The sequence below is a fragment of the Hordeum vulgare genome, chromosome 3H, assembly GCF_904849725.1.
Source record: "Hordeum vulgare subsp. vulgare chromosome 3H, MorexV3_pseudomolecules_assembly, whole genome shotgun sequence".
Taxonomy (NCBI): Eukaryota; Viridiplantae; Streptophyta; class Magnoliopsida; order Poales; family Poaceae; genus Hordeum; species Hordeum vulgare.
The window spans coordinates 35,756,193-35,828,281 of NC_058520.1; the positions used below are offsets into that span (position 1 = coordinate 35,756,193).

Below are 72,089 nucleotides of genomic sequence, written 5' to 3' on the forward strand. Positions count from 1 at the left end.
GACCTCATTTAAAATGCCTAGATAAGTAGTTTAATTACGCTTCACCTCTTGCCATGCTTAATCACATTTAATATTGCCGTGTATTTAACCGGGAGTGAACTAAATAATTAACGTGGAGTTTCGTCAATATGCAACTTGTTGCATATTGAACTTCACTTAATGTGTAGTGTTTGATTGTGTGAATTGTCATGCCGTGACTTGCATGAATTCAGTAGCTCATGCATCATATGTGTAGTGCATCGCGTGGTGAATTTCGTGTGTTGATTTGTGTTTCCGGTTTGCTTCGTCTCGATAGAGTTCCGCAGCGTGCCGGATTGTGAGGACCCGTTCGACTACGTCGGTTCGTCTGCTTCACGGAGTTATTCTTCTTCCAAGCGGGATCTCAGGCAAGATGACCATTTCCCTAGATACCATTACTATCATTGCCATGCTAGTTATTTCGATGCTACCGATCATGTCTCGTTGCCTACCACATGTTAAATATTAGCCTCTCAACAATGTCATGTTAACCTTCAACCTGTTCGACCTAGCAAACCACTGATTGGCTATGTTACTGCTTGCTTAACCTTGTTGATAGCGTTGCTAGTTGCAGGTGCAGATGCTTCCATGTGAAAGCATGGGTTCCTTGTTATATCACCATATTAAACGCTATTTAATTTAATGCACCTATATACTTGGTAAAAGGTGGAAGGCTCGGCCTTTCTAGCCTAGTGTTTTGTTCCACCTTTGCCCCCTTAGTTTCCAGCTACCGGTGTTATGTTCCATAAATGAGCGCTCCTAACACGATCGGGGTTGTTATGCGGACCCCCTTGATAATTCGTTTTAGATAACTTGAAGTTAACTTAATTAAAACTTTGTTTAACACTGGTTCTAGATAACTTGAAGTTAACTTAATTAAAACTTGCCAACTGTGTGCGTAACCGTGACTGTCTCTTTCGTGAGTTCCTTCTCCGATCGAGGACACGGTGGGGTTATGTCTGACGTAGGTAGGTGTTCATGATCATTCTTTGATCATCAGCAGACATGTCCGTTATGCGTAGATCTTCCCCCTCTTATTTCTTGTACTCGTAAGTTAGCCACCAAATATATGCTTAGCCGCTGCTGCAACCTCACCACTTAACCATGCCTCACCCATTAAGCTTTGCTAGTCTTGATACCTTTGGAAATGAGATTGCTGAGTCCCCTGTGGCTCACATATTACTACAACACCAGTTGCAGGTACAGGTAAAGGTTACGTGACGCGAGCGCGTTGATTGTTCATTTGGAGTTGCCTCTTCTTCTTCTTCTTCAGCGATCTAGGATGGGTTCCAGGCCGGCAGCCTGGGATAGCAAGGATGGACGTCGTTCTTATTTTTCTCGTTTGTTTTCGTCCGTAGTCGGACTCTGCTCTTACTCTTGATATTTATGTAATGTACTGATGTGACTCTGATGTAGCTTGTGGCGAGTGTAAGCCAACTCTCTTTATATATCTCTTCTTTTCAGTACATGTACTTGTAACGATATCCATTCTTGCGACACGACGAGATGCGCTTCTATCCCCGACGAGGCCCTCGTGTCAAATTGAGGATAGGGTCGCATCTTGGGCGTGACAACTGACCTGCAGGCTCAGCAGCAACATCCCTGGCCCTCTTGGTGCTCCGAGCACTCGGGGGCACGGGAGCAGTGGGCGGAGCACTCGAGGATGCCGAAGGGACCGAGGGAACTGCAGATTCATGTCGGTGCTTGGTCCGATGCTCTAGCTGCGGGGGTGGCGAATCCTGCTTTTCGTTTTCCTCCTCTTCCTCACTAGTCTCTTCCTCCGTTTCTCCGCTGTCGGAGACATACTCGGCGCTCTCCATGCTGCCTTCCTGGCTGCCTTCCTCCTCCTCCTCGGCCGGGTTCCCGTTCGAGACGGGAGAAAACCAGTTGGTCCACTTCTGCACAAAATTCAGTCGGCGACATCAGACGTCACAGAGAGATTCAAGCAAGCAATAAGACTAAGACAAGTACGTGCACTCGACGAATGATACTCACCTGATTCGGAGGAGGATAATCCGCGCAGAAAGGCCTCACTCGCCGGGATCCTCTGGGATTCTCGCAGGCGCCTGTGATCTGGAGCACCCACGAGGTCACCTTCTCCTCAGTCACGCCCACAACGATGGTCCGAGTGGAATCTTCGGGCCCCGTATAATGCCACATGGCGTGGTTGCGAGCCTGCAGGGGTTGGATGCGTCGAGCGAGGAAGACCTCCAACAAGTCTATGCCGGTGACCCCCCTTCTGACGACATCTACGAGTGCCTCGACCAGAGGCTGGATGTCGTTCTTCTCCGCCTTCGTGAGCGCAAGCTGCTTAGGCGGAGCGGGCCGATCTAAGCTAAAGGGAGGCAGCCCTGTCGTGGCACTCGGACAGGCAACGTCCTGGCAGTAGATCCACGTCGACTGCGAGTTCCTGACCGACTCACTTAGCTGAAGGGCAGGATAACTACTCCGACTCTTTTTCTGGAAACCTAAGCCCCCGTAGAGCTGGAGAAGATGTGTCTTATCATCCGACTGGCTGATTCGTTTGATGGTTTGGGATCTAGCAGAGAATATGTGTTTGAACAGCCCCCAATGGGGAGGACAGCTAATGAAGCACTCGCACAGAACTATGAAAGCAGAGAGATGGGCAATAGCGTTCGGGGGAAAGTGGTGAAGCTGTGCCCCGAAGTGATTCATAATGCCCTTGAAGAAAGGATGCGGGGGCAAGGAGAAACCTCGATAGACATGGCTGAGCAGCAGGACGCGCTCCCCCTCCCGGGGCGCCGGCTCGACCTCGTTCTCCGCCGGTAGCCTCCAAGACTTGTGCACGATCATCCCGTGCTCCACCAGCTGCAAGAGACCCCCCTCCGTCACCGTGGAGGGGAGGAAGTCGCCTTGAATCCACCCCGCCGGCAGCGGTCGCTGCCGCCGCTGAGCAGGAGCCGCCGCCTTCCCCTTCTTCTTCCTCGCCTCCATCTTACTGGTCTGACCCTTGGTCATGGCGGAAGCTGCGAATCCGCGGGAGGAAGGAGGAGGAAGGAGTGTAGATGCGCTGGAGGTGGCGAGAAGGACGGAGCAAGCGAAGGCAAGAGATTCGGCGAGCGTAACGAAAAACCCTCGCCGCTGAGATTTAAGTAAGGTTCCGACTGGGACGCTGGCAGGTGGCCCCGAAACCTTATCCCCCGACTAACCGTGGCGATATTAGTGGAGAGGTTGAAGGCGCGAGAATCGAGGCGTCAGGCGCTACTCGAGCGCGATGGCGTCATCCCCGTTGAGCGCGCGGTAACCGAAATTTGAGGATCCCGGAAAATCCGCCGCTGTCAGTTGACCGGTCACGTCAGAAGATACCGCAGAAGCACTCGGTTTCCGACAGTTTGTTTCACAAATACTTCCACTCGGATCGTCGATCAGAAAAGATAAAATGGATCGAGGCAAGCAACACCAAAGTCACATCCGTGCTAGTCGGATCCAAACTTCAAGCATCACTGCGTCGTTCCAACCTCAATCCATTCGGGGACTAATGATGGGGTTATAGTCCTAGGGTAGGGTCATAGGCCTGCCTTATAGGTCCTACCCAAGGACTACCCTTCATAAGGGACAAGGCCCTTAGTCAGTTCCGACTGAACTAAGAAGTTCCCATCATCCAGTTGGTAACGGACCTTCGACCATCCAGTCGAAGATGAGCATTCGGAGCATGTCGAACCGACCGACTGGATGCCACTCTGTACATCGTAACCCCCCAGGAGAGAAACGGTCATACGTTTCCACACGCCTTTATTAGCATTTAAGACGTACGTTACCTGTAACGTAGGCATTTATTCGCCACTACTCCACCCCTGTGCACTGAACCGTTGTGGAGGACAGCGCACTCTATATAAGCCACCCTCCTCCACTGGTGCAAGGGTTAGCAACTCATTGTATTCTATATTCCACTCGACAACAAGCTCCCAGAGCACTGAGACGTAGGGCTATTACCTCCACCGCAGAGGGGCCTGAACTCATACAACCTCGCCGTAGCTAAGGCTCTGCCCATCTTTTTCGTACCCTACACATCTACTGTCAGGCTTGTACCCACGACAATGACCATCCTGCCCTTTATTATGAAGAGGTATCGATTAATCTGGACCGTCTTTGTGTTTAGGGGATGTACCGAAGCAGAAGTGATGCGAATATCACGATTGTTTTTTCATATGAGCACACACACTAACATATTTGAAGAAAGTGATTCTGGTTGTCCTTCTCATCACCACACCTCCTAGACACACTAACATACACTTCTTGCTGATACTTTGAAGTTTGCTTTATCTTACTAAGAAAGTTGCTAGATGCAAACAAACTTCAGCAAGAAGTGTGTTTCTTTCTCGAAGTATCAGCAAGAATCGTCTTAGCATAACAACCTTTTATTCTTGATCCATATTTTCCCCTGCATTTTCAGACAAAAAGGAAGAACAAATATGTGGTAAAGATAAAGACTTTGGTGATCCTACATAAATAAACTTGACAGTAATAAATGCAAACATCCCAATGAATGGCAAAAACAATGTCTCTTGATCCTTCATTTATAATTCTTTCGTAAATCGTCGATTCAGGTTGTACCAGATAAAAGTACATAGGATGTAAGAATATATATCATATACCTGTAATAGCATGGAAACTGAAAGGAAAATGTAACAAAACTATACATGCAAACATAGTGTGGTAGGGAAAAGTAGTCTATATATATAATATATATGTACTGAGGGAGGCCAAATCAAGATACATCTAAGTGCCTTGATGAACATGGTAATAAAACGATTTAGCATTTCTAATCCCCATCTAACTAGTGTCAACCGTTTTTGAAGCGAAAACAGTGATAGTTCATCTTACAGTAGTCCCTAGGAAAAGATCAAAGTTCCTATGAAGAAGTGCAGCTCACATGCTCGACTTCCTCCATTTCTTTTCCTGCTTGCTCCATGAAGAAGCGTTTGAGGGATTGTGTAGCAGATAGTACCAAGAAGGCAGACGGACCTGCAAAGAAAATCTATATCTACCTAATAATAAAGCGGTTATTGCTTTCGTCGGAAAACCCACCACGGTATTTAAAAAAAAATCCTGTAATTTTTGTTATTCAATCCGCGCTCCATCATTTATCTGCAACGCAAAAGAAAAAAACGATTCGCTGTAAAAATTATACCCGTACGCATCGCCTCCTCCCGTCGACCCTGGGTCACCCTGGCCTGTGCCCACGCCGCCGCCACACCACTCGCCGCCGCAGCTGACCTCAACCGCCACCGCTGCCGATCTCAACCCATCCGCCTCCGCGGCTGTACCTCTCCCCGCTCACTGTCCCCATTGCGGCGCTCGAGCGCATCGCGTCGATCCTGGTCCACCCTGGCCTGTGCCCAGGCCGCCGCCACACCACTCGCCGCCGCGGCCGACCTCAACCATCACCGTTGTCGATCTCAACCCACCCGCCATCGCGGTCGTACCTTTGCCCGCTTGCTGCCCCCGTTTCGGTGCTCGAGCGCATCGCGTTGACCCTGGTCCACCCTGGCCTGTGCCCAGGCCGCTGCCACACCACTCATCACCGCGGCCGACCTCAACCACCACTGTTGTCGATCTCAACCCACCCGCCTCCGCGGTCGTACCTCTGCCCGCTTGCTGCCCACGTTTCGGCGCTCGAGCACAGCTTCTAGATCAAATCAACGCGACAACTACAACGACTTGGGATGATGCGTTTACTCGATGCAGAACGGCGGCGACGCGGCGAAGCGAAGTACTTGCAGGTGGAGGCGGGCCTCCATGGCTCACACGGGGAACTCTGAGGTTATGGCGAGGCAACGGCGACTCCTTATGGCCAGATAGAGGCGCCTAACCCTTGCTCCCCTCGTTGTATCCCCTCCTCCGACAGGAACTCATCATCTGGTAAGATCCCCTCCCCATGCCTCCAACCGTGTGCCAAGCACCGACAAGAAATTTTGTTTTGTGGGAATTTGTTTGCTGATGAATGAATGTATTGAATGTAAGATTGCATTGTTGTAGAGAGAGAGAATGGAACACCACCTTCAGTTTGTCATCTGATCCCACATTCTCTACCACATGAGTGAAATAAGATAACAGTCCATTGATCAATTCACGTAGCCTCTTTGTTTTGCTTTGCTTGTCCCGCTCAATTTCTCATCATGGTGGAATTAAGAATGGACGGGTTGATTTCTCAATAAAATAGGATAGGACTGACTACATTAGTTAGTTAGCTTATTATTTTAATAAATCAAAATGATTATAAAAAATTAAAAGTGTGTGGTATTTTTTTTCTCCCGTTGCAACGCACGGGCTCTTTTGCTAGTAAAAATAAAGAGCATGAACAAACAGCGCCTAGTTCAAAAATTAGCAAACAAAACATTTGAAGGGCAACAAAAAGTCATGAACGACCAGAACCTCATCCAAAAATACGCCAACGAAAATATTTAAGAACAGAAAAAAGAGCTGCCAATAATAGTACTCGGCAACATCTGAAACTGAAATCAATTCTCCTCCCATAAATTTACGTAAAGTAAAACACATCAATGTTCCAAGTAGGGATAATTGGATGCAGAGAGGAGGTGCAACAATAACCGACGGAAGAAGACCGGCATAAGAAATATGGACAACTGGAACCAACCTCCACCGGTTCCTGTTAGACTTTGTATAATAGCCCAACTATGTATATCCATACCGTATTGGTATAGGACTTAATTATACATATCCGCCAGCTCCGGGTCCATCCCCGCGTCGCTTGCCGCCCTTCTCAACCTTCCGCCTTGTTCTCTCGCTCCGCCTATGCCCAACTTTTCGACACTACCGCCGTCGGGTCGATGTTCTCGGCTCCGACCCCGCCGTCGCCCTCGGTTGACATGTCTGTTGACAGCCTCCGTTGGCTCGTCCCCGACACTCGCCATCTTCCCGGCGGCCTCGGGGCCCTTGATGCCCCGCCCGCGGCTGTGGCCCCCGTCGCCGCTGCGCCACCCACTGCCTCGGTTGTCGACGCCGTTGCGACCTCCGGGACATTCCACTTCGACAATCTCATCACCATCCGACTCACGCCGGACAATTACCTGTTCTGGCGCACCAAGGTTCTACCGCTGCTCCGCAGCCGCTCCCTCCTTGGATATGTCGATAGCTCCCTGCCGTGTCCTCCGCGGGTCATCGCCACCATCCATGGCTAGGCCATCAACCCAACACACCGTGTGTGGGTGCAGCAGGATCAGGCGATCCTCTCCGCCATTCAGGGTTCACTGGGCGACGGGGTCGCTGGCCTCTGCCTCTTCACTGCCACCTTCATGGATGCTTGTACGACACTGGACACGCCTTTGCCCAGGTCTCCATCTCCCACTCGATGGCTCTTCGCAGCAAGCTCGACGACATCAAGAAACTAGACTCCTTCGCCACGACTTACTTCAATAAGATCAAGGTATTAGCGGACACGCTGACCTCTATTGGTCGACCGCTCTGTGATGAGGAGTCCGCTGGCTACGTCATCAAGGGCCTCGATGCCGAGTATGCTAATCTCGCGGAGTCTGTACACAACCGCAAGCCATCGATGCCTCCTCACGAGATCTACTCACGCCTCCTCTTCACCGAGCAGCGCGTCGAGGCTCGTCGCTCCTCCGCCACCATCACCGAGCAGCCGACGGTCTACTAGGCCTTTCGCTGCCATCACCCGCCTGCGCCCCCGTCTGCTGCCAGGGCCGCCCGACCCCTGCACCGATCTCGGATGGGGGCTCCAATGCTCGTGTGTGCCAACTGGGTGGCCGTGAAAAACACGTCGCCTCCAGGTGCCACAAACGGTTTCAGAAGAGCTACCTCGACATTGGTAATGATGATCGGGGCAATGAGCGCCAGTTTTCCATGGCCGACTTCGGCCCTCCCGCTACCCCGGTTGCCGACGTCGCTGCAAGGGCAAAGACCTGCGTGTTGAGCAGGGGAACACGCCGTCATACCATTGATCCCGCCTGGTACATGGACACCGGCGCCATGGATCAAATGATGAACGAGCTCAACAAGTTCGCCACCTCCCTGCCCTACTACGGGCACGACAAGGTTCACACAGCCAATGGTGCAGGTATGCCCATCTCTCACATTGGCCAAGCATCTCTTCTAACTAGTCATCCCTCTAGGAAGCTCCATCTTCGTAATATTTTGCGAGTACCCTCAATGACTCGTAATCTTTTATCCGTTCCTTAGCTCACCCTTGATAATAATGCCCTATGTGAATTTCACCCTTTTGACCTTTTTGTTAAGGACCGAGCAACCCGGGACGTCCTGCTTAGTGGCCGCTTGAGCCACGACTTGTACCATTTGGAGGATCCGTCCGCCCCGCGCGTCTTCAGCGGTGTTCGTGTGTCACCATCATAGTGGCACTCTCTCCTTGGTCACCCTGCCATCCCCATCGTTCGCCACATACTCCACCGCCATGAGCTGCCATTACAGTCTAGCAATAAAGAGATGTCCGTGTGTGATGCGTGTCAACAAGGCAAAACTCATCAACTACCTTTTGTTTTATCCACTAGGGAAGTAATGATTCCTCTTGAACTTGTGTTTTCCGATGTGTGGGGTCTAGCACAAACATCTGTTAGTGTTCACAACTACCGCGTAAGTTTTATTGATGCCTACAGTCGTTTTACATGGCTTTATCTTCTTAAGCGCAAGTCTGATGCATTTGATATATTCATTCCGTTTCAAATGCATGTTGAACGTCTACTCAAGCATAAGATTATTCATGTTCAATCGGATTCGGGGGGGGGGGGCGAATATAGCAACCTCACCACCTTCTTTAATAAGCTTGGGATCTCTCATCCTTTATCATGTCCACATACACATCAACAAAATGGCGCCGTTGAGCACAAACATCGCCATGTAGTTGAGACTGGCCTCACACTTCTTGCTCATGCTTCGGTACCCTTTATCTTATGGTGTGATGCTTTTCTTGCTCACACTTCTTGCTCACACCGCTTGTTTTCTTATTAACAGATTACCTACGCATGTCCTTAATATGAAAACTCCTATTGAGCTTCTCTGGCATGAAATTCCTGACTATACCTTTTTCAAGGTATTTGGGTGTGCCTGTAGGCCTCATCTTCATCCTTATGATAATCGAAAACTTAAGTTTTGGTCCAAAAAATATGTGTTCTTGGGGTATAGTTCTCTCCATAAATGCTACAAGTGCCTCCATGTTCCAACAAATTGTGTCTACATATCTCGTGATGTTGTCTTTGATAAGAACGTCTTCCCATGCCACAGCCACCCATCACAGCTCCATCCATGCATTCGTCTCCTATTCTGCCTGGTCAATTTGAAAATGTTGCATATTCGCCTGTGTTGTTACCTAATCATGGTGCAGGAACTGGATGTGGTGCTCACCTGGAACTTCTACCCGATGCACCACCAGCGTCGCCGGTGGCGCACGTCGATCGACCGGAGCATGCGGATCCACCGCCTCCCAACTTTGACCCCGTCTCAGGCGCCATGCCTGCTCCTTTGCGTGGACCGATGCCAGCGACGGTCTTCCCTGAGCGGCGCACGTTGCCGTGTCCTCGCCCGGCCGCACCTCTGTCGTCGCCCACGTCACCTGTGCGAGCTCCCATGCCGCCCACCTCGTCTGGGTCGCTAACACACAATTCAGGGCCGACCACGACGCCTGGGCCTTTGTCGACCGGACCACCGTCGCTCACTCTTTCTTCGCAGGAGTCCTCTCGGCCGGTCTCGCCTGCTTCAGATTTCCCGCGTGCCCATGTGCTCGCTGTTTCGTAGCGTCCACACACACACAGCTGTAGTGGCATTGTTCATCCCAAGGAGCGCACCAACGACATACTCATGTATTTGGATGCTTGCCTGGCTCATGCTGTGGAAGATCCTACCGCCGAACCACGCAGTTATAAAGCCGCTATGGGTATCCCGCACCGCAGGGCTGCTATGGAACAAGAGTATCATGTGCTTCTCCAGAATGAGACCTGGACGCTTATTCCCCCTCCGCCTCGCGTCAACATCATTGATTCGAAGTGGGTCTTCAAGGTGAAGAAACATGTAGATGGTTCTATTGAGCGTTGAAAAGCGCGTCTTGTGGCTAAGGGCTTTAAACAACGCCATGGACTGGATTATGAGGATACATTCAACCCAGTCCTCAATTTGGCACGAAGGCCTCGTCAGGGATAGAAGCGCATCTCGGGCGTGACAAGTACTCTCTTGATCTTTTGCGTCGTGCTGGTATGCTCAAGTGCAAGCCATCTCCTACGCCCATGTCTTCCACCGACAAGTTTTCAGTTGTTGATGGTGCTCTTCTATCTCCTGCGGATGTGACCGAGTATTGGAGTATTGTGTTGGGGAACGTTGGATGGGAAACAAAAAAATTCCTATGCACACGAAGACCTATCATGGTGATGTTCATCTATGAGAGGGAGATCGGATCCACATACCCTTGTAGATCGCTAAGTGGGAAGCGTTAAGAAACGCGGTAGATGTAGTGGTACAGCTTCGTGATTCAAATCACTGTCGTCCCACGATTCGTCCCAATCTAGCACCGACGGACGGCACCTCTGCGTTCAGCACACGTACAGCTCGATGACGATCTCCACCTTCTTGATCCAGCAAGAGAGACGGGGAAGTAGATGAGTTCTCCAGCAGGGTGACGGCACGCCGGTGATGGTGATGATCTTTTCCTGCACGGCTCCACCCGAGCTCTGCAGAAATCCGATCTAGAGGAAGAACTACGAGGTATAGGTTTGAGTCGCACGTGGAAAAGTTGGGTCCAAAAACCCTGAAACCTCTAGTATATATAGGAGGAGGGGAGGGGCTAGCCTTGGGGCTCAAGGGAGCCCCTAGGGCGTTGGCCGAAGTGGAGAGGAGGACTCCAACTCCAATTCGGTTTGGGGAAGGAGGAGTCCTCCTCTTCCTTCCCACCTCCCTCCTTTTTTTATTTTCTTTGGTTTTCTTCTTCTAGCACCATAGTCCACTTGGGCTGGGCTGGTGCGCCACCCTAGGACTATTGGGCTCACTCCCGTGTGGGTGGGCCCCTCCCGTGAAAACCCGGAACCCATTCGTCACTCCCACTACACTACCGGTAATGCCCGAAATCTTTTTGGTGACCAAATTAAACCATCCTATATATCAATCTTCATTTCCGGACCATTTCGGAAACCCTCGTGACGTCCATGATCTCATCCGGGACTCCGAACAACCTTCGGTCACCAACACCTATAACTCAACTATACGAAAACGTCACCGAACCTTAAGTGTGCAGACCCTGCGGGTTCGAGAATTATGCAGACATGACCTGAGACACTCCCCGGTCAATATCCAATAGCGACACTTGGATGTCCATATTAGATCCTACATATTCTACGAAGACCTTATCGGTTGAACCTCTGTGCCAAGGATTCATATAATCCCGTATAACATTCCTTTTGTCCTTCGATATGTTACTTGCCCGAGATTCGATCGTCGGTATCTCCATACCTATTTCAATCTCGTTACCGGCAAGTCTCTTTACTCGTTCCATAATACAAGATCCCGTGACTAACATTTGAGTCACATTGCTTGCAAGCCTTATATGTGATATTGTATTACCGAGTGGGCCCCGAGATACCTCTCCGTCACACGGAGTGAGAAATCCCAGTCTTGATCCATGCTAACTCAACAGATACCTTTAGAGATACCTGTAGAGCACCTTTATAGTCACCAACTAACGTTGTTACGTTTGATACACACAAGGTATTACTCTGGTGTCAGTGATTTACATGATCTCATGGTCATAGGAATGAATACTTGACATGCAGAAAACAATAGCAACAAAATGACACGATCACATGCTATGTTCATAGTTTGGGTCTTGTCCATCACATCATTCTCCTAATGATGTGATCCAGTTATCAAGTGACAACACTTGCATATGGTCAGAAAACCTTAACCATCCTTGATCAACTGGCTAGTCAACTAGAGGCTTACTAGGGACATTGTTTTGTCTATATATCCGCACATGTATCTATGCTTTCATTCAATACAATTATAGCATGGATAATAAATGATTATCTTGAAACAGGAAATATAATAATAACTATTTTATCATTGCCTCTAGGGCATATTTCCAACAGTCTCCCACTTGCACTAGAGTCAATAATCTAGTCTCACATCACTATGCGATTTACATTGCAATGAATCTAACACCCATACAGTTCTGGTGTTGATCATGCTTCACTCGTGGAAGAGGTTTAGTCAGCGAATCTTCAACATTCATATCTGTGTGCACTTTTCAAATATTTACGTCCTCTCCCTCGACGTAGTCACGGATGAGGTTGAAGCATCGTTTGATGTGTCTGGTCTTCTTATGATACCTTGGTTCCTTTGCTAAAGCAATGGCACCAGTGTTGTCAGAGAACAGAGTTATTGGATTTAGTGCGCTCGGCACAACTCCAAGATCCGTCATGAACTATTTCATCCAGACACCCTCTTTAGCTGGCTCCGAGGCAGCCATGTACTCTGCTTCACATGTAGAATCTGCTACGACGCTTTGCTTGGAACTGCACCAGCTTACCGCACCCCCATTAAGAATAAATACGTATCCGGTTTGAGACTTAGAGTCATTTGGATCAGTGTCAAAGCTTGCATCGACGTAACCCTTTACGACGAGCTCTTCGTCACCTCCATAAATGAGAAACATTTCCTTAGTCCTTTTTAGGTACTTCAGAATATTCTTGACTGACGTCGAGTGATCCACTCCTGGATTACTTTGAAACCTACCTGCCATACTTATGGCCAGGCTGACGTCCGGTCTTATGCACAACATTGCATACATGATAGACCCTATGGGTGAAGCATAGGGTACGGTACTCATGTTTTGTCTATCTTCCGTGGTTATTGGACACCGAGTCTTACTCACTTTATACCTTGTAATACTGGCAAGAACCCCTTCTTGGACTGCTCCATTTTGAACTTCTTCAAAACTTTATCAAGGTATGTGCTTTGTGAAAGTCCTATTAGGCGCCTCGATCTATCCCTATAGATCTTAATGCCTAATATGTAAGCAGCTTCTCCTAGGTCTTTCATTGAAAAACATTTGTTCAAGTAATCCTTTATGCTCTTGAAAAACTCCACATTGGTTCCAATCAACAATATGTCATCCACATATAATATTAGAAATGCTACAGAGCTCCCACTCACTTTCTCGTAAATACAAGATTCTCCAACAACTTGTATAAACCCAAATGCTTTGATCACCTCATCAAAGCGCTTATTCCAACTCCGAGATGCTTGCACCAGTCCATAAATGGATCGCTGGAGCTTGCATACTTTATTAGCATTCTTTGGATCGATAAAACCTTCTGGTTGCATCATATACAACTCTTCCTTAAGAAAACCGTTAAGGAACGCCGTTTTGACATCCATCTGCCATATTTCATAATCAAAAAATGCAGCTATTGCTAACATGATTCGGACGGATTTAAGCATCGCTACCGGTGAGAATGTCTCATCGTAGTCAACTCCTTGAACTTGTGAAAAACCCTTTGCCACAAGTCGAGATTTATAAATGGTCATATTACCGTCTGCGTCCGTCTTCCTCTTAAAGATCCATTTGTTGTGAATAGCCTTGCGACCTTCTGGTAATACTTCCAAAGTCCACACATTGTTTTCATACATAGATCCTATCTCGGACTTCATGGCCTCCAGCCATTTGTTGGAATCCGGGCCCACCATTGCTTCTTCATAATTCGTAGGTTCATTGCTGTATAACAACATGACAGATAAGACAGGATTACCGTACCACTCAGGTCTAGTACGTCATCTTGTCGACCTGCGAGGTCCGACAGCAACTTGATCCGAAGCTTCATGATCATCATCATTAGGCTCCTCCTCCACCGGTGTTGCCTCGACAGAGGCTTCCCCTACCCTGCGCCACCATCTGGAGGGAGCAGAGGTTCTACAACCTCATCAAGTTCTATCTTCCTCCCACTCAATTCTTTCGATAGAAACTCCTTCTCAAGAAAAGCTCCGTTCTTAGCAACAAACACTTTGCCCTCGGATCTGAGATAGAAGGTGTACCCAACTGTCTCCTTTGGGTAACCTACAAAGACACACTTTTCTGCTTTGGGTTCCAGCTTTTCAGGCTGAAGATTTTTTACATAAGCATCGCATCCCCAAACTTTAAGAAATGACAACTTTGGCCTCTTCCCATGCCATAGCTCATATGGTGTCGTCTTCACGGATTTTGATGGTGACCTATTTAAAGTGAATGTAGCTGTCTCTAATGCATAACCCCAAAACGATAACGGCAAATCGGTAAGAGACATCATAGATCACACCATATCTAAAAAAGTACGATTACGACGTTCGGACACACCATTACGCTGTGGTGTTCCAGGCGGTGTCAACTGTGAAACGATTCCACATTGTCTTAAGTGAGCACCAAACTTGAAACTCAGATATTCACCCCCTCGTTTAGATCGTAGGAACTTGATCTTCTTGTTACAATGATTTTCTACTTCACTCTGAAATGGCTTGAACTTTTCAAACGTTTCAGACTTGTGCTTCATCAAGTAGATATATCCATACCTACTTAAATCATCAGTGAAGGTGAGAAAATAACGATATCCGCCGTGCGCCTCCACACTCATTGGACAACACACATCAGTATGTATGATCTCCAACAAGTCACTTGCACACTCCATTGTTCCAGATAACGAAGTCTTAGTCATCTTGCCCATGAGGCATGCTTCGCACGTGTCAAGTGATTCAAAATCAAGCGACTCCAAAAGCCCATCAACATGGAGTTTCTTCATGCGCTTTACACCAATATGACCTAAGCGGCAGTGCCACAAAAAGGTGGCGGTATCATCTTTTGGTCTCAATGTTATGTATATGTGTGTCATCATAATCAAGATTCAATATGAACAAACCCCTCACATTGGGTGCATAACCATAAAAGATATTACTCATAAAAATAGAACAACCATTATTATCTGACTTAAATGAGTAACCGTCTCGCAATAAACAAGATCTAGATATAATGTTCATGCTTAACGTGGGCACTAAATAACAATTATTTAAGTTCATAACTAATCCTGATGGTAACGTAAGTGAGACTGTGCCGACGATGCTTGCATCAACCTTGGAACAATTTCTCACGCGCATTGTCACTTCATCCTTCGCCAGCCTTCGTTTATTCCGTAGTCCCTGCTTCGAGTTGCACATATGAGCAACAGAACCGGTATAAAATACACAGGCACTACTACGAGAGTTGGTTAGGTACACATAATAACATGTATATCACATATACATGGTTTGGTGTTGGCCGCCTTCTTATTAGCCAAATACTTGGGGCAGTTGCGCTTCCAGTGACCCATCCCCTTGCAATAATAGCACTCTGTCTTGGGTTTCTTCGTCGGATTGGCAACAGTCTTGCCGCTCTTCTTGGAGTTACCCTTCTTGCCTTTGTCGTTTCTCTTGAAACCGGTGGTCTTATTGACCATGAACACTTGATGCTCTTTCCGGAGTTCTGACTCTGTGACTTTCAGCATCGCGAATAACTCGCCGGGTGACTTGTTCATACCTTGCATGTTATAGTTCAACACAAAGCTCTTGTATCTAGGTTGAAGTGATTGAAGAATTATGTCGGTGATAGCCTCTTGCGGGAGTTCAATCCCTAGCTTAGCTTGACGGTTTGAGTACCCAGACATTTTGAGCACATGTTCACTCATAGACGAATTCTCCTCCATCTTGCAAGCATAGAATTTATCGGAGGTCTCATACCTCTCGATCCGGGCGTTCTTCTGAAAGATAAACTTCAACTCCTGGAACATCTCATATGCTCCATGACATTCAAAGCATCGTTGAAGTCCCGGTTCCAAGCCATACAAGACTGCACATTGAACTACTGAGTGGTCCTCCTTACGTGATTGCCAAGCGTTCAAAACATCTTGGTCAGACGTAGCGGGTGGTTCATCTCCTAGTGCAGCATCAAGGACATAATTCTTTTTCCCAGCTTGTAGGATGAGCCTTAGATACGAGCCCAGTCTACAAAGTTTCTACCATCATCTTTCAGCTTAGCTTTCTCTAGAAATGTATTGAAATTCAGGGTTGATACTACGTGAGCCATTGATCTACAACATAGAATATTGCAAAGTGGACTTAGACTATGTTCAAGATAATTAGAGTTTAACTAATCGAATTATTAATAAACTCCTAGTCAAATAGACATCCCTCTAGTTACTTGAGTGTGGCATGATCCAAATTCACCAACTCAAATCCGATCATCACGTGAGTTGAGAATAGTTTAAGTGGTAAACATCTCTATGCTAATCATATCAACTATACGATTCATGCTCGACCTTTGGGTCTCTTGTGTTCCGAGGCCATGTCTGCACATGCTAGGCTCATCAAGTTTAACCCGAGTGTTCTGCGTGTGCAACTGTTTAGCACCCGTTGTATGTGAACGTTGAGTCTATCACACTCGATCATTACGTGGTGTCTCGAAACGACGAACTGTTGCAACGGTGCACAGTCGGGGAGAACACAATTTTATCTTGAAATTTTAGTGAGGGATCACCTTATAATGCTACCGTCGTTCTAAGCAAGATAAGGTGCATAAAAGGATTAACATCACATGCAATTCATAAGTGACTGATACGTCTCCAACGTATCTACTTTTCCAAACTCTTTTCCCTTGTTTTGGACTCTAATTTGCATGATTTGAATGAAACTAAACCAGGCTGACACTGTTTTCAGCAGAACTGCCATGGTGTTGTTTTTGTGCAGAAATAAAAGTTCTCGGAATTACCTGGAAACTTACGAGGATTTTTTATGGAATATATAAAAAATATCAAAGAAAGAATCAACTGAAGATACGCTGCCAGTGGGCCACGAGCCCTGCAGGCGCGCCCCCTAGGGCGCGCCTAGCAGGCTAGTGGGGGCCCATGTGGCTCCTCCAACTTCATCTCCAACTCCATATAACTTCGCTCGCCCAGAAAAAAAAGAAAGAGAAGAGTTCATCGCGTTCCACGATACGGAGCCGCCGCCACCGCCTGTTCTTCCTTGGGAGGGCAGATCCGGAGTCCGTTCTGGGCTCCGGAGAGGGGAAATCGACGCCGTCGTCATCATCAACCATCCTCCATCACCAATTCCATGATGCTCTCCATCGTTTGTGAGTAATCTTATCGTAGGCTTGGTGGACGGTGTTGGGTTGGATGAGATCTATCATGTAATCGAGTTAGTTTTGATGGGGTTTGATCCCAAGTATCCACTATGTTCTGAGATTGATGTTGCTACTACTTTGCTATGCTTAATGCTTGTCACTAGGGCCCGAGTGCCATAATTTCATATTTGAACCTATTATGTTTTCATCAATATATGTGTGTTCTTGATCCTATCTTGCAAGTTGTAGTCACCTACTATGTGTTATGACCCGGCAACCCCTGAGTGACAATAGCCAGAACCACTCCCGGAGATGACCATAGTATGAATATCCGATGTATTCACCATGTGCTAATGCTTTGTTTCGGTTCTCTATTAAAAGGAGACGTGGATATCCCTTAGTTTCCATTAGGACCCCGCTGCCACGGGAGGGTAGGACAAAAGATGTCATGCCAGTTCTTTTCCATAAGCACGTATGACTAAATACGGAATGCATGCCTACATTACATTGACGAACTGGAGCTAGTTACATATCACCCTATGTTATAACCATTACATGATGAATGCCATACGACATAACTATCCATCACCGATCCAATGCCTACGAGCTTTTCCTATACTAGTCCTTGCTAAGTTACTTTACCGCTACTGCTGTCACACTTGCTATACAAATTACTACTGCTACTGTTACCGCCGCTACCGTTACTATCATACTACTTTGCTACTAAAACTTTGCTGCAGATACTAAGTCTTTCAGGTGTGGTTGAATTGAAAACTCAACTGCTAATACTCGAGAGTATTCTTTGGCTCCCCTTGTGTCGAATCAATAAATTTGGGTTGAATACTCTACCCTCGAAAACTGTTGCGATTCCCTATACTTGTGGGTTATCAGTGACATGATATGGCCATGATCTTGTGCTTGTTGATCTCCATCACCAAAGCACTGGCATGATCTTCATCGTCACCAGCGCCACACCATGATCTCCATCATCGTGCCGCCATCGAGGTTGTCGTGCTATCTATGCTATTACTACTAAAGCTACAACCTAGCAATATAGTAAATGCATCTGCAAACACAAACTCTAGTTTAAAGACAACCCTATGGCTCCTGCCGGTTGCCGTAGCATCGACATGCAACTCGATATTAACTATTACAACATGATCATCTCATACATCCAATATATCACATCATGTCTTTGGCCATATCACATCACAAGCATACCCTGCAAAAACAAGTGAGACGTCCTCTAATTTGTTGTTGCATGTTTTACATAGCTGCTACGGGTACCTAGTATGATCGCATCTTACTTACGCAAAAACCACAACGGAGATGTGCAAATTGCTATTTAACCTCTCTCCAAGGACCGCCTCGGTCAAATCCAATCCAACTAAAGTTGAAGAAACCGACACCCGCCAGTCATCTTTATGCAACGAGTTGCATGTTGGTCGATGAAACTGGTCTCTCGTAAGCGTACGAGTAATGCTGGTCTGGGCCGCTTCAATCCAACAATACCACCAAATCGATAAAAGATTAAGGAGGGCAGCAAATCGAACATCAACACCCACAAATTTTTTTGTGTTCTACTCGAGATTACATCTACGCATGAAACTAGCTCATGATGCCACTGTTGGGGAACGTTGCACGGGAAACAAAAAATTTCCTACGCACACGAAGACCTATCATGGTGATGTTCACCTACGAGAGGGAGATCGGATCCACATACCCTTGTAGATCGCTAAGCAAGAAGCGTTAAGAAACACAGTTGATGTAGTGGTACAACTTCATGATTCAAATCACCGTCGTCCCACGATCCGTCCCGATCTAGCACCGAACAGACGACACCTCCGCGTTCAGCACACGTACAGCTCGATGACGATCTACGCCTTCTTGATCCAGCAAGAGAGACAGGGAAGTAGATGAGTTCTCCGGCAGCGTGACAGCATGCCCGTGATGGTGATGATCTATTCCAGCAGGGCTCCGTCCGAGCTCCGCAGAAATCCGATCTAGAGGAAGAACTACGAGGTATAGGTTTGAGTTGCACGTGGCAAAGTTGTGTCTCAAAAACCCTAAAACCTCTAGTAAATATAGGAGGAGGGGAGGGACTAGCCTTGGGGCTCAAGGGAGCCCCTAGGGTGCCGACCGAAGTGGAGAGGAGGACTCCAACTCGAATTCGGTTTGGGGAAGGAGGAGACCTCCTCTTCCTTACCACCTCCCTCCTTTTTTTTCTTTCCTTTGGTTTTCTTCTTCTAGCGCCATAGTCCACTTGGGCTAGCCTCACCAGCCCACTAAGGTCTGGTGCGCCACCCTAGGACTATTGGGCTCACTCCCGGGTGGGTGGGCCCCTCTCGGTGAAAACCCGAAACACATTCATCACTCCCGGTACACTGCCGGTAATGCCCGAAATCTTTTCGGCGACCAAATGAAACCATCCTATATATTAATCTTCGTTTCCAGACCATTCCATAAACCCTCGTGACGTTCGTGATCTCATTCGGGACTCTGAAAAACCTTCGGTCACCAACACCTATAACTCAACTATACAGAAACGTCACCGAACCTTAAGTGTGCAGACCCTACGGGTTCGAGAATTATGCAGACATGACCTGAGACACTCCTTGGTCAATATCAAATAACGGGACCTAGATGTCCATATTGGATCCTACATATTCTACGAAGATCTTATCGATTGAACCTCTGTGCCAAGGATTAATATAATCCGGTATAACATTCCCTTTGTCCTTCGGTATGTTACTTGCCCGAGATTTGATCGTTTGGTATCTCCACACCTATTTCAATCTCGTTACCGGCAAGTCTCTTTACTCGTTCCGTAATACAAGATCCCATGACTAACACTTGAGTCACATTTCTTGCAAGGCTTATATGTGATGTTGTATTACCGAGTGGGCCCCGAGATACCTCTCCGTCACACGGAGTGAGAAATCCTAGTCTTGATCCAAGCTAACTCAACGGACACCTTCGGAGATACCTGTAGAGCACCTTTATAGTCAACCAGTAACGGTGTGACGTTTGATACACACAAGGTATTCCTCTGGTGTCAGTGAGTTACATGATCTCATGGTCATAGGAATGAATAATTGACACGCAGAAAACAATAGCAACAAAATGACACGATCACATGCTACGTTCATAGTTTGGGTCTTGTCCATCACATCATTCTCTAATGATGTGATCCAGTTATCAAGTGACAACACTTGCATATGGTCAGAAAACCTTAACCATCCTTGATCAACTGGCTAGTCAACTAGAGGCTTAGTAGGGACATTGTTTTGTCTATATATCCACACATGTATCTATGCTTTCATTCAATACAATTATAGCATGGATAATAAACGATCATCTTGAAACAAGAAATATAATAATAACTACTTTATCATTGCCCCTAGGGTATATTTCCAACATACTGTTGGTGGTCTGCAGTATGTGTCGATCACACGTCCTAATCTCTCCTTTGTGATTAACAGGGTGTGCCAGTATCTTCATGCACCTACTGATATTCATGGGTCTGTTGTGAAGCGCATATATACTGTGTTATGTGCGTCTCACTATCTCATATGGTCTTCACCTGCTCCCCAGTTCCTGTGGAGTTCTATCTGCATTCTCAGATGCCGACTGGGTTGGGTGTCCAGATGACAGGCGATCTACACGTGGATATGTTGTGTTCTTGGGTCCTAATTTCATCACCTCGAGTGCACGCAAGCAAGCCACTGTTTCTGGCAGTAGCACAGAAGCTGAGTACAAGGCGGTTGACAATGCAACTACCGAGCTTATATGGATTGAGTCCCTACTTTGAGAGCTGGGAGTTTCTCAACCACATCCTCCGGTCCTTTGATGCGACAACATCGGTGCTACGTTTCTATCGACAAACCCGGTGTTCCAAGCACGGACCAAACACATTGAGATTGACTATCATTTTGTGAGGGAACGTATTGCACATAGCATACTACAAATCAGCTTTATCTCTTCTAAAGATCAACTTACGGACATCTTCACCAAGCCTCTACCTTATCCCATGTTTGAGGTCTGTAGGCGCAATCTCAACCTCCTAGATGCTTCAGGAGTGAGTTGAGATTGAGAGAGGGTGTTAGACTTTGTATAATAGCCCAACTATGTATATCCATACCGTATTGGTATATGACTTGATTGTACACTATTATATATATATATATATATATATATATATGTGTGTGTGTGTGTGTGTGTGTGTGTGTGTGTGTGTGTGTGTGTGTGATAGGCCACCCCATAGAGGGTAGAGCCAGTTCGTACAAAACCCTACGTCTAATAGTTCCCAACCAATGTTGGAGTTAGCTTCGCCGGAACAGAGAGAGGAGGAAGACCACCGCCATCTCAACAGAACGGAACAGAGATAGGGAAAGTAGCACCACCGCCACTATGTCGACCATGCTACAGGGTACCAAAGTGGTCTACACCAGGAACGGAATTACAACCAATAGATGCACCGAAGAATGGCAGTCGTGACAGAGACCAGACCGCATGGTGATGTCGCTTCATTCACTGGAACAAATTGGTGCTTTATTTAGGGAGAGAGATACGGTCGGGCTTTTTAATGAGACGATCAGGCTTCTTTGTTCTGTTTCTGGAAGACAAAACCACTGGGCTTCATTGTGTCATTTAAGTAGGGAAATAGACGGACAACACCACATGTATAAACGGAAGCTCCTAATTGGCGTTGCACGCGCTAGTTCCCCCAGCTGGCGCCCACGCACCATCGTCTTGTGGGTTGGCCCATATAGAAGGACTTGATCGATCGCTGGTGGGTTCGCTCTATCGATGGCTAATGCCTCATCTGTGATTCAACTGTTAGTTATGTTTTTAGTCACATTTGATGATGCTTACACACACAAAAATCAGTGCTTCGTGGTTTGTCGGATGGTTTTTTCAGGCCTATGATTTGCTATTGGTTGATCCCACATAGATCTTTTGTTTTGATGTTGCATGCGGATTTTATACCCTTTCAGTACATACCATGTTTTTCCAAAATACTATCTGGATGCTCTTCTTTGTAGACTACACTAGAAAGTTATACCACTCCGCCGATGTTGTCTACTCCCCCTGTTTCTAAATATTTAATATTGTAGAAAACTACAATAGGTATTGTGATACAGAGAAAGTATAAAATAATCGGATCCATCCATACAAGAATAGAAGATCCTTTGGCCTACTATGGAACAAACCAGGACCGAGCAGGGGCGGAGACGGGGGGCGAGCAGGGACTAGACCCCCTCCCCCCCAATCGATCGGTCCCCTAACAATGCAGCAAATAATATGCAGTGTATATACAAGTGCTAATGATCGGATATTTTTTTGAACCGGGCTTCCCCCCTTTCCATTATAATGCATAACGGAAATTCAAAGTTTTTCTCCGAACCAGAGCAAGAACTAGGGAAAGAGGGAGAAGCGAGTTCGGGGCAATACCAGGAAACCCACTATCTGCGCCTGTCATCAGGAACACAAGACTATGGGGCGAAAACTCAGGTATCACCCAAACTCGCGAGAAACTAGAAAAGAGAAATCACCACCAAGTACCGCAATAAGTTCTACCAGACAACAAAAACAGCAGCCACAAGTATTGAGACAGACCACGCAGGGTCAACATAACAGAGATAGCAAAGCCAGAATAGACACCAGCATCAACACTTCTATCACCACCACCCTCAGCCATAGCCCATCAGCTCACCATTCATCCCATTTGTCACCTTCATCTCCCTGCTCGCTAGATTCTGGCATTGGTGGCCCGCAAAGCAGCAACATTTGGGATGCATTTTCCTTCAACATTTTCGCGCCTTTCTTAATCACCTCAGCCAATTCTAGCTTCTGCAGACCTGCCTAATATTGCATGAAAACACATGTTGTGAAAACAATTTCAAAAGGGTTATTAATCCACTTTTTCTCAAAAGCGGCACGGTTACGGGCCAACCACATCGCCCAACATATTGCAGCAAGACCAACAGTATATACATCATTATAGGAAGGTGATGACCCACAAGTTTAGGGGATCTATCGTAGTCCTTTCGATAAGTAAGAGTGTCGAACCCAACGAGGAGCAGAAGGAACTGACAAGTGGTTTTCAGCAAGGTATTCTCTGCAAGCACTGAAATTATCGGTAACAGATAGTTGTGTGATAAGATGATTCATAGCAAGTAGCAAGTAACAAAGGTGCAGCAAAGTGGCCCAATCCCTTTTGTAGCAAGGGACAAGCCTGGACAAACTCTTATAGGAGGTGAAGCGCTCCCAAAGACACATGGGAATTTCAGTCAAGCTAGTTTTCATCATGTTCATATGATTCGCGTTCGCTACTTTGATAGTTTGATATGTGGGTGGACCGGCGCTTGGGTACTGCCCTTACTTGGACAAGCATCCCACTTATGATTAACCCCTCTCGCAAGCATCCTCAACTACGAAAGAAGAATTAAGACAAAGTCTAACCATAACATTAAACTAGTGGATCCAAATCAGCCCCTTACGAAGCAACGCATAAACTAGGGTTTAAGCTTCTGTCACTCTAGCAACCCATCATCTACTTATTACTTCCCAATGCCTTCCTCTATGCCCAAATAATGGTGAAGTGTTATGTAGTCGACGTTCACATAACACCACTAGAGGAAAAACAACATACAACACATCAAAATATCGAACGAATACCAAATTCACATGACTACTTATATCATGACTTATCCCATGTCCTCAGGAACAAAAGTAACTACTCACAAAGCATAATGTTATTCATGACCAGAGAGGTAATGGGTAGCATCAAGGATCTGAACATAAAATCTTCCACCAAGTAATCCAACTAGCATCAACTACAAAGAGTAATTAACACTACTAGCAACCTTACAAGTACCAATCGGAGTCGCGAGACGGAGATTGGTTACAAGAGATGAACTAGGGTTTGGAGATGAGATGGTGCTGATGAAGATGTTGATGGTGATGAGTCCCCTCCGATGAGAGGAGTGTTGGTGATGACGATGGCGATGATTTCCCCCTCCGGGAGGGAAGTTTCCACGGCAGGACGACCCTGCCGGAGCTCTAGATTGGTTCTGCTCAAGTTTCGCCTCGTTGCGGCGGCGATTCCTCCCGAAAGCCTCCTCTTGATTTTTTTCTAGAACGAAACCCTCCTTATAGCAAAAGAGGGGGGCAGAGGGGCAGCAGGGAGCCCACAATCCCCCTAGGCGCGGCCAGGGGGGCCGCGCCTAGCAGGCTTGTGGCCTCCTGTTGGCTCCCCTCTGGTACTTCTTCGGCCCGAATTTTTTTATAAATTCCAAAATAAATCCTCGTTGATTTTCACGGATTTTGGAGTTGCGCGGAATAGGTATCTCAAACTTGCTCCTTTTCAGGCTAGAATTCCAGCTGTCGGCATTCTCCCTCTTCATGTAAACCTTCCAAAATAAGAGAGAAAAGGCATAAGTATTGTACCGTGAAGTGTGATAACAGCCCATAAAGCGATAAATATCACATGAAAGCAAGATGCAAAATGGACGTATCAGAAACTGCCATATAGAATTAGGCCCATACTCAGTCCCAAGCATTGCACCCACTGTCCTCCAGACTACCCTGGCAATAGGACAAAGGAACATCAAGTGCTGGGCAGACTCCACTTGATTAAAAAATGAACAGTTTGGGTCCCCCTGCCAGTGTCTCTTTTTCAAATTATCTATAGTTAGAATAGCATCTTGGCACAGCTGCCACATACAAATTTGGATCTTCAAAGGTAATTTTGCTCCCCAAATCGATTTATAGTTGGAGCCAGCCAAATTCCTCTCCAACCAACGATACATAGACCTGGTAGTATACTCCTGAGAGCTATCAAGTTTCCAATATACTAATGATCGTATATGTAGCAAAATAGTACTAATGAGGCACAAAATCAATTGTTTACCCATTTAGCGATCAACGACTGCATGTTGTTTAGATTGATTCCATGCAGTCGCTCGCCGCATGCCACTGTTCACGTCGTCGCTCGCCGCTCGCTGCCCGCCGCTATTCACGTCGTCGCTCTTTACTTGCCGGTCTTTTTACTGCGAGTCGCCAAACACCGGAAAATTACAACACCGTGATGGATCCGTGCTAGGCATCGGCGCCGCTGCCCCAGCCTCTGTTAATCTGGCCGCTATGTCGGTACCTGATATATTGCATTCGAATTTCTTGATCATGGTATTGATTCCTCACTCAAATCTTAAGGTATTACGTACTTAAAGTGGCGGAGCCAGGATATTTTTTCAATGGGTGCACGTATGGTTTGAGCATGAACTAGCCATACAATCTTAGGCCATCTCATAGAAGACTATAAATAGTGCCAAATCTATGTGTATGTAATAGGAGGGGGGCAATTGCCCCCAACCTTCAAAATATTAGGAAGTTGAGAAACTTGCGGGGCTTCGATGGATTATTTTTTGTTTGCCCCTCTCATATCTCCATATTTTACTATGTCTCCTTTTTCTCTAACTCCACCACTTAGTATAGATAACATTTAAAGACAGTATAAACAATAAAATATATAATCACGTATAATTGTTTCACTATAACAAAATAAGTAAGACATACCAATTGAAGGCACTCCTCACACCACTTTCTTAGATATTCCTAATAAAGTAGTTTGTTCTTTCTAGAAAGATTTAACAAAACTAACATGTAAATTTCACAAGCTTTTAACAAGTACATTAAGCAAAACATTTTAAAGTTTCCTTTTTGTTGATTGCTTTTGTTTCTTGTGTCTCACTGAAGTTCTTGCATAATTTGAGAGATGATCTAGATCAATCAAGGCCCATCTCACCTTTGCAAAATTGTGCGGCAAGATTTGGCCTTTAGGCCTATAGTTATCAAAATCCAATAGTAGTTTACATATAGTTTTGGTCTCTGGTTGTTTTCGGCATGTCCCTCTTAAACATGCCAAAATATACTTACTTGGTCCTTAGTGAAAACGCAGTGCCCGTGCCGTTTTTTCAAAGGAAATATACCATGAGTATGAAAATATGAACCTCGTACCAAATATGTGTTGTGTATAGGATTGCTTCATCTTACTTGTGGATTATCAATACTAGTTTTAATCTTTCACAGGTTGATACACCGAAAACAAAATAATATGAAAATTTTGTCTGCATGAGTAATATATGAATATCATTAATCCTATCCAAATTTATGAACCTCTAATCTACTAGCACATTTTTGTTGTGATTGTGAAGTTCAAGACCTAGACCATCTTTTTTTGCGAATAAAAATTATCTAAGCTACTTCATTTATGGATATAATGGTTTGGGAGAGTATCTGAGATAATGACATTTGATGGACTTGGCCTATAGAGTGGCCTTGAAGTGCCAACATTGTTATCTGAATTTGGTGACCTATTTCTTTTCTATGAAGTATACCGCCCCATAAGCTAGATTAATCAAAGTTCAGGAAAGTGAAAATGAAAAATTAAGGAAAATGTCGTTACCAAACTAAGCTACTTGATTAGATTAGATTACACATGCAAAAAATAGGGAAGATGTGATAAATTGGTGATGTAATCTTTCTTACCTTAAATTTGGACCGGACATGCTGTTGTGGACGGTTTCTTTCGTGATCGAATGACGGGCCAACAAACGGGGCGAGGAGGGATAGAACGAGACGAGATCGTAGTGTAGGAGTTCCCGAGCGATATAGTCAAGTTGGAAGTTGTAACACCCTGGATTTTGCCCATTTCTTTTTCTTTTGATTTTGGTCTGGTTTTGCTTTTCTGTGGCTTAATAGTTTTGAAACCTAAAGGGATTACCCTTGATTTCTCTTTCCTAGTGGCTTTCCAACCTTCAAACCATCCCAAGACCTAGCCATTTCCATCTTGAGCCTATTCCAATATTCTTTTCCATGGGAATATTCCTTTTTCTATTAAAGTAATAACCTTTGTTGCCTTGAGTTGTGAAGCAACCCCCATTTCTATCATTCCAAAAATTCCCAAATAATTCTCATAAATCCCTTGGGTCATATCTACCTCAGATATGACAAAAATCTTTCTTTGCCATGTTCAAAAATATTCGTCAAAAATTCCTTTTCTAATTCTGCCCTATCTATCAAGTTGTGAAGCAAGTACCCTTTTTATTTGCTTGATTGCTATCAAAATTGGTGGGCACTCTTTACTATCCATATCATTATCTCATGCCAAAATTCAATTCAATTTAGCTAGTAAATATTACTTGGCAAATTTCCAAAGTTTCTGATCCACAACAAGCTTTGTGAAGCAAGTGCTAGCTAGGAGTGTTCAAATGAGTTGAAACTTTGCCATCATCTCAATATGCTCAAATAATGCCTCTCCACAAAATTTTAGTATCACTCCTTCAACCATGTGACCATAGCATCAAATCTTTGTCTCTCGTTATTATTTTCGATTGTGAAGCAACTATATTTTATGTTGCTCCATCAATTCTGAAATTTTACCAAAATTCCCCTATCTATAAAACCTTGCTAAACCAATTTTGAGCTCATTTTATCTAGCCAATTATTCCCAGTAATTCTCCTAAGTTTTTGTCCAGTAGAATAGTGTGTGAAAGAAGTGCCACTTTGGCTTATCAAGATGGCATGAAATTTATACAACATCCTCACATGCCTAAATAATTCATATCCTCCAAGTTGCACCTCCATCCAAGTCAGTATGTGAGTGCCACATCAAAATCTCTATTCTGGACCAGATTAGCTAGTTCCAAAGAAACCCTATTAAATATTGATCCTGTGCCCCTCAAATTTTACAGGATTGTAGTCCTTCCTACCCTAAACCTCCTAGACATGGTGCTTTGCCCTTATGCCGTCTCTGTTGACCACGGTAATAGGGCCAAGTGTGCAACAGGAAACTTCCACTGAAGTTTCCCATCAACTCGTGGTATCTTTTGGTGATCCATTAGCTGAGTTGGACCCCTCTTTGGAAGGACTATCTTCTAGACATGGTGTGCCAGCCTCTCTTGTCCTCTCAGTGCCAGTGCACGCGGTGACCACGCCTCTGGCATGCTAAACGCACGCTCGGTGCATTGGGGCCCTTGGCCTTGTCAGTTCCTTCTCTCCCTCGAACTCTAGTCATGTCCAGGAGCTCCACCTAGTTGCCCTCTTCTCCGTGGAACCCTTTCCCCCTCGGGATTCCTCCTCGCCGCGTCGCGTCGAGCTCCGCCCTGTTTCTCCAGTGACCTCCATGTCGTTTTATTCTCTCAAGCCCTCTCGAGCCTTCCCGAGCATCCCTGAGCCGTCCCCTCCCCTCCTCAAAGCCTCTGGCGTCCAGCCACGTCGCCTTGGAGCCACGGCGGCCGTCCTCATCGACTCCCGTCGCCGCGGCTATTTAAGAAGCCCCGGCATGCCTCGTCCTCTCCATCCTCACCCCTACCCTCCCCTCGGTGCTTGTGCACCGCCGCTCCCTCCAATTCGGGCCGGAGTCGCCATGGTCGTCGCTGGCGTCGCGCTCCGTTCGAGCTCTCTGCCTCGCCATGGCGCTGCGTCCCTGGTTCCCCTCGGCGTCCGGGTCATGCAGGGATGGAGGCGGCGCTCTACCCCAATGCCGCTGGTGCCTCTCCCTCGACCCAAGGTTGTTGGAGTCGCCCTGGCCGATCCCAGCGTCGGTGCCTCCTCTTTGTCCCGCGGGCGAGCAGGAGGAAGAAGAAGACGAGAGGAGAGAGAGGTCAACCCCCTGGCCCGCATGGTTTAAGTGGAAATGTCTCGAGAACGTTTACGCTTTCCTCAAGGGAAGCGTATTCTCCCTGAGTGCGCGACCAACTCACCTGCCAGCGACCCAAATGTAAATAATTTTATTGCAGAATAGTCCCTTACACCAAAACCCTTATATCTTTTTGCTCGGGACTCCGATTCTATAGATTCCAAAGCCCACGTCTCCGTCTCGTCGAGCCCGACAAGATGGTATCATTTCCACTATGTGATAACACAGTGGAAATTACCATGTTGCCCTTGACGTAAACAGCCCCTCCTCCGAGAGAGAACTGTTTCCGGCAATTCCTTCTGTGAGCTTCTCGCCCTTCTTCCTGGTGGTTCCCTCATCCCAGGCAAGCCACAACTCTGATTTGCTTAATCGCATTTCAATACCATAGCTTAATTGACTATTTCAATCACAAGTATATCTGTTTATAGTCTGGAGTTTGAGGATGCAACGGTTGAATAGATGACTACTGTGTTGAATATATTTACCCACTGATTTACACTATACTGTTGAGATTACTGTCTATGATTACTTTGTGTCTCATCCGACAGTTTATGGATATGAATCAACAGTAGTGGTTGAGCTTATCGATCATCGGATTACTATGACATCGGAATGTCAGTTATGACAGATATGTTATTCAGGATAAGATACCTAGTTGGTTGATCAGAGTCACCTGTCCGGGCTCATCAGTGCAACCACATTTGCCGATATGGGACGACCTTGACTTGGTCTGATTGCGTGCTCTTTCACCGGTACCTCCAAAGAGGGAGGGTTATGCACGCGTGCTACCTTGGCCTGGTAGGCGGTGATAACCTTGTGAGCCAGTTGAGTATTCCGTCGGCGTCCCCGTTTGGGACAATTTAGTTTGGCCACGATGATGGCAGGTGTCATGAGGACACTTGGCCACCCAGGGTAGGACTCCGAGGGAGGATTAATGCCGGTGGTGCGATGAAAGAGTCACGGGTCAAACAAGTTTCGTTGTAGCAACACTGATCCACCCGAATGGGATCAAGAGGTCAGTGCTCCATACTGTGGGTAAAGTGTGCAACCTCTGCAGAGTGTCAAACCTATACGAATAGCCGCGTCCATGGTATTGGACAGCCCGACCAGACCCCAGTAGGTGGAAGAACTCATCTGAGTATGGTATCAGTTGGGCATCGTGCCGATGATAAGTCTTGGTATCTATCTTGAGGATACTCGCTAAAGGTTCTGGGTAAGATTACAGGAGTTAGTATCACAAGAGTACGGTGAGAGTAGCTGATACGTCTCAAACGTATCTATAATTTTTGATGGTTTCATGTTGTTATCTTGTCATCTTTGGATGTTTTATGTACCTTTTATATCTTTTTTGGGACTAACTTATTAATTCAGTGCCAAGTGCCAGTTCCTGTTTTTTCTGTGTTTTTGGCTCTTTTCAGATCTGATTTTGGAACGGAGTTGAAACGGAATAAAATCCCCGAAATGATTTTTCCCGAACGGAAGAAGATCACGGGGCTTGTGGGCCAAGCCATGAGGTCTACAGGGAGCCCAGAAGCCCCCTCTCCGCCACCAGGGGGTGGCGGTGGGCAGGCTTGTGGCCTCCCTGGCGCGCCCCTGACCTAGATCTTTCGCCTATATATTCCCTAAAATACAAAAAAAATCAAGGGATCCACGAAAATACTTTTCCGCCGCTGCAAACTTCCGTTTCCGCGTGATCTCACCTGGAGACCCTTCACGGTGCCCTCTCGGAGGGGACTTTGGAGTTGGAGGACTTCTACATCAACATCATCGCCCCTCCAATGACTCGTGAGTAGTTCACTTCAGACCTACGGGTCCGTAGTTAGTAGCTAGATGGCTTCTTCTCTCTCTTGGATCTTCAATACAAAGTTCTCCATGATCTTCATGGAGATCTATCCGATGTAATCTTCTTTGGCGGTGTGTTTGTCGAGATCTGATGAATTGTGGATTTGTGATCAGATTATCTATGATATATATTTGAGTCTTTGCTGATTTCTTATATGCATGATTTGATATCCTTGTAAGTCTCTCCGAGTCTTGGGTTTTGTTTGGCCAACTAGATCTATGATTCTTGCAATGGGAGACGTGGTTGGTTTTGGGTTCTTACCATGTGCTGACCTTTCCCAGTGACAGTAGGGGCAGCAAGGCACACATCGTGTAGTTGCCATCAAGGATAACAAGGTGGGATCTATCATAGATATGAGATTGTCCATCTACATCATGTCATCTTGCTTAAGGCGTTACTCTGTTCTTTTGGACTTAATACACTAGATGCATGCTGGATAGTGGTCGACGTGTGGAGTAATAGTAGTAGATGCAGAAACTATGGGTCTACTTGTTTTGGACGTGATGCCTATAGATATAATCATTGCCATAGATGACGTCACGACTTTGCGCGGTTCTATCAATTGCTCGACAGTAATTTGTTCACCCACCGTCTACTTGCTTTCCTCACAGAAGCCACTAGTAAACACTACGGCCCCTGGGTCTATTCACACCTATCGTTTCCACTTTCGCTTTTACTTTGCTTTGTTACTTTGTTGCTTTCAGTTCTCACTTGGCGAACAATCTATAAGGGATTGACAACCCCTTCATAGCATTGGGAGCAAGCTTTTTGTGTTTGTGCAGGCACTTGTGATACTCCTTCACTGGATCGATACCCTAGTTCTCAAACTGAGGGAAATACTTACCACCGCTGCACTTTGAGGGAACACCAACGCAAGGCTCCAAGGCCACGGGGGAAATCTTTTGCATATTTGCCTAGGAAGTTCCTTAAGGCATAGCCGTAGCAGAAGGATACCTAGTGCCGTCAACACACCTATTTCTGGCGCCGTTGGAAGGTCTTTTGTTGCAATAGCAGAAGTATTTCTGGCGCCGTTGCCGGGGAAGAAGAGATCTATCCAAGTAGGTCTCACAAACTCATCTCTTGCATTTACTTTTTTGCCAGTTGCCTCTCGTTTTACTCTCCCCCACTTCACATTTGCCATTTTCATTTGCCTTTTTCCTTTGCCGTTTTCTTTTGCCTTTGTCGTTTTCCTTTGCCGGTTTTCTTCCTTGCTTGTGTGCTTGTTTGTTTGTTGAAGTCATCATGGCTGAAAACACCAAACTTTGCGACTTCTCGAGTACCAATAATAATGATTTTATTAGTACTCCGATTGCTCCCGCCACTAGTGCGGAATCGTATGAAATCAACGGAGCTTTGCTGAATCTTGTTATGAAAGAGCAATTCTCTGGCCTTCCTAGTGAAGATGTCGCATCCCATCTCAATACCTTCATTGAGCTTTGTGATATGCAAAAGAAAAGAGATGTGGATAATGACGTGATTAAGTTGAAACTTTTTCCTTTCTCGTTGCGAGATCGCACAAAAACTTGGTTTTCTTCTTTGCCTAAAAATAGTATCGATTCTTGGGATAAGTGCAAAGATGCTTACATATCCAAGTATTTTCCGCCGGCTAAGATCATCTCCTTACGTAACGATATCATGAATTTCAAGCAACTTGATCATGAACACGTTGCACAATCTTGGGAGAGGATGAAGCTTATGATTAGAAATTGTCCCGCTCATGGCTTGAGTTTGTGGATGATTATACAAATCTTTTACGCTGGCTTGAATTTCTCTTCTCACAATATCTTGGCTCCGCCTCAGGTGGAACGTTCATGGAAATCACGTTAGGAGACGCTACAAAACTCCTAGACAATATCATGACCAACTACTCTCAGTGGCACACTGAAAGGTCGCCTGCTAGCAAAAAGGTACACGCTATAGGAGAGATTAACTCGCTTAGTGCTAAGATGGACGAGTTGATGAATTTGGTTGCTAGTAGAAACGCTTCTGTAGATCCTAATGGCATGCCACTATCTTCCTTGATTGAGAGTAGCAATGCTAGTTTGGACGTGAATTTTGTTCGTAGGAACAATTTTGGCAACAACAATGCTTTTAGAGGAAACTATGTTCCTAGGCCTTTTCCTAGTAACTCCTCTAACAACTATGGAAATTCCTACAACAACACTTATGGAAATCACAACAAATTACCCTCTGATTTAGAGAGTCATATCAAAGAGTTCATCAACTCTCAAAAGATTTTCAATGCGTCCATAGAGGAAAAATTACTCAAAATTGAAGATTTGGCTAAGAGCGTTGATAGGATGTCTTGTGATATTGATGCTTTGAAAGTTAGATGCGCTCCTCCCAAGGTCAACTTGGATGAAACTTTGAAAGCTATGCGTGTCTCCATGAATGAGAGCAAAGAAAGAACCGCCCAAATTCGCGCTAGGCATGAATGGTTTAAAAGGGTGCATTCTAGTGATGCAAATCATGAAGATCTTAAAGTGCTTGGTGTGTCTCCTCTTGAATCTTTGTTTTCGCGTGTCAAACCTATTTATGGAGGGGCTGGATATGAATCCACTTTGGTTGAGAAACGCCCCAATGATTTGGAATCCACCCATCTTGATGATAAAGGTGTGGAGAGTGGAGTAGAAGAAATCAAAATTTTGGGTAGTAATGAAACTCCCACTTTGGATTTCAAGGAATTCAATTATGATAATTGCTCCTTGTTTGAATGCATTCCTTTGATGCAATCCATTGCAAACTCTCCACACGCTTATAGCCAAAGCAAAGCCTTTACCACGCATATAGTAGATGCTATGATGAAATCTCTTGAAGAGAAGCTCGAACTAGAAGTCTCTATACCTAGAAAACTTCATGATGAGTGGGAACCTACTATCAAAATCAAGATCAAAAACTATGAATGCAATGCTTTGTGTGATTTGGGTGCTAGTGTTTCGGCGATTCCAAAGTCTTTATGTGATATTCTTGGTTTTCATGAGATTGAAGAGTGTTCTCTTAATTTGCATCTTGCGGATTCTACTGTCAAGAAACACATGGGAAGGATCGTTGATGTTCTTATTGTTGCAAATAAGAACTATGTACCCGTGGATTTCATTGTACTTGACATAGATTGCAATCCTTCATGTCCCATTATTCTTGGTAGACCTTTCCTAAGGACTATTGGTGCTATCATCGATATGAAGGAAGGGAATATTAGATTTCAATTTCCTTTAAAGAAGGGCATGGAGCTCTTTCCTAGAAAGAAAATAAGATTGCCTTATGAATCTATGATGAGGGCTACTTATGGTTTGAGCACCAAAGATGACTATACGTGATTCCATCACCTTTTGCCTAGCTAAGGGTGTTAAACAATAGCGCTTGTTGGGAGGCAACCCAACGAATCTATCCTTTTTCTTTCTGTTTTGTGTTTTCCATGCTTTCATAATTCTGTTATGATTGTGTTTTTTGTGTTTCTTTTTGCGTTTGTGCCAAGCAAAACCGTTATGATTAGTCTTGGGGATGATCGTTTGGTCATGCTAGAAAAGACATAAACTTTCTGCTCACGAAAAGAAATTTCATTTTGTTTATGTAAGAGCTTTTGAGTTGATTCTTTTTGCTGCTGATTTCTATGCAAATTCTTCACACTGTCGTAATTGTTCAGAATTTTTGAAGTACCATAAGTATACGAAATATACAGATTGCTACAGACTGGTCTGCTGTTAATAGATTCTGTTTTTGTTGTGTTGGTTGCTTATGTTGATGAAACTATGGATAGTATCGGGGGGTATTAGCCTTGGAAGATTGAAAATACAGTAACCCAACATCAGCATAAGTAGAATTTAAGTTTGATACAGTACCTAAGGAAGTGGTGGTCTGCTTTCTCATACTATTGTTATCACAAGTTTCTGTTTAAGTTTCGTGTTGTGAAGTTTTCAAGTTTTGGGTGAAGTTCTTATGGACAAATAGATAAAGAGTGGCAATATCTCAAGCTTGGGTATGCCCAAGGCAACCCAAGAGATTCAAGTATGCCGTAAAAGCCTAAGCTTGGGGATGCCCCGGGAAGGCATCCCCTCTCTCGTCTTCAATCCATCGGTAACGTTACTTGGGGCTATATTTTTATCCACCACATGTTATGTGTTTTTGCTTGGAGCATCTTGTATCGTAGGAGTCTTTTATTTTTGTTGTGTCACAATCATCCTTGCTGCACACCTAGAGAGAGATACATGCACTCACCATGATTTTGTTGAGCTTCACTTATATCTTTTGGTAGACAATTCAGCTCACATGTGCTTCACTTATATCTTTTGAGCTAGATACTTTTTCTCTATGTGCTTCACTTATATATTTTAGAGCACAGCGGTGCGTGGCTTGGTAGTTGATCTATGATTTGAAAGTAGTCTCAAAAGGGGTAGTTATCCAAAGGGATACGAAAACTTCCATCTTCATGTGCATTGAATAGTTAGAGAAGTTTGATTCATCTCAATTAGTTTTGAGTTGTGGTTTTGGTAATATTGAAGTTATGCAAGTAAGGTGTCGTGGATCTAGAAATACTTGTGTTGAAGTTAGTGATTCCCGTATCATGCACGTATGGTGAACCGCTATGTGATGAAATCTGAGCATGATTAGTCTATTGATTGTCATCCTTTGCGTGGCGGTCGGGATCGCGTGATGGTTTATACCTACCAACCCTTCCCCTAGGAGTATGCGTTGAATGCTTTGTTTCAATTACTAATAAAACTTTTGCAACAAGTATATGAGTTCTTTATGCCTAATGTTGAGTCCATGGTTTAGATGCACTTTCACCTTCCACCATCACTATCTTCTTAGTGTCGTGGAACTTTCGTCGGTGCACAAAACCCACCATTAGCCTCCCTCAAAACAGCCACCATACCTACCTACTATGGCTTTTTCAAAGTCATTCCGAGATATATTGTCATGCAACTACCACCATGACATGTGCCATCGCGTCTACATTGCCATTGCATGATCATAAGATAGCTAGCATGATGTTTCCATTAATGTCTATGCCATGCTAGATCATTGTCACGGTACACTACCGAAGGCATTCCATATAGAGTCATCGTTGCTCTGAGTTTTGAATTGAAAGTGTGATGATCATCATTGATGGAGCATTGTCCCATGTGAGGAAATAAAAGAGGCCAAAGAAGCCCACCAAAAAAAGGCCAAAGAGCCAACCAAAATAAATAATAAAAAAATGAGAGAAAAAGAGAGAAGGGACAATGTTACCACTTTTCCACACTTGTGCATATTAAGCACCATGATCTTCATGATTGAGAGTCTCTCGTTTTGTCACCACCATATAGCTAGTGGGAAATTTTCATTATATAACTTGGCTTGTATATTCCAATGATAGGCTTCCTCAAAATTGCCTTAGGTCTTCGTGAGCAAGCAAGTTGGATGCACACCCACTAGTTTTCTTTAAGAGCTTTCACATACTCGTATCTCTAGTGCATCATTTGTATGGCAATCCCTACTCATTCACATTGATATCTATTGATGAGCATCTCCACAGCTCATTGATATGCCTAGTTAATGTGACCATCTTCTCCTTGTTTTGTCTTGCAACCTCCACCACACTCCACACCATCTATAGTGGTAAAACCAGTGGCAATATCTCAAGCTTGGGGATGCCCAAGGCAACCCAAGAGATTCAAGTATGCCGTAAAAGCCTAAGCTTGGGGATGCCCCGGGAAGGCATCCCCTCTCTCGTCTTGAATCCATCGGTAACGTTACTTGGGGCTATATTTTTATCCACCACATGTTATGTGTTTTTGCTTGGAGCATCTTGTATCGTAGGAGTCTTTTATTTTTGTTGTGTCACAATCATCCTTGCTGCACACCTAGAGAGAGAGACATGCACTCACCGTGATTTTGTCGAGCCCACAAGCCCCCTCTCCGTCACCAGGGGGCGGTGGTGCGCAGGCTTGTGGCCTCCCTGGCGCCCCCCTGACCTAGATCTTTCGCCTATATATTCCCTAAAATACAGAAAAAAATCAAGGGATCCACGAAAATACTTTTCCACCGTCGCAAGCTTCCGTTTCCGCAAGATCTCATCTGGAGACCCTTCCCGGTGCCCTGCCGGAGGGGACTTTGGAGTTGGAGGGCTTCTACATCAACATCATCGCCCCTCCAATGACTCGTGAGTAGTTCACTTCAGACCTACGGGTCCGTAGTTAGTAGCTAGATGGCTTCTTCTCTCTCTTGGATCTTCAATACAAAGTTCTCCATGATCTTCATGGAGATCTATCCGATGTAATCTTCTTTGGCGGTGTGTTTGTCGAGAACCGATGAATTGTGGATTTGTGATCAGATTATCTATGATATAAATTTGAGTCTTTGCTGATTTCTTATATGCATGATTTGATATCCTTGTAAGTCTCTCCAAGTCTTGGGTTTTGTTTGGCCAACTAGATCTATGATTCTTGCAATGGGAGAAGTGCTTGGTTTTGGGTTCTTACCATGTGGTGACCTTTCCCAATGACAGTAGCGGCAGCAAGGCACACATCGTGTAGTTGCCATCAAGGGTAACAAGGTGGGCTCTGTCGTAGATATGAGATTGTCCATCTACATCATGTCATCTTGCTTAAGGAGTTACTCTGTTCTTTTGGACTTAATACACTAGATGCATGCTGGATAGCGGTCGACGTGTGGAGTAATAGTAGTAGATGCAGAAAGTATCGGTCTAATTGTTTTGGACGTGATGCCTATAGATATAATCATTGCCATAGATGACGTCACGACTTTGCGCGGTTCTATCAATTGCTCGACAGTAATTTGTTCACCCACCGTTTACTTGCTTTCATGAGAGAAGCCACTAGTAAACACTACGGCCCCCGGGTCTATTCACACCTATCGTTTCCACTTTCGCTTTTACTTTGCTTTGTTACTTTGTTGCTTTCAGTTCTCACTTGGCGAACAATCTATAAGGGATTGACAACCCCTTCATAGCGTTGGGAGCAAGCTTTTTGTGTTTGTGCGGGCTCTTGTGATACTCCTTCACTGGATCGATACCTTGGTTCTCAAACTGAGGGAAATACTTACCACCACTGTGCTACATCACCCTTTCCGCTTTAAGGAAACACCAACGCAAGGCTCCAAGGCCATGGGGGAAATCCTTTGCATATTTGCCTAGGAAGTCCCTTAAGGTGTAACCGTAGCAGAAGGATTCCTGGTGCCGTCAACACACCTATTTCTGGCGCCGTTGGAAGGTCTTTTGTTGCAGTAGCAATACCCTGGTATAGTTATTTTCAACTAACCATTAGCAACGATCAATCTTTACTTAATTCTGATTGCTATGATGTTGTCTTCCCTAAATGCTAATGTTTCTTGTGAGCTTGCGAGTACATTCAAAGTACTCACCCGGCTTGTCATGCCTGTTTGCAGGTGATGCCTTGATTGCTTGCTTGTCGAGGATTCCGAATTGCGAGCTAGGATGCGTGTTTCAGCCAGAGTCCCTGCGGAGTGGAGTTCATCACATAGGTCGTTGTTCCGTTGCTAGTGTAGGATTTACCGTGGGTAGGTGTAGTATCACCAAGGCGATGTAATCCATGTATCCTGGTAATCTTTTCCATAGTAATAAAGAGCTGATTTTTTTGTGCCAAGGGTTCCGTATTCCAGAAGACTTGTCTTGGGCTGGAATACGGGGCGTTCCGGTTTCCTTTGACCGGGGTGCCACAAGAGTTGGTATGAGAGCGGGTCTGGCTGTAGGACGTCCTAGACCGTGCGAGCATTAGTAACCGGTAGTATAGGATTCAGTTGGTCTGCTGCACTTGTTTGTTGCATTTGATTGTGCATAGCATGCATATAGACTAGATATGTTATTACTAACGATGGATCTGGTGAGTGTACGTGGCATCGGTTTTGATTCACCACATGCACTCTCCAGCCTGCTTTCTTATTTCTTGGTGTGGTGTCACCTTTGCTTCAGCGGAGTGATGCCTAGGTGCCTAGTGATGTCGATATCTTGTCGGATTGATGCACCGGTACCACACCAATGCATTCTCTTTAGCTGCCCTATTGTCTCGGTGATAGACATGCTTCTATCCCGGATCTTGCCCATCCCTCTAGCTGTGTTGGCAACCCTTACTGATCTTGCTTATCAGAAAAGGGCACTGCCCGCAAGTCTTCTTTCCATCGCTATCCCGCCCTGCCATCCATTCTCTGGACGAGTACGGTTTTTTTCCCCGTACGCTTGATGATGACGTGGTCGAGACCCCTGTGTTCCGACCCATGATCACCAAGTTCGTCCTTGCCACCGTGTCCGTCCAGACGGAACCGGTGTAAGCCCCTGTTTGGTGTAGCTTTGTTTAAACCGACTCCTTTCCACACATCGATTCACCTTCGTGCACACCACCACAGCATGTTAGACCGTAGTACCGGAGTTCTTGCAAGATTTTTTTGTGCTTAAGTAGGAATGCATATCATTGTTGTGAATAGCTGTAGAATGTGTGTTATTACCGGTATGTGATTTTGTTGCTTTGTGTGTTTGTTGTTTGCTTCTTTCTTTGGGACCTTGGTGTTACCTTATTTTCCCCTTATTGAAGTTGCTCACCAACATTGGACTCAAAGAATCGGTGCAGAGACAGTTATTTGGAAGCTCAGTTCAACAATATGGAATTTTCAGCATACTGCATTATATGAGGAATATCGAGCCCGAATATAAATGGTATCCTGACCACATGAATTATCAGCATCAAGTATACATCCGTGCAACTTTTTCAACAAAAATCTTGGAACCAACAAGAAGGAAGAGATGCGTACAGTTCGAGTCAAAGGTATGATTCATATACGCGGTTGATTCTGTTATGAGCACAATTTGAAATCTTCTATACTACGAAAGGAAGTCAGAAGGAGCTATGAACTTAGTGTTCAGCAAAAAGGATAGTCGAATACTCTGCCGCATACCGCAAGTAACCAAAAGCAGGAACGTTAAGGACGTATACATGCACTAAGCTTGCATATGGCAAAAAGAACGCTTCAGGTGTAAGCAACCCAGTCTTTCCCAGCAAGCTACCCGAAAAGCTTATAGCACAAGATTCAGGTGACTTCCTTAATGTGAAACATGGAGCTTTGTTCAAGACACCCATGCTTCTCTAGTAAGACATCACAGCAAGCTTCTAGCATAAGGTACCGAGTCTTACCCAGCAAGTCTTCAAGGAAGGAAAAGCACTTGAGATAAGGTACCCAATCTTTTTCAAGAAGCCATCCCGATCAAAGCATCGAGCACAAGCTACCCAGTCTTCCTAGACACGATACTCTGGATAACTTACAACATGAGCTAAGTAAACCTTTGTTGGGAAAACATCGCATTCTCCCTGGTACAAGTTATTCCACCCACAGTTGGCAGCATATGACCATGCCTCTCAAGGATTGAATTCGCAACATTTGGTTAGAAAGCAAAATAGTCGGTCAAGACACAAGCCTGCTTCAGGAATCAAGCACTCTGTCACATAGACCCAATATATATGGTGGACATGCTACCAAGACCATATGAGTTAATCATACAATGATGCCAGCCCGGTGAGAATCCGACAATTGCATGAGCTATATATAAGAAGAAGAAGGACGCCAGTTATACACTTCGGTGAGATGACCCACGACCTATGGATAAGCTGTATGGGACGCGGATGAACCCTTGCCCGTCTTTCTTCAGTGACGGCACCACGCCTGTGTTCTGAGTTGTTTTCGGCCATCCGGGGTGGATGTCGGCTTTTATTTCTCTTGTCAGCAACTGGCCCATGTTCTGAGCTGCTTTTCAGCCATCTCAGGCAGCTGTTGAATTTCTTTTCGTAGTAGTGACCCTATGCTCTGAGCTGTTTCTCGGCTGTCTTTGGGAACTGCTACTTTCTTCTTATCGACACCGTCTCATGCTTTGAGCTGCTTTTCAGCCGTCTTGAGTCGGAGTTGAGTTATTCCGGTAATGTCCCATATCTGAGTTGTAAAGACCGTTCTGGTGGCTACTGGTTTATTTGCCGGTTTTATCCAATGGTTCAGACGGTCGTTACCCTACAGCTACAACTTGTTAAGTAATATGCCTGTCGGAATATGGTACCTGGCAGCACCCATGGTCATCCAAAGGAATAAATAACACATCAGGCCAAGCTCTTTCAACTAAGGATCCACGCAAAGAGAATAATAATAAAGAAGCAAGATTGCCCATATAGGTATGGTAATGGTTTCAAGATCAACATGGTGCATATACCCAGGACAGTCTGGTTCGATACCAATCACTGTGGGAACACACCCATGAGGTCTATTCCATTTGCAAGGACCATATATCAAATCAACCCGCTTAGCCCAACCGGATATGCTTAGTATCGTTAAAAGAAGATACTCAAATCTATGAAGACTACTCAGCAGTTAGGTTATACCAGTAGTGTCAAAGGATTAGACGGCCCACTATCAATTTAAAGATCTCGACAGACGAAACGACCAGAATGTGGGGCAACAACCTCGGAGCATGTGTCCTCACAAATGGGAATCAGTCAAAAGATAGTTTGTCATGAACAAGATCTTTCCGCCGGAACCTCCGTCAGACAAGTCAGTCGATATAAACGGATGTAAGTTATGAGGATCCAGCAAAACAAATCACCCCGAAGCCACACAGTCAGTCAGTTGATACTCAGAGCATTATACCAAGGTAAAAAGGAAACCCGAGTTGGAAATGGTTTCCTCAAATAAGGATATTTATGTTGAACCTTGAGCAATCAAATCTTGAGGATGAGATTTCTTTAAGGGGGTAGGTTTGTAACACCCTCGATTTTGCCCATTTCTTTTTCTTTTGATTTTGGTCTGGTTTTGCTTTTCTGTGGCTTAATAGTTTTGAAACCTAAAGGGATTACCCTTGATTTATTTTTCCTAGTGGCTTGCCGACCTTAAAACCATCCCAAAACCTAGCCATTTCCATCTTGAGCCTATCCCAATATTCTTTTCCATGGGAATATTCCTTTTTCTATTAAAGGAATAACCTATGTTGCCTTGAGTTGTGAAGCAACCCCCATTTCTATCATTCCAAAAATTCCCAAATAATTATCATAAATCTCTTGGGTCATATCTTCCTCATATATGACAAAATATTTCTTTTCCATGTTCAAAAATATTCCTCAAAAATTCCTTTTCTGATTTTGCCCTATCTGTCAGGTTGTGAAGCAAGTACCCTTTTTATTTGCTTGATTGCTCTAAAAATTTGTGGGCACTCCTTCATATCCATATCAATGTCTCATGCCAAAATTCAACTCAATTTAGATAGTAAATATTTCTTTGCAAATTTCCAAAGTTTCTGATCCAGAAGAAAGCTTTGTGAAGCAAGTGCTAGCTAGGAGTGTTCAAATGAGTTAAAACTTTGCCATCATCTCAATATGCTCAAATAATGCCCCTCCACCAAATTTTAGCATCAGTCCTTCAACCATGTGACCATAGCATCAAATCTTTGTCTCTGGTTGTTATTTTGGATTGTGAAGCAACTATATTTTATGTTGCTCCATAAATTATTAAATTTTACCAGGACATTCTCCTATCTATAAAACCTTGCTAAACCAATTTTAACTCATTTTATCTAGCCAATTATTCCTGGTAATTCTCCTAAGTTTCTGTCGAGTAAGATACTGTGTGAAAGAAGTGCCACTTTGGCTTATCAAGATGGCATGAAATATATACAGCATCCTCACATGCCTAAATAATTCATATCCTCCAAGTTGTACCTCCATCCAAGTCAGTATGTGAGTGCCACATCAAAATCTCTATTCTGAACCAGATTAGCTAGTTCCAAAGCAACCCTATTAAATATTGATCCTGTGCCCCTCAAATTTCACACGATTGTAGTCCTTCCTACCCTAAACCTCCGAGACATGGTGCTTTTCCCTTATCCCTTCTCTGTTGACCACGGTAATAGCGCCAAGTTTGCAACAGGAAACTTTGAGTGAAGTTTCCCATCAACTCGTGGTATCTTTTGGTGATCCATCAGCTCAGTTGGACCCCTCTTTGGAAGGACTATCCTCTAGACATGGTGTGCCAGCCTCTCTTGTCCTCTCATTGCCAGTGCATGCGGTAACCACGCCTCTGGCATGCTAAACGTGCGCTCTGTGCATTGGGGCCCTTGGCCTTGTCAATTCCTTCTCTCCCTCGAGCTCTAGTCATGTCCAGCAGCTCCACCTAGTCGCCCTCTTCTCCCTGGAGCCCTTTCCCCCTCTGGATTCCTCCTCGCCGCGTCACGTCGAGCTCCCCCTGTTTCTCCAGTGACCTCCATGTCGTTTTGTTCTCTCAAGCCCTCTCGAGCCTTCCCGAGCTTGCCTGAGTCATCCCCTCCCCTCCTCGAAGCCTCTAGCGCCAGTCGCATCGCCTTGGAGCACCAGTGCGTGGCTAAGGACACCACGGCGGCCGTCCTCATCGGCTCCCGTCGCCATGGCTATTTAAGCAATCCCGGCATGCCTCGTCCTCTCCATCCTGACCCCTGCCCTCCTCTCGGTTCTTGTGCACCGCCGCCCCTTCCAATTCGGGTCAGAGTCGTCGTAGTCGTCGCTGGCGTCACGCCCGCTGGAGCTCTTTGCCTCGCCGTGCGCCGCGTCCCTAGTTCCCCTCGGCGTCCGGGTCGTGCAGGGATGGAGGCGACACTCTGCCCCGATGCCACCGGTGCCTCTCCCTCGACCCAAGGAGGCCGGAGTCGCCCTGGACGATCCCAGCATCGGCGCGCTCCTCTCTGTTCGGCGGGCGAGCAGGAGGAAGAAGAAGACGGGAGGCGAGAGAGGGGGAGTGGATAAGGCGGGCCTCGCCCGTCAGTGGGAGAGAGAGGACAACTCCCCGGGCCCCGCCCGTGATAGAGAGAGATAGGTCACCCCCCCCGGGCCCACATGGTTTAAGTGGAAACATCTCGGGAGCATTTACGCTTTCCTCAAGGGAAAGCGTATTCTCCCTGAGTGCGCGACCAACTCAGCTGTCACGGACCCAGATGTAAATAATTTTATTGCAGTATAGTCCCTCACACCAAAACCCTTATATATTTTTGCTCGGGATTCCGATTCCAGTGATTCCAAAGCCCATGTATTCGTCTCATAGAGCCCGACAAGATGGTATCACTTCCACTATGTGATCACACAGTGGAAATGACCATGTTGCCCTTGCCATAAACAGCCCCTCCTCCGAGAGAGAACTGTTTCCAGCAATTCCTTCCGCGAGCTTCTCGCCCTTCTTCCTGGTGGTTCCCTCATTCCACGCAAGCCACAACTCTCATTCGCTTAATCGCATTTCAATACCATAGCTTAATTGACTATTTCAATCACAAGTATATATGTTTATAGTTTGGAGTTTGAGGATGCAACGGTTGAATAGATGACTACCGTGTTGAATATTTTTACCCACTAATTTACTCTATATTGTTGAGATTACTATCTATGATTACTTTGTGTTTCATCCGACAGTTTATGGATATGAATCAACAGTAGTGGTTGAGCTTATCGGTCATCGAATTACTATGACATCCGAATGTCAGTTATGACATATATGTTATTCAGGATAAGATACCTAGCTGGTTGATCAGAGTCACCTGTCCGGGCTCATCAGTGCAACCACATTTGCCGATATGGGACGGCCTTGACTTGGTGTGATTGTGTGCTCTTTCACCGATACCTCCAAAAAGGGAGGGTTATGCACGCGTGCTACCTTGGCCCGGTAGGCGGTGATAACCCTGTGAGACAATTGAGTATTGTGCCGATGTCCCCGTTTGGGACAGTTTAGTTTGGCCACGATGGTGGCAGGTGTCATGGGGACACACGGCCTTCCAGGGTAGGACTCCGGGAGAGGATGAATGTCGGTGGTACGATGAAAGAGTCACGGGTCAGACAAGTTTCATTGGAGCAACACTGGTCCACCCGAATGGGATCACGAGGTCAGTGCTCCATGTATAGTGTGGGTAAAGTGTGCAACCTCTGCAGAGTGTCACACCTATTCGAATAGCCGCGTCCATGGTATTGGACAGCTCGACCAGACCTCAGTAGGTGGTCAACCGTCACTATGATAGTAATGATGGAAGAACTCGTCTGAGTATGGTAAAAGTTGGGCATCGTGCCGATGATAAGTCTTGGTATCCGTCTTGAGGATACTCGCTAAAGATTCTGGGTAAGATCACAGGAGTTGGTATCACCAGAGTACGGTGAGAGTAGCGTCGTATTGTTATTTTCAACTAACCGTTAGCAACGATCAATCTTTACTTAATCCTGATTGCTATGATGTTGTCTTGCCTTAATGCTAATGTTTGTTGTGAGCTTGCGGGTGCATTCAAAGTACTCACCTGGCTTGTCATGCCAGTTTGCAGTTGATGCCTTGATTGCTTCCTTGTCGAGGATTCCGAATTGCGAGCTAGGATGCGCGTTCCAGCGAGAGTCTGTGCGGAGTGGAGTTCATCACATAGGTCGTTGTTCCCTGCTAGTGTATGATTTACCGTAGGCAGGTGTAGTATCGCCAAGGCGATGTAATCCATGTATCCTTGTAATCTTTTCCATAGTAATAAAGAGTTTGATTTGTTATGTGCCAACGGTTCCGTATTCCAAAAGACTTGTCCTTGGGCTGGAATATGGGGTGTTCCGATTTCCTCTGAGCCGGGGTGCAACAAAAGCTTGGGCGTCTTGCGGCCCACGACACATGGACGTACACCACAAACCATAGGAATCGTTAAGTTAATCAAAGGCTACTATTGTGTTTCTAATCGGGCTAATCAAGTTAGAATATTTTAAGTGGACTAAAGTCTTTGCTTCTATATTGCAACTACTTTTCGATGGATTCAATCTTAAAAATTGATGGGTTTATAGTACTCGGTAACTATGTACATGTACGTGTCACGAAAAAGTTATTGGGTTTAGTTGAACTCAATGGCTATACGCTGCCTCTACCCCTGGTACTTTACACTTTTGTTTATGGACTGCCGACTGCCGTCTATTAGTGTAGTTATATATGGTTGAGTTCATAATGAAAATTTGATTAATCCACTAATTACGTGTGTCCTTTTTCTTTGAAAAACTATATGGTTGCTATATGGAAAGATATGTTTCTGGAAAGGTTCTTCCTATTAGATTGTCAAATTATCCGATAAGCTTCGTGGTCATTGGTCTAAATTTTATTAATTCAAATGAAGCTTTTTGGTTCCCAAACATAAATTGCTTACTGTGACTTGTTATATTTTATGTTTGATAATTTGCAATAAGATGCACCTTGCGGTGCAATCTGTTATGTACAATGCATTGTTGTGTGTTTACACTAACCATGTTGTAGAGCGAAGTAGAAAGAAAATGTGTGGCACATTGAACCCATCTTGCCTCAGTCTGATTTTATGTCTTGTGTGATGGTGTTTTTTTCATCTTCATCCCCTCATGTTCAAATCCTGGCTCCGCCCCTGAGACCGAGGAGGTGTTGTCCAAGCTCAGTCTTTTCAGCTATGAAACAAGGACTACAGGACGCCCGACTGTCGTTGGTGTCCACGCCCTTCTCGCGGCTCGCCATCTCCTAGTCGTTGTCGGCATACTACAAGCACATGATATCCCTCTCCGTTCGGACCATATGGTCATGTTCGGCAAGTCCAAGGACAAAGTTGTGTTGGCCAAAAAGGTGAGCGCTTAGCTAGTTATGTTTACTGCTCACCAGTGTAGGTTCCAATGTAGGTTATGCTTGCTTCGTTCCTCCTTGTAACAATATGACAAAGAATGATGATGTGTTCCGTTTGATTATAGGTCTGTTGCGCTATGTGGACTAGCATTGTTCAGACGTTGCGTGGTGTATCACCATGAGAACCCTCGACCTCGCCACCCGGAAGGAGATCACGAGGAGCAGCATGAAGCTGGGGGGCTCCGACTTCCAACGCGATGGCGTTTTGGGGATAATGACGGGAGATGGGCGGGTTAGCGGCAACTCACGAACTGCTGCTACCGTTGATGTTTGTGCTGCTCAAATCGGTCCGATCAGTGTACCGCCGCATAACAACTGTTCGATGAAATGCATAATCCAATTGAGCACTTTACTCTACTAAATTTAGAGGATCAGCTAGAACCGATCAAAACTTAATAGAGTAGATACACTTCACTAAGATTTATTGGGACGTATCCTTCCCTATTTTATAAAGAATCGGTTAGAAATGCCCTAAGAAGCAGAGGCCATCAACCCGGTCATCAGCAAGAGCCTCGAAAAACCACTAAAAATGAACAACTTCGTCTAAAGCTAAAGTTGGAAGTTATGAAGTTGGATCTTTTGTTTCAACTACTTCGACAAGCGGGCATCCTGGCACTCAAGGACCGCAATACGAACCACTACCAAGTTTGACATGTTTTTCTCAAAAAGAAAGCAAGTTTGCCATGTCATGTAGCACTACTAGGAAAAAACTTATTGACACTTACTAGTAGCGCGGGTTTATACCCCTCGCTACTGCTACTTACTAGTAGCGCGGGTTTATATTCCTCGCTACTTCTAAGTTGATAGTAGTAACGCGGATTTATAGTACCCCTCATTACTACTAAGTGGTCTCTATCATGCCCCCCTCCTCCGGGACATGTCATAGTATAGTAGCGAGGAGTATAAACCCGCAGTACTATTAAGTTGATAATAGTAGTGTGGGTTTATACTCCTCCTTATTACTAAGTACAAGGTAGGTGAAGTCCCCATATCTTCGGCCAAATCCCTCCTCTCTCCCTCACTCTCCCCCTCTCTCTCCATAGGCTCTCCCATGCATGGTGCTCCTTCCCAAGCACATCTCCTCCTCCATGGCGTCCAACATTTGCATTTGCATTTCAATCGCTGGCGTCCAGGAGCACCGTTACATTTGCATTTCATTAGTTTTAGTTGTTATTAGCATTTAACTATTTATTGACGCATTTTTAACACCCTTACATTTGTATTTCCATTAGTTTTAGTTGTTATTAACCAGGCCCGGGCCGGCAAAATCAGGGCCCTGTGCCAAATTCTAAGATAGGCCTACCTCGTTCTAGACATCGTCCAAGGCAGGCTGCGTGCATAAAACGTATTTTGAAGTGTTCTTTTTTCTTGACATTGTTTGTTTTGTAATGTCTTACCACATACACCTTGTGGTGAGGTGTTCTTTTAATTGCCTTGATATAATATTTTTGCAGGCATTTGATTAAAATGTCTAGAAAAAACAAAGATATTTCCTCGTTATGCATCAAGTGATCGCAAATACAAAAGCATTTTGGCATTAGAAAATACCTTCGCAAATGGTCGAAAGCTTAGAACTGTGTAATTTAAATACTGCTTGACATCAGAAGTAATAAAAGCTATTTTTCTTAATTCAAGTAACGTCCATGAACTGGTTGTTTGACGCAACCCTTTTTACAAGCCTTATACAAGAGGTAGCTTGTTTGAATCCTGGCAATGCAAATAACAAGCTTTTTTATGGGTCAACAGGCTGGCCACCGGCTACAAAATTCGGGGCAATTCGGGGCCCTGTAAACTTGGGGCCCTGTGCGGCCAGCACACCTGCACATGCATCTGGCCCGGGCTTGTTATTAACCATTTATTGATGCATTTGTTTTAACACAGTTCCAGCTGGGCATCGTCTAGTTCTTAAATAATGTATTCCAACTAGTACGAGTAATTCTCTCAACATGTAGTCTTTCATCTCACCAAGTTTGCAATGTCATGTATCATTCACTAGAACTATTTATCAAGGCATGCACCACAACCAACCTTTAATTCTTAAACATGCACTCTCCCACGTCACCAAGTCATACATTTCTGCCACGTCATAAATAGTCACGTATTTATCCACATCATGCATCTTAGATAAACTCATGTCATTGACATGTCATCTTATTCATGTGGTATGCAATACTAAAGCATATTTTGTTGAAAATCTCTACAATGCTACAAGACTTTTTGGAGATATGTTTATGGAAATGGAAAACAAGGAAAACCGAATATTAATCTGATAGTCTGACTTGAGATTTATTTTTTCCAGTAGAAAGATTAAATCAATTTATTTCGAAAAATCCTTGAACTTTGAAGTTGCTAATTCAACAAAATAAATGTTAGGATGCAATAATGTTAATATTACATAGCTGCATGTCTCTTAGTGTTTCCGCATCAATGCGAGGGGAATCGTCTAGTATTCATTATAATTACTACCTCTGTTTTGAATTATAAAATGTTTTTATATTTTAATATAAAGTTCATATAAACTGAAATGGGCGAACAAACACATTAAAAACATGTACGCTTTTAAAAAAGTTAGAGCATCTTATATTCATGACCGAGGGAGTAAGCTATAACTCGAGGGAATCACATCCCTTCGCAAAGAAAGAAGAAAAAAGTCGAGTGAATGTGGTATCCATCCGCACGCGCGTCAGCCCTGCTCGAGACGACGAGCGGACATTAGGTGTGCTGAGCCATTGATGACCCTACTCCATTATACATGCCCCTCCATGTGCATATATGCATGTATTGACATTTTGCATGAAGCAGACAAATAACTCGTGATGACATGAGGAGTAGGACATGGACTAACTTGGCTTCCCTGGGGATCTGACAATGTATGTGTGAACAGCCAATAATACTGACTATATCGACTAATCACCGTGTGTCTGTTAGTCGTAATGTATATAGGAAGTAAACGTCATGTATATCGACCAATCGATGAAGAGTTGACGCACCTTATACGGAGGAAATGAGCTGGAGTACATGCATGGATGCTTACTACTTACTACTAGCACTTGCTAACTACTAGCTCGATCATGGCTAGCTTGCGGAGAGAGGCAAAGATAAGCTCGCAGATTAAGCCACCTTAGTTTTCTTGACCTAGCAGCCTTGATCAGCATGCAGCTCGGGCTAGCAAGAGAACACACATGCGACTTGTCATATCTTTCTTGACGGAATCAAACTTGCCTTACCGAGTATGCATATGTTATGTATTTACGTACAAGGTATCAAGCATGAGCCATATAGATCCTTGAGCTAGGGAATGCCAGCTCAGTTCTGACTTTGGACACAAGCTCTAGCGCCCGGCTGGCCGGCTCACTCCTTATATACGGAAAGGAAGCATACATCTAGCTTAGCTACGATAAGCCAAATATGCCTTAGCTAACGTGCATGCATGGAGTCTAGCTAGCTAGCCACGTCGCTCCGGCCAGCTGAGCTGGTACGTACGTGTGGAAGAAGAAGAAGAAGATATCTCGATCGAGCATGGCGTCTGCTTCGATCACGTTCGTGCTGAACCGGCTGGGGGAGTTGGCGGTGAAGGAGGCGGCGCTGCTGAGCGGCGTGGGCGACGACATCCGTCTCCTCCGGGACAAGCTGGAGTGGCTGCAGACCTTCATCCAGGACGCCGACCAGGAGCGGCGGGAGGGCGCCAACCAGTACGTGGGCCTCTGGGTCCGCCAGACCCGCGACGTGGCGCACGAGGTGGAGGACGTCCTCGACGACTTCCTCCGCCGCATCGACCACGACACGCTGCGGCAGGGGCTCCCCGCCTGGAGGAGGTGGCTCAACCTCGCCGCCTCCTGCACCACCCAGGTCTCCGTCCGCCATTACCTCAGCGAGCGGATGAAAGGCATCAAGGAGAGGCTCAAGGAGATCTCCGACAACGTCGACAAGTACAAGATCACTACGTTCCGCACCCCCGCCGCCGGCGCTTCCTCCTCCGCCCACAACTCCACCGTCAACACCGTCCCAGCTTGGTACGCGTACGTACAAAATCTCTACCATCTCTACCTCCTATGTTTTTTAGGTATCCCATCTCTACCTCCTACGTACGTGCGTTTATTCCAATATATGTAGGTGGTAATAAGTATTCCCTCGGTATTAAACATAAGTTTTTTTAAAGATTTCACTAACGAACTACATACGAATGCATATAAACATATTCTAAAGTGTAGATTCATTCATTCTGTAATGTATGTAGTCCTTAGTGAAATTCTAAAAAACTTATATTTAAAAACGGAGGGAGTAGCAATTAATTTGCATTGTCACCATGCATTCTTTTTATATGCATATAAGTTTATAACGTATGAACTAAGTTCATCATCCACCCAGGAAACCCGACATATCGTGGATGCAGACAAAAACGTAGACAATGTCAGTTATTTCTAAAACTTTTTTTGTGGGAAACATGGTCTAGCTTCATACATGCTTGTGTGTAAAGCTTCGCCACAAAATATATTCTGTGAAAATCCAGGCAAAAAGAAACAAAATTGCATGTACAAAAAATGTGAATAGTGATTTTATATTGTGTATCGTTTGTGTTTTGGTTCGCCCAGAATATGGTGTGAGTTAATTTGTAGTGAAACTTTACACAAATGCATAATACTCCCTCCGTTCTTAAATATAAGTCTTTTTATAGATTTCACTAAGGGAGCAAAATGAGTGAATTTATACTCTAATGTATGTCTATATGCATCCTTATGTAATTTTTCTAATAGAAATTCTAAAAAGACTTATATTTAGGAACGGAAGGAGTACTAGACCATTTTTGTGCAGAAATATTTGAATTTCCACTAATATTTTTTAAATAAATATATAAATCAAGTGGACCTATGTTGACCGTTGTATTTTTGGTTTTATTTTCAACCTTTTTTCAAATTATTGTTGTCAACTACATAATGATCTATAGCTTTATTCAAGAAAATAATGATCTATAGGCTATAGCGGCAGACATGTCGGGTCAAATGCTGGTGATATCGGTTGATATATTGGTCTATGATCAGTTGGTATGTGTGAAAATAATATATGAAATGGTATGTTATATTTGTATCGATAGAGCCGCGTACTGATATATAGTTTTTTTTTGTCCGATCAGCTTAGATTTAGAAGTTTGGTATGCCCTGGAACTTTGTGCATAACAATAATCCATCCTTTGTTCATTTTACTATTTTGATAACTAATTCTTTATTTCATGGCTATTTTCCCGCTCCAAATTTGAAAACACATCACAGTATACTAATCACAATTTGATTTATTTTGGTGGGTAATTAGAATAATTGAGTTAATTATTCTGTTTGAATTTCGAGTTTGCTAATTTAGTTAATTATTCTACACACGTAGACAACCACTAGCATATTTGGAATGCTCTAAGGACGATATATTTTCATCTTTATGATGCCATGAATATCTTATTCACATTTTATGTTGAGAAGGTTATCAAAGGGTAGGATCACGTCTTTACGCATCTATGAGAGATCTTCTTTTTTTAATCTTATAGAGAGACGGTAAGTCTCTAAAGTTGTGTCTTCATAACCAGGACATCACTATGCACGATAGCTAAAAAAAATACCTAGATTGACCAAGGATTGTCTAGTGGAGACTTGGGGTGCACATTCTAGAGAATACATGCCCCTTGTGATATTGCTAATATAAGACAAGGGATTATATAATTCTACTCAACTAATTCAGCTTCGACTAAAATTCTACTCCACTAATCATGTCATATCCAGATCACACCTTAAATCATTATTGTTCAAATATGCGACTGAGAATTATTTTCAAAAAATTATAAAACTTATGAACCCTTCAATAACTGCGAAGGAAGCTCAAGCTCTCATGATCAATCATACAACCTTTTTTGCATATCCGTGCAAAAAAGAAAAAACAATGCATATACGTTATATGGGAATTTTTTTTTACTAAGTACCACGATTTTTCTAGAGTGTATTTTATAGGACACATGGGAAACATTTAACTTTCTTGAGTGCACAACTGTACACGCGGTCATTTCTTTTTCAAATTATAGATATACTCATTAAGGACATCTTTCAAGCGGACCCTCAAATCACCCACGTCTATCTGGACCGCTTTGTTTGGACGTGTTGTGTCATCCAACGCAGTCTTGTATCAGTCCGCCGAGCGGTCCGGACCAAGTTTTCCTCATAAAACTTAACCAAGCATGTGTGTGTGTGGGGGGGGGGGTGCATATACCGTCATCCAGGTTGGGCCGAGAACAGTTTAGGATCATTCATTAATTATTCCGCATTAGAAACACAAATTTCTTTCCCCTATGTTAATAATCTGCATTAAAAGCTTAGATTTATTACTTTGTTAACTACTCAGAATTAATTAGCCTTTTTGATTAAAAGATGAAAGAAATCCGCTTTAATTGCCGCATCCAAAATTACGGAAGTAATTATTTCCTATAATCATACATCAAATAGTGGAACATTAATTTAAATGATGAAAGGTTGATATCTATTCGGTGGAAGGAGGATTTTCCATTGGCGGGGTTAATTTCTTGAAAATTATTAATAGAGACATCTGATTGCACCTACGGTTGGATTGCAGACATTAGAGATAAAAATTTACATCCAAGTGTGTAAAACACCTAGCGATGACTAAAAATACTGATGTTCTTTGTACTACCTTATTCCGTTAGTTACATCCAGGTCCGTAAATCAACAACTATAAGGTAGAACAAAGAACATAAAAAGTTAAAAAAAATTACATCCAGGTCCGTAAAACACCTAGCAACGACTAAAAACACTAAGGCGAGTCGAAAGGCACCACCGTCATCGCTTCTCCATCACCGGTGCCCTACAAACCTTCTTGTAGTAGACAATTGAAAAAACGTCCTGCTAATGTCCCAAAGGACCAGCACACGAGAACATCAACCACCGTCGATGAAGAGAAGTGTAGATCGGAACGATCCAACCTATAGACATACGAACATGGACGAACGAAGACCGAATCCAAGCAGATTCACCAAAGACAAACGCCGATCAAATTCTGCAATATCCACCAAAGACAAGCCTCCACACGCACTCCATCGTCGCTAGAAGCACCACCAGGACGAAGGCTAGGCGGGGAGAACCGCATTCCATCTTCAAGAAAGCGTTCCCGCCTCACCTTCTTGTGGAGGACAGAAACCCTACCAAAATTCAAAAAGTACCTAAAAACGAAACACTCCCACCAGCATGGGCCGGGATCCACCACACCTCCATGGTCCTAAGGCCACAGGAGACGAGGCAGGTCAGCGGTTGTGTGGCGGGAGACAACAGAAACCCTAACGTTGGATACTCTTGCATGCATGAGGAACGAAGGGATGTTGAATCTCATATTTAAAACAAAAATAAATGAACGAATAAATAAAGAGTCACACTTGCTCAAGAACAGAAATCTTTGCCACGTTTCACTTTAACTGTATGCTATTCGCTTAAAACATTGGTTATGTATGTAAAAATTGCACTTGATGTTACATTGCGCCATACCTTTTCTTTACCTTTTTTTACTAAATGTGTTTCCCTTTGAAATCAAACATATGCAGGGATGAGGGGACCGAAGTTGTTGGCTTCAAAGCTGAACGTGCAAACCTGGAAAGTCACCTTCTCGCTAGTGATGATACTAGCAGATCTGTCATCTCACTAGTTGGGGAGAGTGGCACTGGTAAATCCACACTTGCATGGGAAGTGTATGACAGTCGTATTATAAGGGATCATTTTGATGTCCGAGCCTGGATCAGTGTCCCACCACAAATAAGAGATGAAGACATCTTGTACTTCATCTACAAGCGTTTGTGTCCTGAGAGTGAGACCTCTGAACACAATTTGTCGACCACAGAAAAAGTTCATGAAGCCCTCTTGGTATACCTGAAGGATAAATGCTACCTGGTGATGCTTGATGGCCTGGTAAACTTCAGCAACTGGAATTCTATACTTCATAGCCTACCAAAGAATGAGAAAGGCAGTAGAGTGATGGTCATCACTCGCCTCGAGGACAAAGAAGCCGCATATGCTAACCCTAAAGTTAGCCGCCTCAAGATAGGCAAGCTCGACGAAAATGATAGCTCAACGCTGTTTCGTCGTAGAGTCTTTGGGGCCAACAACCAATTTGAAGAGAAGATCTTCGGTAGCAGAATATCAGAACCCAATGTACAAATGCAAGAGGCATGCAAGAACATGTTCAAGATAACCCATGGACTTCCCTTGGCAATTGTGCTATTGGCTGGGCTTCTTCGGACAAAGAGCATATCAGAGTGGAAAGAGGTGTTGAAGAAACTCGAGTCGGATAATGAGCCAAAGCAAGTGAAAAGGATCTTGGCTCTGAGCTTCGACGATCTCCCAAGTCGGCTCAAGTCTTGCTTCCTATATTTTGCAGGAGTGCCAGAGAACCTGATCTACAACGCGAGGCGTCTCGTGCGTCTATGGGCCGCCGAGGGGTTTCTGAAGCCAAAGAAGGGGAAGACCATGGAGGACATTGGCCAAAACTACCTCAAGGAGCTGATCTCAAGGGGTATGATCCGCCTGGTGAAGAGGGACCTGAATGGAGGTGTTTGGCTCGTTGCTATCCATGACCGTCTCCATTCTTTTGCACATGCAGAAGCACATGAGGCAAGTTTCCTTGAGGCACATGACAATGCTGATCTCTTTGAACCTGGTGCAATTCGCCGTTTGCACCTTCAGAACTACACGGAGACATATGTACCAATGGGCACCACATTTCCTAAGATGCGGTCCATCTTGGGTGATTTTGCTGAGGAGAGATCACAGAATGAGAAGGCATCATTCAGCTCCACAGTAAGAGCGCATCTCCCATTGAAGAAGCAAGGTAACAATAGTGATTTACGCTACCATGCTCTCCATTTTCTACCAGCATCCAAGTTCCTTCGTGTAATTGATCTACGAGGGTTAAGGATAAAAAAGGTGCCTCGTGCAATTGGGGATATGATCCATGTAAGATACCTAGGGCTCCGGAGTCGCTCCCTTGCAAAGCTCCCTTCCTCCATTGCTCGTCTCATCAACCTTCAGACACTTGACATAAAAAGTACAGAGGTGAAGAAGGTGGCAGAGGCATTCTGGGAGATTCCAATGCTACGCCATGTTGTGGCTAACTTGCTAGGATTGCCAAAGTCAGCTGGGATTCTCAACAACATGCAAACACTCACAGGGATGATATGCTACGATCCCTCGGGCAACGACATCAAACCTTTACACAACATGGTTTATCTTCGCTACTTGCAGATTGCAGGCCTGACTAAGCCGCATTGGGTAGCACTCGAAGATGTATTCAAGAAGCTGGAGTCACTCATGCACCTGCACCTTACTGGGGAGAATATACCATTCAAACTCTTCACAAAATTTACACTCCGTCGCCTGCAGATCCTAGAGTTGATCGGGAAGATTGACACATCAGGTGTCAAAGAGGAGGACCAATACACACTACCCAATGTCACTAGGCTAGTGCTCAGGCTATCATTGACAGATCAGAAGTTCATTGACAAGATAGGCGAGTTGCCAAGCCTCCTGGAGCTAGTATTGTCCAAAGATTCCTACGGTGAAGAAAAGCTCTTGTTTTCTGATAAAGGATTCAACAGTCTCACAAGCTTGGTGATGGCCACACGAGTACCAGAGTGGACAATACGACCCATGTCCATTCCAAAGATTCAAAAGATTGTTCTGTCTGGTTGCTCCGGGATGCAAATCAAGCTTGAAGGGAAAGAAGGGGGAGAAGGCCTGGAAGGTTTGATGGGAGATCTCAAGGAAGTAGTGGTCTACAGCATGCCGCAGGAGGGCTCCATCATCGTCAAGCCTGCAAATTCTGCCTTTGAGGACAAGATCAACCGCGTGGCCATCAAAACGAAGAGTGAAGACATAACAGATGCAATGCAACGCGATGGAAGGTGGAGGACAGGTATGATAGCTGGCACCATGTACCAGCAATAGAACTCTTCTCACATGCATGTGCTTGCCTGCACTATACTTGGCTGGCCGTGTGAAAGTTCTAGTATATTTTTAAATTTGTGTGTTTCCTAAACTCGTCATCTTATTTAATTAAGCTTTTCGTTGGTGTGTTTATGTATGTTTGTATTGTAATATTACCAATAAAACAGATATATGTGTGTAGAGTGTTCTTAAATTTGGCAAGGATAAATTATATAGTGATTATGGTTAGTTAATCGGTACATGTTAGGGCGTGTGACATGTACAATAGACAGTGTAAGGATTAGTGTTATGTATACAATATATGTAAGTGTAATGTCACTATGTGTTGTAAAACAAAAGTTCCATCTTAATTAATTTTGGAGAAAGTCCATTTTAAACCTTTAACTTATAGAGGTTCGACGAAATAAACCCTAATATCGAAATCCTAGCCGATTGCATCTTGAACTATATAATCCCGGTCTAAAACGAACCTTGTGATCGTTTTCCAAACAGGGATTGTAAAGGATAACCGGGATTGATTTTGTTTAGACAACGGCCTGGATTGGGATGATTCCTATTTGACGCTCTTGACCTCCCACGCCCCACTTTGAGCCCGCCCACGGTCGCTTCGTGTTTCTTCTCGTGCTAAGTTTTTCCTTTTTTTCTGTTTCGTTTCTCCTTTTTTTTTTTTTATTATTATTATTATTTTACCTGTATTCATGAAAAATTCATTGCGTGTTACAAAAATTTCCAGCATATATTAAGGAAATGTTCATGGTATATTTACAAATAACTCACTCATGTATAAAAATGTTCATCGTATATTAGAAATCTGTTCAGTGTATATAACACAAATGTTACATATTTATTCAAAAATTGTTCAACATATGTTACAAAAATGTTCAATGCGTATTTTGGAAAATTGTCTGATGCATGTATTCATATTAATTTTTTCGCAAAAAAAATATATTCATATTTTTTATAAGTTTTTATCATATAATACAAAAGGTTCATTGTGTATTATTTAAAATGTTCATCGTACAATAAGAAATAAAATCATCACTAGTAAAAAATGGCCTATTTGTCCCGGTTCCAGAGGCCCATTAGCCCCGTTTCTCGAACCGGGACTAAAGTCCAAAATCTTTAGTCTCGGTTCTCTTACCAACTCGGACAGAAGGGTCTCCACGTGGCCGCTGCGGGGAGCCCAGGCAGGAGGACCTTTAGGGTGTGTTTGGTTTGTGTCACCGGGTGGAATGTAACGGGTCCGTCCCGTCCCTAGAGGTCGTTCTTCTGTTTAGTTGGGTCCAGGAATCGGAACCCACTCATTCCCTGGAATGGCATATTCCTCCCAGATCCGGAACGCGCTGGTACCTCCGAATCGGTGGAACGACGCGGAACACCTCGCGCTCTCACATTTCCCCCGACGTTGCCCCCTTTCTCCCATAACCTCGCTGGCCACCTCCCTCCCTAAGCCGCACCGTCGGCCACCTTCTGTCGCGCCGCCGGCCACCTTCTGCCGCGCCGCCGGCCTCCTTCAGCCGCCCCGGCGGCCCCCTTCAGCTGCGCCGGTGGCCTCCATCTACTGCGCCACCGAGGCCCTTCTACCGCGCCCCCTCCCCCTGCATCTACCGCGCCGCCGCCCCCTGCATCTGCTGCGCCGTCGCCGGGAGCACGCGCCGCCGCCGGGAACAAATCCATTTCATTCCATTCCATCCCTCCAACCAAACATCAAAATGTAACCATTCCGTTCCTTTAAATCTCCTCTACCAAACACAAGGACGGAACCAACCCGTTCCAGTGGAATGGAACCATGACATTCCATTCCACTTCATTCCCGAACCAAACACACCCCTAGTTCCGGTTAGCCGCACCAACGGAGACCAAAGGACATCCGCGCGTCAGCATCTGGCAGGAGCTGGGGTTTTTGTTTTTTTAGGGGGAGGGGGGTTTGGGGGATTTGGACGGTTAATTTAGAGGTTTCATATTGTGTTAGCTAGCTAATAGAGAGAAGTGTCATCTCTTTCTTCGTGCTTGATTGATGCTAGCTACTATACATATAGAGAGAACTAGGCGCTAGTAATAAGAAAATGAAGGAAACCATTAATTACACAAGATCGTCATGCTGAACATATATAGAGAGAAGTGACATTTCTTTCTCCGTGTTTGGTCGAACAACAAGTTTTCGTATATCTATCCGACGCTATTACATATATACAATATAACATCTTTTACAATCCTAACATCATCTGCCTAAGATCCAATCACAAATACACATGGTATTCTCCGTCTTTAGGTTTGACGTGGTCAAGAAAGAATCTCACCAATTCCTCATGAATTGTTCGTATGCGATCATATGGTAGGAGTTCATCCCGCATCTGCCATATCTAATTTAAAGAAGGGGGTCAATACATGCATATATATATGAATAAAACTCAACACAATTGATGGTGATATATAAAATAAAATTGTGAATATTATTTCCGTACTTGAAATTGTTTGTCAGAAAAGCCCCGCTCAGAGGTCGAGTGGCGAATGAACTCGCATACGTAGTATGCATATAAAACAATCCCTTCTTCCTGGTACAAGCACTTTACGAGAATAGAGTTCAATCAAACTCATAAGCAAGCATGGTAATGATATATTGATGAAAATTTGAATCAATTAGAGATGCGCGGAACTAGCTAGTACTACTTACTCTCGGGTGTGTAAATCGCAACTCTTTGTTTAGAACGGAAACCTTTTTGGTGAACTTCTTCCAAACCCTGCCAGACAAAGAAAATGATTATTTGATATGAGGAAATTAACGAAAGTTGCATGCCCATATGGTCCCGGTATTGACTGAACTTACTTCTTGAGCATTGCAGTCATGTCCGCATAACCCTCATGATCTTTACGTCTCGAGTCTAAGATAGTTACTAATGCCCCGTCAAGCTTAATGGATAGCAGAATAAAGTAGAAATTGTGCACTCATATATAACTCATCAATTACATTACTTAACCTCAAGTAAGCGAAACCGAGTATACAGAGAAGACAACAACACTCACTTGAAGTTGTAAGGAAACAATATTTCCTTTTTATATATATATAAGTAACGACTTTAGCAAGTTCTCCTCGATCTCTTTGGTTGAGTGTCGTACCGTCCATTCATTTATGGCATCTGGTCTAATGAACCCAACGTCGAAGATTCCTGCTTTTTTGCATTCGACGATCGTCAATGTGCATAATATCGCGAGGATAATTATATATACATGCAATGAACGAGCTGAGCTAGAGACTTAACTATAGAAGTAATACTTACGGACAGTAGGAAGTCATGAGTTGTTTGTCGAGGGCCAGTTGATTGTATAACTGAAATAACTCCACAAATTCAATAGTCATCATAGGAAGTCCAATGAATTCGTGCTCTGGTTTCAATGCCACATACATAGTGTCTTTCCCAGACTCCCTGGAGGTTTTCATGTACCACTCATGCAATTTGTGCATCATCGTTGTTAGAGGAGGATGATCATGTTTGACGAGAGGCTTTCCATGCACGTATTTATATTGTTCTTTTGTTACCTCAGCCTTTTCAAAAATTACATCATCCCCCAAGTAATCACCAGGATTGGTACCGGGAACCATCCCCGGAGGATTAGCGGCGATATCACTAGACACCTTGAGCGGGGGGCACGATTGCTTCTCCTGTTCGCCGAGCTGGGGAATTGTTTTCCAACTTCTTTGATCTGCTAACCTTGCTTCAGTGGAAGTACTTCCCGACCGCCGCGCTGCTGCATATGTCTTTTTAACAATGCGGTCATAGTTGGAATCCAGCGGAGGCGGTGGTGGTCGCTTCAGGTCATTGATAGTGCGTGTCACTTTCACCGGATCTAGCTTCTCCTTCGAAGGTGGAGTTTTCTTTGCAAAATGTTCCCTCAATTGGGCACAACATATGTCCTTGTTTTCCCGCGCGGTCCTCTCATATGGTAACTTCTCCAGAGGCTTGAGAGATGGACCGTATCTCCCGCCTCTGCTTGTACTGCTAGCCGCCAGAGCAGCGGCGTCTCTCCTCTGTCATTGTTGACGAGGCGGAGGAGGAGGCGGACTGCTCTAACGTGCCGGAGGAGCCAAAGCGGCTGCGTCTGTCTTTCGCCGTTGCCGACGAGGCGAAGGAGGAGGCGAACTGATCTGACGCGCCAGAGTAGGCGATGGAGGAGGCGGAGTGCCCTCACGCGTCGGAGGAGCCGGAGAAGGAGTCAGAGTGCCATGATCACTCGCCGGAGGAGGAGGCGGAGTGCCTTGACTCGCCGGAGGAGGAGGAGGAGGCGGAGGCGTCTAGTTTGGAATCTTGATGTGCTCCTTCTGCCATAGACATGTACTCCTCAGAGCACGAACCAGCTGATTCTCCCCTTCACTTGTAGGGCGGTCAAGCTCGAGCTCCTCAAATCCCTTCATTACTTGATCCACCATCACAATAGAATAGCCATGTAGAATCGAAAGGCAGTGAAAAGTTCCGTTGGGTTGAGGAGGTGCAATAGAGCCGACAGCCGCCTTGAAAGTAAAGTTCCGACATTTCTTCATAAGCTCGCAATGTTGAGCCTCCGTGATAGTATCCACGGGGTAGCTAGATGCCGTGAAATCAGGTTGAACGGGCTCCATGGAAGCCACGTTGCTTCTCCGCTGAGATGGCGGGGTACCTTCTGGGTAGCTTCGTGTCGCTGAGATGATTGGTCGGTGATAACCCACAATTATAGGGGATCGCAACAGTTTTCGAGGGTAGAGTATTCAACCCAAATTTATTGATTCGACTCAAGGGGAAGCCAAAGAATATTCCGAAGTATTAGCAGTTGATTGTCAATTCAACCACGCCTGAAAGATTTAGTGTCTGCAGCAAAGTTTCAGTAGCAAGGTAGTATGATAGCAGCAGTAGCAACAGTAACCAGTAGCAGCAAAGTGACAGCAGTAGCAACAGAGTAACAGTAGCAACACTGACAGCAATAGCAGCAAAGTAACGTAGCAAGGACCAGTAGGAAAGACTCGTAGGCATTGGATCGGTGATGGATGATTATGCCGGATGTTATTCATCATGCAACAGTTATAACACGGAGAGATATGTAACTAGCTCCAGTTCGTCAATCTAATGTAGGCATGTATTCTGTATGTAGTCATACGTGCTTAGGGAAAAGAACTTGCATGACATCTATTGTCCATCCCTCCCGTGGCAGCGGGGTCTTAATGGAAACTACGGGATATTAAGATTCTCCTTTTAATAAAGAACCGGACCAACGCATTAACACTTGGTGAATACATGAACTCCTCATACTATGGTCATCTCCGGGAGTGGTTCTAGCTATTGTCACTCCGGGGTTGCCGGGTCATAACACATAGTAGGTGACTACAACTTGCAAGATAGGATCTAAAACACACATATATTGACGACAACATAATAGGTTCAGATCTAAAATCATGGCACTCGGGTCCTAGTGACAAGCATTAAGCATGGCAAAGTAGTAGCAACATCAATCTCAGAACATAGTGGATACTAGGGATCAATCCCCGTTAAAACTAACTCGATTACATGATAGGTTTCATCCAACCCATCACCATCCAGCAATCCTACGATGAGATTACTCACAAACGGTGAAAAGCATCATGGAATTGGTGATGAAGGAAGGTTGATGATGACGATGGCGACGATCTCCCCTCTCTAGAGCCCGGAACGGACTCCAGATGTGCCCTCCAAAGGAAGAACAGGAGGTGGCGGTGCCACCGTATCGTGAAACACGATGAACTCTTCTCCCTGATTTTTTTCGGACGAAAGAGTATATATAGAGCTGGAATTGGGGGCGGCGGAGCCCCGAGGGGCTCACAAGCCTGCCAGGCCCGACTAGTGGGGGGCCGGGCCTGGTGGGCTTGTGAGCTCCTGGCTCTGTCCTTCCAGTTGATTGTTGCGCCAGTATTTTTTATATATTCCACAAAAACTCCTCGTAGATTTCCAGGTCATTCCGAGAACTTTTATTTCTGCGCAAAAACAACACCATGGCAATTCTGCTGAAAACAACGTCAGTCCGGGTTAGTTCCATTCAAATCATGCAAACTAGAGACCAAAATAAGGGCAAAAGAGTTTGGAAATGTAGATACAACGGAGACGTATCAATTCCCCAAGCTTAAAGCCTTGCTTGTCCTCAAGAAATTCAGTTGACAAACTGAATGAGACAAAAGAAAAACTTTTACGAACTCTATTTGATCTTGTTGTTGCAATTATGCCTAACTCATATCCAGAATTTCAGCAAGATCATAAGCAAACCACAAAAGCAAATGACATCTAGGTCTCACGGTAAACTCATATCAATGTCATAATCAACTAGCGAGCAAATAATAATGAGTTTCAAATGTCAACAGTTCAATCAAAACAATCATGAAGCAGTACAAATAGATGGTATCTCGCTAGCTCTTTCTGAGACCGCAAAACATAAATGCAGAGCACCTTCAAAGACCAAGGGCTGACTAAACATTGTAATTCATGGAAATGAAGATCCAGTCACAGTCATACTCAACACAGTTAAAAGAAAAGCATAAAAATGACAGAGGTGCTCTCTAATTGGTGCTTTTATAAGAGGAGGATGACTCAACAGGAACATAAATAGACATGCCCTTCGCAGAGGGAAGCATTGATTTGCAGAGGTGCTAGAGCTCAAGCTTCGAAAACATAGATAATAATTTTGGGTGGCATGCTTTCATTGTCAACTTAATGACTAAGAGTTCTCACCATCTTCCACGCTACACATGCTATAGGCGATTCCCAAACAGAAAAGTAAAGTTTTGAATCCCCCACCACCAATCAATCACACTACACAACTAGCGGAATACTCGGGTGCCGTCCATACCAACATCAATCCAGGGGAGTTTTGTTTGCAATTATCTTTTCGATTTGAGCATGGAACTGGGCATTCCAATTACCGGCCCCTTTCTCGTGAATGATAGTGAATAAACACATATCAAGGATAACACGCCTAGCATGGAAGATACTGATAGCCCCCTGTCAGCACATGAGCGGTTCGGGCATGCAAAACAGATTATTTCTTGAAGATTTAGAGAGTGGCACATGCAAATTTACTTGGAACGGCAGGTAGATACCGCATATATGTAGGTATGGTGGACTCATATGGAACATCTTTGGGTTTAGGGAAGTGGATGCACAAGCAGTATTCCCGCTTAGTACAAGTGAAGGCTAGCAAAAGACTGGGAAGCGACCAACTAGAGAGTGACAACAGACATCAAAATGCATTGAGATTAACTAACATTGAGTGCAAGCATGAGTAGGACATAAATCACCATGAACATGAATATCATAGAGGCTAGGTTGATTTTGTTTCAACTACATGCATGAACATGCGCCAAGTCAAGCCACTTGAATCATTCAAAGGAGGATACCATCCTATCATACTACATCGTAGGCATCTCAACATTCATGTGGGCATCCAAGACAAACCATTATAAGCTCCTAGCTAATTAGGCATGGCATCAGCAACTATGATCTCTAAGTTGTCATTGCAAACATGTTTTTTCTCACAACAAAGCTGAATCAGGAACGATGGGCTAGTCATATTTACAAAAACAAAATAGATCGAGTCCATACCAGCTTTTCCAGGCTCAGTCACTTCATCATATATCGTCATTATTTCCTTTCACTTGCACGACCGAACGATGTGAACAATAATAAGAGTGCTCGTGCATTGGACTAAGCTGGAATCTGCATGCAAACACAAAGGAGAAGACAAAGTAATATGGCTCTTTAACAGATAAGCAGATATGCATGCGAGAGCCACTAAACATTGTAACCATGATCTTCTACCTTGACCCAACGAAAAAGAAAACTATTTACACGGGAAAGCTCCCAACAAGCAAAAGAAGAACAAGAAAATCTTTTTGGGTTTTCTCAAACTAGACAGACACACGAAAAGGAAACGAGAAAAGAAATAAACTAGCATGGATGATACAGTGGCAAAGTGTGAACACCGGCAAACAAAGTGAAAGCATAAGCAAGGATGTAAAGTCAGTGAGAAACACGTACTCCCCCAAGCTTAGGCTTTTGGCCTAAGTTGGTCTACTCCCAGGGATGGTCCGGGCGACACCCAAAATCATAATGGGGGTTGTACGGGAGCGCTGCAGCCACTGCATGATTAGCTGCCTCACGGAGACGAGCAAGCTTTGCCTCCCTCTCATATTCCTCTGCCTCTCCTCTGGTTATGTAATATCTTCGTTTTACCTGAAAGTCAAAGAAGGCGGGAGCAGGAAGGGTAATATGGAAAACGCACTGCCGGTTAAATATTAAACGGTATAGGAGGGATTCATCATCCCTCTCAAGGAACTGGTAGCGTGTTAAAGCGACGCGGTCAAGGAAAGTTGTATCGAGCAGGGGATCTCCTTTGCGGATGGGTACTCCAAGGAAATTCGCTATGCGAGTGGCATAGATCCCACCAAAGAAGTCCCCTTCATTAGCATTATTATTCAACCTCCTTGCTATTATAGCTCCCATGTTGAAACTTCTATCACTCGTTACTGCGCTCTTAAGAATACTAAGGTCATGTGCGAAGAGGTGACAATGATCAATCTTGCCATTAATGCATTTGCTTATGAAGAGGGCAAAGTAATGCAAGGCAGGAAAATGAATGCTCCTCATGGTAGCTTGCGTAATATCTCTAGTTTCTCCAATAGTTATACCAGAGAAAAAAATCTCTAACCGAAGATTTAGGAGGATCATTGAGACTACCCCAAATAGGTATCTTGCAAATTCTATTAAAATCCTCTAAATCCATGGTATACGATTTGTCATAGAGATCAAACAGTACAGATGTATCACGGCCAGCTGAAAATTTGAATCTACGAACAAAAGAGGCAGTGAGAGTAACATACTGTTCACATTTATCGGAGATGAATTCTTCGAGTCCGACGTTGTGAACAAGTGTATCAAACTCGTCTTTGAAACCTGCCTCAATCATGAATTCATCAGAAGGCCATTCACATGGTTGTACCTGTGCGTTCCTTGGTTGGTAAGGGTCGGGCTCCCGAATCGCAATACGGAGACCTCTCTTGCTTGAGAAACCACGATGATAGTTTCTCCTGAACATCTTCCTTTTCTGAAATTTTCAGTGACTCTAAGGAAAAGTGAACAAGGCTCAACTAAACTCATAGCAACTACTCCCACAAGTGCCTAGAGGCCATATTATACATCAAAACTACTTGGGACCAGCTAAAATTAGCATGCAAAGCTCAAGAACATGGTCACCAAGGCAGCAAAAATACGCGAAGTATAAGGCACTAGAGCAAAGACTAATTGGACCAATGGAGGAGTCACTTACCCAGGAGTAATTTCCCCAAAACAGTTCGGAGAATGGTGCTTTGAGCAAGGAGATCGCAAATCCCAGCAAGAGGAGCAAGAACACGGGTTTGAGCTGCGAAACGATTTTTTCTGGAGATAGGAGAAGTGGATGAGAGCTAGAATGAGTGGAGGGGGGGCATGTGGGCCCCACAAGCCTGCCAGGCCCGGCGAGAAAACAGGGAAAACTAAACTAAACCTATCATTTTTCTTCTAAGCAACCGAAGGTGAAAGCTTGGAACAGAGGTTTGTGACTCCTCAATTCATCCATCTCATGGTCATCGAAAGAAATCCGTCAATGAGGTTGATCAAGTCTCCTTGACAAACTTTTTCGACTCGCAAAAGAGAACGGAGAATTTTCGAATAGTCACTAGGTCACCTCAATAGGGATGTGTATCTCCCCAACCAGCAAATCATACTTCATCTTGACAGGAGGTATAGGGCATTCAAAGCTCCCAATAAGAATCGAAGAAGTTTTTTCGATAGCATTGATGCAATGTACTCGATATTATTTCTTCAGAAAGTGTGCCGTATGCTCATTACCATTGACATTGAAAATGACATTGCCTTTGTTGCAATCTATAACAGCCCCTGCAGTGTTAAGAAAGGGTCTTGCAAGGATGACCGCCATGGCATCGTCCTCGGGAATATCCAGGATAACAAAGTCCGTTAAGATAGCAACATTAGCAACCACAACAGGCGCATCCTCGCAAATGCCGATAGGGAAAGCAGTTGATTTGTCAGCCATTTGCAGAGAGATTTTTGTGGGTGTCAACTTATCCAGCTCAAGTCTATGATAAAGAGAGAGAGGCATAACACTAACACCGGCTCCAAGGTCGCATAAAGCAGTTCTAACATAGTTGCCTTTAATGGAGCAAGGTATAGTGGGCACTCCGGGATCACCTAGTTTCTTAGGAGTTCCACCCTTGAAGGTATAGTTAGCAAGCATGGTGGAAATCTCAACCTCAGGTATCCTCCTCTTATTAGTCACAATATCTTTCATGTACTTAGCATACGGAGACATTTTGAGCATATCTGTCAAACGCATTTGCATGAAGACAAGTCTAATCATTTCAACAAATCGCTCAAAATCCTCATCATCCTTTTTCTTGGATGGTTTGAGAGGAAAGGGCATGGGTTTCTGAACCCATGGTTCCCTTTCTTTACCGTGCTTCCTAGTAGTGAATTCATTCTTATCATACCTTCTATCCTTAGGTTGTGGGTTATCAAGATCAACAGGTTCAATCTCCACATCCTTATCATTGCTAGGTTGAGCATCAACATTAACATCACTATTGATATTATCATTAGGCTCATATCACCAGATTGTGTTTCAGCATCAGAAACAGAGGCATCATTGGACTCTCAGGTGTAGCAGCAACAGTGTTGCTAGCGTACAGGTTCCTATCATCTTTCTTCTTCTTTCTAGGATGACTAGGTAAATCAGTGCTAACTCCTTGAGAATCTTGTTCAATTCTCTTTGGATGACCCTCAGGATACAAAGGTTTCTGGGTCATTCTACCGCCTCTAGTGACGACTCTGACAGAATTGTCATTCAACTCATTGAGCAAGTAATTCTGAGCCTTAAGTACTTGTTCTACCTGAGTAGTAATCATAGAGGCATGTTTACTCAGAAGCTTAAGATCATTGACATTTCTGTCCACACAAGCACTTAAATGACTAAGCATACGAGCATTCTGTTCCAATTGTCTGCTAACATAATCATTGAAACTCTGTTGTTTGGCAACAAAGTTATTGAATTCATCCATGCATAGGCTAGCAGGTTTATCAAAAGGAATATCACTCTCATCAAACCTACGCAGAGAACTTACTTCTACTACCTGTATTGGGTTATCGAGACCATGGATCTCTTCGATAGGTGGTAGACTTTTGACATCTTCAGATCTAATGCCCTTCTCTTTCATAGATTTCTTAGCTTCTTGCATATCTTCATGACTGAGAAATAGAATACCTCTTTTCTTCGGAGTTGGCTTAGGAGGTGGTTCGGAAATAGTCCAAGCATTCTCATTGCACAAGATATTATTCAATAGGATCTCAACTTGTTCTACGGTTTGTTCCCTAAAAACACAATCGGCACAACTATCTAGGTGGTCTGTAGAAGCATCGGTAAGTCCATTATAGAAGATATCAAGTATTTCATTTTTCTCAAGAGGGTGATCAGGCAAAGCATTCAGTAGCTGGATGAGCCTCCCCCAAGCTTGTGGGAGACTCTCTTCTCCAGCTTGAGCAAAGTTGTATGTTTCCTGCAAGGCAGCTTGCTTCTTATGGGTAGGAAATATTTTTTAGAGAAGTCGTAGACCATATCCTGGGGGCTACGCACACAACTAGGAGCAAGAGAAGTGAACCAAGTTTTAGCATCATCCTTTAGCAAGAAAGGAAACAGCTTGAGGATATAGTAATGGTGGATCTTTTCCTCACTAGTGAATAGGGTGGCTATATCGTGCAGTTTGGTAAGATGGGCTACAACCGTTTCAGACTCATAACCATGAAAAGGATCAGATTCGACCAGAGTGATTAACTCAGGGTCGATAGAGAATTCATAATCCTCATTGGTCACAAAGATAGGAGAAGTAGAAAACTTCGGGTCATATTTCATCCTAGCGTTCAGAGATTTTTCTTTCCACTTGAGCAGTAGTTTGTCAACATCATAGCTAACCTTACACGCAAGAAAATCCTCAGCTATCTCTCCCGCCATAACATAACACTCAGGCATATCAGGCAATTCATGTGTAGGAGAGCTAGTTCTAGCAGGCAAAATAGCAGGTTCTACTTCAATAGTATCAGTAGTTTCAGAAGTATCATCACATCTAGCAGCAAGTGTAGCAATTTGTGCATCAAGGAATGCACCTAGTGGCAAAGCAGTATCAAGCATAGCATGATCAGGCAAAGAAGTATCAAGCATAGCATCATCATAAGCATCATGGGCAGCAGAAGTAGCATCATCAAGCACAGGCGACATATCAAGATTTCTAGCAGGAGGTGGTGTCGCAAACTTACTCATAACTGAAGGTGAATCAAGTGTAGAGCTAGATGGCAGTTCCTTACCTGTCGTCATAGTGGAGGGCAAAACTTTAGTTCTTGGATCTATCGGATTCCTCATAGTGATCAGCAGACGTAAATCCCAAGTGACTCAGAGAATATAGCTGTGCTTCCCCGGCAACGGCGCCAGAAAAAGGTCTTGATAACCCACAAGTATAGGGGATCGCAACAGTTTTCGAGGGTAGAGTTTTCAACCGAAATTTATTGATTCGACTCAAGGGGAAGCCCAAGAATATTCTCAAGTATTAGCAGTTGAGTTGTCAATTCAACCACACCTGAAAGATTTAGTGTCTGCAGCAAAGTATCAGTCGCAAGGTAGTATGATAGCACCAGTAGCAACAGTAACCAGTAGCAGCAAAGTGACAGTAGTAGCAACAGAGTAACAGTAGCAACAATGACAACAGTAGCAGCAAAGTAACGTAGCAAGGATCAGTAGGAAAGACTCGTAGGCATTGCATCGATGATGGATGATTATGCCGGATGCTATTCATCATGCAACAGTTATAACATGGAGAGATATGTAACTAGCTCTAGTTCGTCAATCTAATGTAGGCATGTATTCCGTATGTAGTCATACGTGCTTAGGGAAAAGAACTTGCATGACATCTATTGTCCATACCTCCCGTGGCAGCGGGGTCCTAATGGAAACTACGGGATATTAAGGTTCTCCTTTTAATAAAGAATCGGACCAACGCATTAACACTTGGTGAATACATGAACTCCTCATACTATGGTCATCTTCGGGAGTGGTTCCGTCTATTGTCACTCCGGGGTTGCTGGGTCATAACACATAGTAGGTGACTACAACTTGCAAGATAGGATCTAAAACACACATATATTAGCGACAACATAATAGGTTCAGATTGGAAATCATGGCACTCGGGCCCTAGTGACAAGTATTAAGCATGGCAAAGTAGTAGCAACATCAATCTCAGAACATAGTGGATACTAGGGAACAATCCCCGTCAAAACTAACTCGATTACATGATAGATATCATCCAACCCATCACCGTCCACCAAGCCTACGATGAGATTACTCACGAACGGTGAAGAGCATCATGGAATTGGCGATGAAGGAAGGTTGATGATGATGATGGCGACGATCTCCCCTCTCTGGAGCCCAGAACGGACTCCAGATCTGCCCTCCAGAGGAAGAACAGGAGGTGGCGGCGCCTCCGTATCGTAAAACGCGATGAACTCTTCTTCTTGATTTTTTTTCCGAACGAAAGAGGATATATAGAGATGGAATTGGGGGCGGCGGAGCCCCGAGGGGCTCACAAGCCTGCCAGGCCCGCCAGGGGGGCCGGGCCTGGTGGGCTTGTGAGCTCCTGGCTCCGTCCCTCCAATTGATTCTTGCGCCAGTATTTTTTATATATTGCACAAAAAATCCTCGTAGATTTCCAGGTCATTCCGAGAACTTTTATTTCTGCGCAAAAACAACACCATGGAAATTCTGCTAAAAACAACGTCAGTCCGGATTAGTTCCATTCAAATCATGCAAATTAGAGACCAAAGAAAAGGCAAAAGAGTTCGGAAAAGTAGATACGACAGAGACGTATTAGTCGGCAGCTCGCTGGCTCTCAAGTTCCTCTAGCTTTTGTAGTCTTGCCTGGATTTTCTGCATGTCGCTCAGCTCCGCTTTCCTCTTTCTCTCCCGGCTTCTGTAACCGCCTACGTCGGGAAACCCAACCTTCCACGGAACGGAGCCTGGTGTGCCTCGTGTTCATCCAGGGTGCTCAGCATTCCCTAGGGCCTCAGTCAGCTCGTCCTTCTCTCTGTCGGGAATAAACGTCCCTTCCTGCGCTGCGGTGATATACTTATGAAGCTTCTTGATGGGTATTGCAAGTTGCTCGTCCGTCCAACAACACTTTCCTGTTTCAGGGTCTAAAGTTCCCCCAACCCCAAAGAACCAAGTCCTTTAACGGTCTGGCCAATTCAATGTTTGTGGTTTGACCCCTTTAGCAATCAGGTCATTCTCAGCTTTGTTCCAGAACGGCTGGGCTTTGAGGTAGCCACCTGACCCCATGTGATGGTGATACTGCTTCTTTGCAGCATTGTTCTTGCTTGTCTCTAACATTTTCTTACTCTTGTCCGATGTATTGTAGGCCACAAATGCAGGCCAGTGATTTCTTATCTTCTCAAATCGGTCGATGAATTCTGGAGTCTTCCCTTTGTCGACAAACTTTGATTTCAACTCCTTCTTCCACCTCCTGAATAGATCTGTCATCTTCTTAAGAGCACACGCCTTGACCAGTGGCTCTATAACTAGCTTATTCGGATCCTCCTCTGGCGGTAGGGTGAAATTTGCCTTCAGCGCGGTCCAAAGATCATCTTTCTGTCTATCGGTGACATAATCACCTTCACGGACGCATCGCCCTTAGGCTTATTCCATTGCTTGATATTGATCGGGATATTGTCCCTAACAATAGCTCCGCACTGAGCAGAAAATGTGTCCTTGGCCCGCTTGGGTTGAATTGATAGGCCATCGTCCGCGAGTGCTGTGTTCGTGAACCTTTCATCCTTGCGCAACCTTCTCTTCGGGCCTCGTCTCGTTACCGAAGTTTGGCTCGATCCGGAGGGCTATAAAAGAAAAAAGAAGATTTAAGATATGTACATACCAAAACAATTAATGCATCAATTAGCTAGTCAGGACAGGCTTAATTAATATATATATATACCTCGCCGGACTTTGCAACAGCTCCCTCCTCTGTTCGGTCACCGGAGCCGTCATCATGGTCTCCTTCTTCCTCCGGCATTCGGTCACCGGAGCCATCATGATCATGTCCTTCCTCCTCCATTGTTTGATCACCTGAGTCGTCATCCTCTCCTTCCAGACCATCGATATCGTTGAGATACGACAAGACATCACGTCGGGCGAGGATTATCTCCCCCAAGAAATGTTCTTTTTCCAAGTCTCTTTGATCCATAGTTTCTACAAATATTTCAGCTCCTTTTATGAATAATCGAATTACACAAACTTCTATGTTTTAAACATGCACAAAACATTTTCTTTGGCTCCCATTAATATTGGCCAAAAAAGTTCCATCACTATACGATTTATGATTTGTGAATGAATGAGTCGGGACTTGACAATGCATTCCCATGACTTACAAGATATAGCTTGAGTGCTTTCAAGGGAAGGGAAGTAAGAAATAAAATATGAAATCATAAATAAACTAGGTCATTTTCAGCAGCAAGATCATCATGTATATATAATATCACTAATACATCGAATAATCCATTTAATTAATGCATCATCGAATAATCCACTTAATATTATCGAATATATAATCTCGAATACATCATTAGTACATCTCTCGAATACACTAATACATCAACCAACAAAGAGTTGTCGATGTACTAAGCTGCGGGCAATGGACAC

At 44.5% G+C, this 72,089-nt stretch overlaps 1 protein-coding gene across 2 annotated transcripts; it reads left to right on the forward strand.

Moving 5' to 3' along the window:
- Positions 1–49,739: 49,739 nt before the first annotated feature.
- On the forward strand, positions 49,740–56,550 carry LOC123439443 (putative disease resistance RPP13-like protein 3). Of its 2 annotated transcripts, none has more exons than XM_045116154.1 (2): positions 49,740–50,351; positions 53,918–56,550. In XM_045116154.1, exons 1-2 carry the CDS (start codon positions 49,852–49,854, stop codon positions 56,310–56,312), a joined length of 2,895 nt encoding a protein of 964 aa, XP_044972089.1. In that variant the 5' UTR covers positions 49,740–49,851; the 3' UTR covers positions 56,313–56,550. The 2 variants fall into 2 exon arrangements, with proteins under 2 accessions (XP_044972089.1, XP_044972090.1); XM_045116155.1 differs by having other exon boundaries at positions 49,740–50,345.
- Positions 56,551–72,089: the final 15,539 nt, after the last annotated feature.

Bases quoted from the DNA above. Each gene is read 5' to 3' on its own strand.
- LOC123439443 (XM_045116154.1), top strand. From the start codon at position 49,852: ATGGCGTCTGCTTCGATCACGTTCGTGCTGAACCGGCTGGGGGAGTTG. The intron at 50,352-53,917 runs GTACGTACAAAA...AAACATATGCAG, and splicing joins ACCGTCCCAGCTTGGTACGC to GGATGAGGGGACCGAAGTTG.